This window comes from Aricia agestis, chromosome 7 (assembly GCF_905147365.1).
Source record: "Aricia agestis chromosome 7, ilAriAges1.1, whole genome shotgun sequence".
Classification (NCBI taxonomy): Eukaryota; Metazoa; Arthropoda; class Insecta; order Lepidoptera; family Lycaenidae; genus Aricia; species Aricia agestis.
The window spans coordinates 10,814,419-10,886,507 of NC_056412.1; the positions used below are offsets into that span (position 1 = coordinate 10,814,419).

Sequence of the window (72,089 nt, forward strand, 5' to 3'; positions counted from 1 at the left end):
TCGTATCTATTCAACTATCAGTGCATTGTTACTTTACGTATAACTGACTGGCTGCCGCACTCGCAGACAATAAATAATTACTTAAGGCGGGGATTAATCTCAATCAAAAACGATAACCTTGCACACAACCAAAGACCAAGCGTATACGCATCGCAATAAGATTCATTTTAGCTTAGCATAAAACTGTAACAGCAAGGGCGGATCTTCTCTATTTTTCATGTTTTTTTTTAAATATCTTTGGAAATAAATATTAAGAAACAAAATTGTTCGGTTAAATAAATTTTAATATACATTTACTAACAATTTATTCAAATAAAATGTATAATTATCCTAGTTAATACTTATATTTCGATGAAATAGAGTTTTTTCGGAGGTGAGTTTGTAAATAATTACAGCCAAAGTATTACGTTTTATTAAAATGTTTACGGTTTAAGGTATTTTAAATATTGTGCTTTATATCTCATATTTTTTAACACTTCGTTATTATATTGAAACTAGGTAAACCGGGAGTCACGGAATAACAAATTGGGGTTTATCCTCGCCTTAACTATAATTTTAAAAAGAGTTTAACATACAATTTTCAGTTATTCGTGTTTAGTAGATGACTTTTAAATTAATACCATCACAAATTAATTGTCTTAATAACATGGTTGGGCTGACCGCATACATACGTTTTCCGCATACTATTTCCGAATTCGTTTTTCATATTCGGAATTCCGAATGCCTAATACTGATTTAGGCATTCGGATTTCCGAATATGAAATCCGAATGCCTAAATCAGTATTATTATGAATGCCGAATATGAAAATACGCTGCGCTCGTTTGCTTTATTCCGTTCGCGTGCGAAAAAGATGGACGTTTGCACTAGTCTGACGGAATTCCGAATACGGAAAAATAATTCGGCCTAATTTCGAACTAATTCGGCCAATCTAAATTGATCAAGTTTGAACCAATCACTTCGCCATCCCGAAACTGTTTTATTGTTTAAATAAGTGAATCATACTTTAAGAATAACATTACCCTAATCATAAAAAAAATATGACTAACCATAAGCAGGTAAGGGAAAAATATCGGAACTCCAACAACTCCAAGTAATTGCTCAATTTTACGATTACTAAAACTTAAACTCGTCTAAAATACACTTTGCTGAATCAATATTTTAACTTACGGCCGTTTAGCTAAAAAGCTTAAAAATAATAATTTGCAGTAACGGCTTCACACGAGAAAGTGGTCAGTCCGAAACTGCCCATACCTACTAATGACCACCAAACAAAACGCACAAAAGCCGACCCGAACTCGAACAAAACACACAATGCCGTCACACAATACGAACCATATTAATTACCCTTCTCAAGAACAGTCAAAGGGTTTAATAAGCTTACAGTAAATAGGGAACTGACCGATGTCCAGGGAGTTTAAATTTGATATGACGTTTATTATCCGCACGAATAATGATTTTTATTCAGGTAGATAACACGAAAATTTCGTACTGATTTAATGTTGAGTTTTTAAAAAAACTTCCAATAACGATTTTTTTTTGAAAATTACAACCATAAATTTTTATTTATTTTCATTTTTATTTATTTATTTAACTCAGGCATCTTGGCCCATATTATAAATACCTTATAGACTAACATACATACAATTATACTAAAAACTAACACTAACACTAAAACACGTATTGTCTGCGACGTGGGGCGCGACGTGTTCGGAAGTCGTCCTCGGAACCTCCTGTAGACGAGCGATAAACCATACTAATATTATATAAATGCGAAACTGTGTCTGTCTATCTTTGTTCTTCACGATTTTGACGAAACTTGCTATGCGGATACTTATATTGCGGGTGTCATCCAGTATAGAATAAGTAGAATATGGGCGTTGAAATTGTGAAATGACAAAACGATTCGAAAAGTCTATTCAAACTTACATAGCTAAAGATTATCTGCAAAACATCGCGCTTTTTTTGTTTTCCTGTTCCCAAAGTTTCAATATAATAATATCTGTTTAGTACTAAAACTTTTTACATTGAATTTAAGTATACTTCTTGTACCCCTATTTGCTTAATATGCCCCAACACACACTTGCCGGACCCGGGTCAGAGGTGATAAACGGACGGACAACCCGGTTCTTCTGCTATGACCACTCGCACAAAAAGTGGGAATTTATATTAAAAAATAATTTTATGAAGGTATGTCAATTTATAAATTTTATTTGAACGACAATTCTAAAAAATCTCTATCAAGAAATATCAACAGAATCAGATGGATTGATAGGTGGATAGAGGATGGATAGGTGAAGTTGATAACTTTTTAAATTTTAACTTTACTAAATAGTATTTTATAGAGCTCATAATATAAACAAGCATTTTACAAGTTACTATAATTTATGACGTCAAAATAACACGTTTGGTGGTCACAAACACAATTCATGACATTGAAAAATATTGTGTAAAAATTCATATTCATCCTCAAACCCTGAAAACATGTACTTTACCAAAATAATATAAGTACTTATTCTTAAAATAATTGCAGCATACTCAAAATAGATCCACTGTTCTTGTATTTGATCGTGTATCTCTCTATTATAATAAAGCATAATGATTTTGGCAGCATGACTAATCGCATTCGGCAAAGGGTTGGTCAGGTGTGGGGAACTTGACCACGGTCAGCACGGTCAGCCAGAAGGATTATTCGCGGGCCGTTGGCCACCTCTGACCGCTGACCGCTGACCCCATGGGACTGAGAACTTGAACTATCGACATTGCACTTGGACATTTTTATGAATTTTTGCTGATGCCTTCCTACTAACTAGGTATATTTTTTGCACGGCAATCTGAAACGTAAAAATACCTAAAGTAAAATGTCAAAGAACTAAGTACCTAGTTTGCATTTCAGTGCACTGTGTAAAGCAGGGGTGTGTTCTCATACTTATTTTGTCTACTGCCCACTTTGGGAAATAAATATGTTTTTAATATTAATTATGAAGAAATTATATTGTTTCAATTTAAACTGCATCCAGATAAAATAAATCACCCCCTAAGCTTTTTAAGAACACCCTATTTTTTCTGGAGGGGGCGTTATCGCCCACTTTGGCCCACATAAACCTCAACTATATCTGCATACGTCTTCATAATTTGAAGTCGGTATCAGTCCCAAAATATTTTGTCATGGAATTCACGATTCTGAGCTGGCTACCGACTTCAAAATAATGAAGATTGTATGCAGAAATAGTTGAGGTTTCGGCAAATTCTGAAAGAGGCAAAGAGTAAGAATTATTTAATTATTTTTAGTTCATTTACTTAATTATTGTTTTTACTTAGAAGTCGGTTTTAATTTTTTGTTAAAATGAAATTCTTTTTTAATAATATACGTGGGAGAGCCATGCTTCGGCACGAATGGGCCGGCTCGACCGGATAAATACCACGTTCTCACAGAAAACCGGCGTGAAACAGCACTTGCGCTGTGTTTCGCCGAGTGAGTGAGTTTACCGGAGGCCCAATCCCCTAACCCCTACCCTATTCCCTTCCCTACCCTCAACTATTCCCTTCTCTTCCTTTCCCTTCCCTACCCTACCCTATTGCCCTATTCCCTCTTAAAAGGCCGGCAACGCACTTGCAGCTCTTCTGATGCTGCGAGTGTCCATGGGCGACGGAAGTTGCTTTCCATCAGGTGACCCGTTTGCTCGTTTGCCCCCTTATTTCATTAAAAAAAAAACCTGAAATTCTCATCCGCAATCAACCCTTATAATTCATATAAACAAAATATATATCATGACTATTCAAGTACAACTCTATCTCCATATCGAATTACCAAAAAAATCTTCAATAACAATAAATGGCTTCATCAAGAAATTAGAATAACGATCACACCACGGTCAAGGCAGGGAGTGATTCGCAACCCCTGCGGCCCCGCGGCCCGCAGGGCCCTGCACCGCCGTTGACCACCTCTGACCGCTGACCGCTGACCTCATGGGACCGACAACGGGTTCCTTGCCAACTTGCCAACTTCACTGGCATTGAACTTTATGTGATTTCAGACTTTTTTATTATTAATTTTAATACAACAACAGTGAAGCTAAAAAAGGAGGTTAGCGTATTCTAAGTAGTGTGTATGTGTGTAGTATGTCCATCAAGGAAATTGATTCTAGGCAGTTGACGGACCAAAGTCATTTGGTCGGATCATGGATTGACCATGTCAATTCAATGTTAATCGTGATCTGTCGGCTGGGTTTGACAATTGACGTAACGCGACCAAACTACGTAGGTCCCCCATCTGCTTAGGAATCAACTTCTCTGATAGTATAAACTTACCTAAATTGCCCGGGGCGATTATTAAATTACCGCGTGCAATTTAGACTTTATAATAATTTAGCGTAGCCTGGATTTTAATTATTAACCTATGCTTATTAATTGCACCTATTATTAAAATATCTTGAAACTTTTGAATGAATGACGACTAAGGGCGATAATAACCGAAGAAAATTTTATTCTCCTGGAAAATTTTCCAACCAAAATATCATACAAATGTGGACTTGCTTCGGAATATGTGTCGTTAATGTCCTTATTGTTTAAGTTTATCGATGCATTAAAAGTAAAATATGTTTTATATAAGTACCTGAATGCAATCGAAAATCGAATCTTCCCCTCTCAAGTATCAATGGTAACGGATTGTTTATCCGTTGGTCACCTGTGACCCGATCACCGGACCACATGAAAATTAGCATAGCGACTGGTTCTGTATTCAGCATCCTCTATCTTTTATTTCTATTCAATTTGATCGAAAACTTATTTTTAAGAATACTTTAAGAAGTAGAAAAATTAACATATTTAAATATTCATTGCGGCAACGTTCCAGCCTGACAGGTATAGAACGAATACTTTCCTCCAAATTGCAAAGTATTTTTGTAATGACATTAATTTACAAAATACTTTAATAATTTATTAAGTGTAATTGTTACAAATTGGTTTAAAATGTATAAGTTATTGTATTTAAATTTTGTCGATTGCATCGTGCACTGTACCTACCTGTGGAAGGAAGTAGGTATGACAATGCAAATCGGTGTTTAAAATATGCCGACTGTTTTGCAACACAAAGCAATGTGGTTCAATGATCTCACAAGGCGCGTTCAGTATCCTGGAATTACAAGGTTACATTATTGTTATCCAAATTATTATTTTCAGTGAAGACTACTAATGAAAAAGAACCAATTGGGTAAAGTCAAACGAGCGTAGTTTGTGAGTTGTGAGTCGCAGAATTTCGGTCGCGTAAATGTCTTTTCATACAAATCATGACTCACAAAATTACGCTCGTGTGAATCAAAGTGTCTAAACACACTAGGCCGAAATTACGCGGCGTAAATTCCGCAAGATTACGTCCGCAATGTCAAACGCATACAAAATACGGACGGAACGCGACGGAATAGTGTGTCATCGGTAATTTATAAAATACATTGCGGGCGTAATCATGCGGAATTTACGCCGCGTAACTTCGGCCTAGTGTGTTTAGAGTTTAGACACAAACAGGACTTTTGTATGAAACTGAATGTAGCAGAATTTCTGCCAGCCGAAATTTGCGACTCACAAATTACGCTCGTTTGGCTTCGCCCTAATATTACTAATTATAAAGTTAAATTCACCTTCCCGTGATTGTGTAATCACAAGATTTTGGCACGCATTGAAAATTAAATAAATATTGAGTAAATTTTTGAAAACGGCCTGTTAGATGAGGTCTAAAACTGATGTACTTTTCAAGTAAATCCAAATAATAAGAAAATCAACGTCGCGCAACCCCTTATTAACATTTTTTCATATCAATAACTTTGGGTTTCACCCACCGTAATAAGCAAAAACTTTAATTTAATGGGGATGCGATAATTTTCGTAAGTTATTTCAATTCCCATCATACGTTCATAAAGAAAATTATCAATTATTTTCATAATATGAAAATCGTAGTCTATAAATAATTCCTGTAATGTTCCTGTAATTTGAGCCGTTATCAATTAAAGTCGGAGGTGCGCAGGAGTCGCCTGAAATAACGTGTGTACCACAGCCCACAGGTTGGTACGACGGAACTGGATATCGTTTTATTGTGGTTAATCCAGCGACCCTAGATGTGACGTAGAGTAGGTAACACGTAGAGCATACAATAATCAGTATTCTTGTTTTAATTCTTAGGAGTTGCTGAAAAAACTGAACAGAAATTCGAGCATCATAAAATAATTAATCAGTAATTTTGAAATTAATTGCTAAGTATCGGGAAAAATAACTGGCTGATTTAAGTTAGCTCATTAATAGCACTATCAAATGGTGAAATTACGTAGAGTTTGTAATGAGTCGATTTGATTCGCTAGGAAAACTGATTTCTTAATAAACTAATAACGCAGTTGTTGTTTTTAATGATTTCGAAAACCATTTTTTATTTGTGATTTAAAAGATAAAGCCTTTTTTATCTAAGCAATTAAGTCGCCCTGGGGTTCTTGCGCTCTACGTTTCTACTTCTTTCCACCTCTCTTCTATAACCCTTTACCACAACATCTTTAACTCTTTACATTACTCTGTGGGTAATGTATATTTTGATAATATTTACCGGCGAGCTATTATAATAAGCCGCATCACATGTGTCACACATACCTCTACCTTCCCATAGGAAGTACCGAGACTCTTTTTATTGGGCACTGTAATTAAGGAACCAGTAATTACAGGGGTGATTGCTAAATATAATTAAACTCTTTTATTTTTCTCAAATCCGAGGGGAATGTAATGGTGACTTAAATAATTCACTTTGAAAAATTAGGTTTTCAAATTAGAGTTAATTGTCCAATTTGAACGTATTAAAATTATTGCCGTAAATGGTTTGACGATTATTAGATTTTATTGATGGATTTTGGTACTCTATATCTTATGGAGCAATGATACTTTGATTATTAATTGTTTGATAGCTAGTTTTCTTGCATTATTTTTTTTATAACCTTAGTGTTGTAGCCAAAGCGTGTTCTTTACGTAACGAGTCAAATTACATATATCTTTTAACCGAAATTTCAGGTACTTCACGAAATTGGATCACTAAACTTTTTAAATTGTGGCTCGAATAACAGATTTCTTCCAAGGGGGCATTTCCGCGCTAGCAACACATCAACAAATAACAATTAATTAGTGCCAAATGTACACAGATAATGTAAATTTCTTCCGTTTGGTGTAATCTTGTGTACACAGTACACTAGACCTACCACAACTCACGTGTCCTACATACATATCAATGTGCATGTTGATTGACAATATTTACACTCCGACTGATTTGCTAAACTATCATAACAAGTAAAGTAAAATTGTGGTACTTCAAACTAATTTCAAAACTTATGTTTTACTTTTTCTTACACTAGATGGCGTTCTCGGATAATTTTCGTCTTTATTTATTAGTTTCATTTATTTAATTATCAGATTCATCTACTAATCTTAAATTAGTATATTAGAAATATGAAAAGGTTGAATTGATGACGAAATTTCTCTACATTTCATACATCTTTAGGAGTCTAAAATGTTGGAGCTTTTGTATCCATGGACGATGGGACAAGTTGCCTCCAAACGAAACAGTAAAAAGGCTAGCTAAAGTAAATGGGCTAGCTAAAGACGTTATGTTATTAAATCACGTTCTATATAATGTTATCTACAGTTGCTACATAGCGCTATAATAGCAGTTCATTTCACTGTACATTTTTTGTCATTTCTAATTTTATCTACAAGTGCGTGACTTTAGTGCGCGTGCGTTAAAATTGCAAAGTTTTTTCCAGTAATTTATTACTAGCTCACTCTTATCGGCCTATGTTTACACAATCTGTAAGAAATCTAGTTTCCAAGAATCGGAAGTTTGGTAATTGTTAATACCGTATTTAAATGGCAACAGTAGAGTCGCTCTACATTTTGGCTAATTGCACGTACACTATAGTTTGGAATAGTCAATATTTTATTAGCCTTATGGATAGAAATAGTCAAATAAACTAAGACATGACTAACAATTAAATAAAAAATATTGTCGCGTACTAGTCGAGAGTTCCTGCCACCTGTCTCGTACTTAAGAGTAGCCGACTAGTAATGAATGACTAATGCTACGAGTGACTAGTGTCTACAGTGACTATGTAAATAGTCTGTATAATATTATTTCGGATCCACCGGAGCCCGGAAACGAGCGCTGCTGCGGTGAACGCGCTGCGTGTTGAGGCAGGGCCGGCATAGCGTAGCGTCAGCAAAACAAAACGCCCTTAGTATTTGAAATAATTCCAACAATAATTATTATTAACATATTTATACGTGGGAGAGCCATGCTTCGGCTCGAATGGGCCGGCTCGACCGGAGAAATACCACGTTCTCACAGAAAACCGTCGTGAAACAGCGCTTGCGCTGTGTTTCGTCGAGTGAGTGAGCTTAGCGGAGGCCCAACTCTTACCCTATTCCCTTCCCTACCCTCCCCCATTCCCTTCCCTTCCCATCCCTACCGTCCTCTATTCCCTCTTAAAAGGCCGGAAACGCACCTACAGCTCTTCTGATGCTGCGAGTGTCCATGGGCGACGGAAGTTGCTTTCCATCAGTTGACCCGTTTGCTCGTTTGCAATTTCATAAAAAAACCTAATATCTTACACGCTTTGTGTCATACCATTTCCAAAGCATCATTTTTGTCTTTTATATTTTGAAATTCTGGGACGCAATCCAAAGACCATCTGAAAATATTCGTATTGACGAAATAAACACTCTTCACCCTTCATTATAGTCATTTGACTTCGAACTATTTTTAATCTTCCACTAATGGAATTTTATGTAATGGTTATTGCAATATATTATTAATTAAAAAATAACGACTTGTATAATTAATAAGTAAAACATCCAGCACAGACAGTTTTGCATAACGAAACGTGTCGCGGCATGGTTTTCGATCTCGATACAAGTTCAACACAATGTTATCTCAACTAGGAATCGTTCGTTGCTATTATATTATTATGTGTAAAAATATATTTATGCAATTAAACGTTAAATTTATTGTTATTCTAATATTACGTTATGTTGATACTTGATAACTTAATTGACCTACAAAATGCAAAGGTTTCGTCTAATAAGCACAAATGAGTATATTTTTTAAATTATTTTATAAATTTATCTTTTTTATATATGCAATTTAAAACTTTTGGCCATAATGACCTTTTTTGGAAACGGGGCAACTATTTTGCTGATGTTACTTACTAAAAAAATAAACCAAAAGTATAAAATTATTGACGATAGCAGTGTGTGTGCAAGCTTGCATTATTTAGTACACTGATAAGAATATATTATATTATTAAATATTTCGGTAACAATGACACAAAAATTACTTAATAAATCGCCATGTTCCTTTATGGTGTGTGGTCACATGTAATGGGGGTAGCAATTTTTATGTCTTCCGCATAATATTATTTACTTGGGTGGCTTCGTGCGCCCTATATAAGGTTTGGTAGAATCAATTAAGGACCTTCTTAGCATAATATATGGGTATCTACAGCTTAATAGGTACAAAGTAATGATGCTAAGGCAGAAAAAATTGTTAATTAAAAATAATGTAAATTCTAAAGTAAGAATTTTATATTTACTTCTGATGATTTTATAAATATTAGGTTTTTTCTTTATAAAATAATGATCTCTCTGTCCTCCTCTAAACAGAGTAAGATATTATGCAATCTGGATATCTCAATTCTCAGAAATCCATGGGCGACGGTAGTTGTTTTCCATCAGGTGACCCGTTTGCTCGTTGGCCCCCTTATTTCATAAAAAAACGAAAACAGGTGTAAAACGGCAGGAATATTGAAAGTCCCAAAGTCTATTCAATAGCGCGTCGGCCGACATTTCGGCAGGACTCAGAGGGGCAGGACTCGCGGGGCGGGGGGAGGGGAAAGTGCAATGTCCTCGCCAACATCGCCAGAGATGCCTCGACGCTTATCTAAACGTCCAAATTTATAAGGAAACATTCAAGGGTTTTTGTGTACGTGACTCTTAAAAATTGGTTATTTAACGCCAAGGTTGGAATAGAATCACATGGCAATGTAGTGTTTTGATTTTTATCCTGTTTTTGGTATTGTTCTGAAACGCTGAATTAGATTAAAATTATGTTTTTTCTGTCCTTTTATTATAAGATACATAAAATTCATTAGCAATGAAATATTTTACACGAACTTTAGTGTATTATAAAAAATCAGAACTCTACGTTTTGTGCTCATTCGATTGACAAAACTACCTCTAGATTACGAAGTTCCTTCATCGAAGTTTTGTTAATGCAGAATATTCTGGAATAGGCAGAGTGGTCAGCGGCTTGGATTAATATGGGTCTTCGCGACCAATGATGAATAGACCAATTATTAATCTAAGGTCAGCGGATTTCAATTTAAAATATTATGTTTCCTTTGTTTCCACACCGTTTAAAATTTTACAATTATTATATTATAATTTCTAGAAAGAAATACTTTCAAATGACATTGTTATTTATTTCTAGATATTTCCCCTTATTCAACTTACTTTACAAAAAGTAGGTTCTAAGTTTAAACTTAAATTGTAGCTTGTTTAGTATGACATTCATTATGTTCGAATTGGACTTTAGACATTATTGCAATTGTCGGAAATATTTTCTGTTACTATATGCCAAGCCTGTTTCTCGATAATAACGAGGCCGAGGGCCTGTAATAGTATATGCATCACGCCACAGGAGTCGTTGACCAATGTTTAAGGGAAGCTGAAGCCATAAAAACTGGCAGCGAGGGTGAAACCTGTTGTTATGTAGTAACCGCCATGCTTACTGCAACCCGATATGATATCACTTGCAAAGTGTAGGCTTCGCTTCGATTTTTCCGAAGTAGGCTGCGCCTAAATAATAGCTGTTATTTGTGAAGTCAAAACTTAAGCAAACCTTTCTTTATTCTTATTAATCTAAAAAATATTCTCAATACCGATTCCCGATTTCAAAGCTTTATATTATGAATTAACATTTCAATGAAGCTCTCTCTTAAATAATACATTGTGCAATAGTCCATTTGGGGTGTTGACAATATTGACAATAGCAAATTCGTTGCGCCTAATGACCGTCGTTATCTCGTGACTAATGTATATTTGCAATTAAGAATCGATTAAATAATAGGCAGCCAGTTCGCCAGCAAAATTTCCGATAACTCGCCCGCCAGATAAGAGTTCCAAAAAATATCACTGACGGTCCGTATGACCGAATAAATTAATATGAAAAATCTATCAAATACTTAGAATGTCATTATATCAAGTCTTGGCGATCAAATAACATGCCAGCTTCTGCTTTTGTACTCGGGAAACTCGAGAGGAGATTTTAATGCACTGGTCAGTCAGGCTTGAAAATGTCTATTTTTTACAAGGCCTATTAACCGACTTAATGCAGGAGAAACCGGCGTGGTGGGTGACAGGCGGGGAGAGGGGAGAGGTAGGGGGAGGAGGGGCGTCTTGACCTTGGGCGAGGATCGAGGCGATACATGCGGTCCTTGACCTGACTATTTCGAGTGGCAAGTGCAGCGAGCGCGCCGCATGCAATGTGCATACCGAAATAACCGCTCGACTCTCTCGCCCCCGCCCGCCTACCCATGCCGCCTCCGCTCGCCAGGACACGGCACGCCTTTTACATACTAAGTACAGTCGGCAGAAATTACAGTATATAACGTATTGTCGGTCTTGGCCTTTTGGGGTATATTATTCGCCGGCAGTCTCTATGAGTCGAACTTCAAGTTGTGGCGGGCGGCGAAGGTACAGTTTTGAGACTCTACCATATGAGTTATGGCTTCACGATTTTATTTAAAGTCACAAGTAATATGGACTATGGTAGAGTCTTAAAAAAGGCAATATACTGCAACTTCTTCCATGTGGGAACTACGATTTAAAGAATAGGGATAGCAATTTCTAGGGCCTACACTAAGTCACTACTTACAAGACTTAGTGGCTCTAGAAATTTTGTCAAGGTGGAACCTATGGAATTTTAGTGTACCTACAGAAAATTTGTACGACTGTACATTGTACATATGTATATGAAGACTGGTGCTCGGGCACTCGCTACAATAACCCCTTGTCATAATCCTCGACAGATACAAATAACATAACCGTCCATTAGTACAGATTATACCTTAAAGTTAAAACAGAACCCGAGTCCCGATAAATGTTTGATTGTTTCTAAAATATAACGGGGAAAATGGACGCCTCGAGATAGAAATAGGGAAAGGGTCGTCTCAAGGCTACAGCCGCACTTTCTCGACGGTTAGATACATTAATTAGGCCATTAACGCACTCCATATTCACAGCTAATGCTCTACTTAAGACTTATGACTCTATCGGTGTTAATTTTACTGGTACCTTAAAAGTGTAGGTATTTAGTTTAAGGTAATTATATTTTAAGGTTCTTGATTCTTGAGTTGGTTTTTAATCTTGTACTCTACTTCTAGGTAAGGAATATAATAATTTTATATCCGATGCAGCACACATAATTAATTGTACTATGAATTTATTTGAATAATTGGAAGAGTATTGCCCTGATTGTGACTTGCATGACATAATATTATAATTGTAAAAAGATTTTGGTGTTTACCAAATTGTCACTTTATTTACCAAGTGGATTGTTTTGCAGTATTATTTAATACTAGATGTTGCCCGCGACTTCGTCCGCGTGGACTTCAGTATATAGCGTGCGATGTCAACAAAATTGGTGTCAAAAGCTTTTATAAAAAAACCCTGGTACCCACAAAACAATAAAATTATTGTTCTGTGCTGGTACCCCTTAAATCAAAACAGCTGTGCAGTGTGCACACAATATTTAATTTTTTTAAATCAAACTTTATATTTTATGCCAAATTTTATTTTTACACAACTTTACCCATAAACTATTTATCATTGATAGATTTAAGGTTACGTCACTGCATAGATAAAGTACTGAGTTATTTAATAACGTTTTAAAGAAATAACAATCTAAAAAATTGAAATCCGAATGTAGGATGGTACCACCTCTTATAGAAAGACATTTGAGCAAGCGTCAGCGCGATGTATTAGACGCACGGCGCCATCTATTATGAATTTTTGAAACTAACTTAATTTGAACAAATTTACGCATTTTCACCCCCTTACAACCCTTTTTTCCAGTAAAAAAGTAGCCTATGTCCTTTCTCAGACTTTAGACTATCTGTATACAAAATTTCATTATAATCGGTTCGGTAGTTTTGGCGTGAAAGCGAGACAGACAGACAGACAGGCAGACAGAGATACTTTCGCATATATAATATTAGTATAGATGATGTTCAAACTTCAAAGTTCAAACTGAAGAAGTCGCTTCTGATTGCAACACGAGAATAATAAGTTTTTAGCAAATATTTTCACCAACACTTCACCTTGATAGCTAGTTAACTAATACGCTTGCTTGATAAGACATGTAAATATTTCCTTAATAAGCTGTTCATAACGCGATTGTTCTTCAAGAAAGACATACGGATCCTCGTTAAGATAACTAAAATATAAACAGAATGTGTGCGCAGTGCACTGCGATCAGCCCTTTATCGCACACACGCATTTGCTTAGCGCACTCATGAGTAGAGCGCATGCATGTGTGCACTTAGCTAGCGCATGCATGAATCTAGCGCACGCGTGTGTGCACCTATCTAGCCTATGCGTGTGTGCGTACAATCCACTGCGCGGGCGCAGCGCTCAAGGTCACTGCCCAGTGACGAAGCCCATCGACCAAAATTAAAATTTCTACTGTATCGGACTTATAGGGGGACATTAAATGGTTACAACATGAAAGCGTATTCTATATTCTGACCCAAATTCCTCTACGTCGCCCTTCGGTAGTTTTGTGTTTATTATACTTTTAATGCTAATATTGTATTGAGCTTTTGGAGTATATTTTAAATTAATGTATGAATTTTAGTTTTTGTAATAAAATGTAATAAAAATTGTGAGCTTTGCAGAACATGGTGGAGTTGGTAGAGTTAGGTGGTTAAGTATGTCATGTGGTGTACTTTCATTCACTATTATCATCAATCTTCATCATCGACGTCATTGTCATCAAAATTGTTGTCTCTATTTGAAAATCGCATAAAATGTATATTGAGTAATCAAATTCCAATATCAATCTGCTATATCAGTCTACCAATGTAGAGAGTTTCCACAGTCTTTATGATTTCTTCGTAGCATGTATAACTCTATAAAATGATATCACGTCTTCGATAACACATGCAAGGCCCTGACAAATTCTCGAACAAGTTCACGAGAGCGAACAATGATAATGGTATAAGGATATGTGAGGGTGGACTGTTCTGCCGAATGACTTTAAGCGTCCGGGAGCGGCCATCGACCTGCCCAATCTCCGCTGCATTAGCATAGCAAGCAATATTCGTGTGTACCTGTGTGTGTAGGTTATACGATTGTGTGCGTGCGCCCGCGCTCGCTCCCTCGCGAAGCTTTGACATCATATTTCGTAGATTATAACGCTATCACAAAAGATGAAGGAATGCGCTGTAGAACTCTTTTTTACCATATAAATTATAATAGACTTTCAATACAAATTAAGATTATTTACATTACTAGTTATAAACCAGTGTAATTAGATTTATAGAACTGACTCTTGATTCTTGAAAGTAATTATTGATCTTCATCACATGTAATTTTCTTTTTTAGTCATCATTATTATACTTAATCAATATATAAGTTATTTTATGCAATATATGTAATAATATAGTAAATTACTACTCTGCTAATAATATATTATTAGCAGAGCAGTTGCTGTAAGTTTTTTAATAAAAAAAAATGCATCTTTATTTGACAAAATTTGTTTGACCTTAAAAAATTAGCACGCGACCAAATTAAGAACATAATCTGCTTACGAAACAATGCATTCAAAGTAGATCACTTCTTGGAAGTTGTATTTGGAATCGTAAAGCGATTGTGCTCCAATTGAGAACAGTAGCTAATACCGCAACAATGCTACCGAACTATTGTGCGAAAATAAAGGCGACGCGCCAAAAAATGCAAAATAATCGCAACTCGCATAATATGTAGAGTATCTTCTCTCTGGTACCTGTCAGTTTATCGTTTTATGGCGGGACATAAAATCCCTGTTGCGTAATTTTTTCTGCATTGTATCCACTAACCCTTTCCGTTTCGTTTTATTGCGTTTTTTACAATTCACCCATAGTCGGTGTCTTTGCGGAGATCTGCAACATTAGGGCAAGCTGTAAAACAACAAACGCGCTATTCACAGCGAAAGATGTGCGTCTGAAAGGGTTAATATTACGTCTTTATGCTGGGGTTTCTCTTTTATTTGCTTGTGGCAATTTTTAGTAAACGGTACTTTTGCTCTTCCTGGTAGAAAGTTAAATGAAAATAATTGAAATGGTACATGATGAGAATTTTTAGGATAAAAACAACCATATAGTATGTGAGGAAAATAAAGCGAACAAAAATATAGCTCTTTACACCAAAAACTGATTATCAGGGCGAGCGAAGCGAGTATATCCCACAACCTGAACATTTTGTGGTATACTTTACGGAAAAACTGTCTCGCCTATTGATTTGTGCTTTAGCATAGTAATTTTTATTTATATGTAGATGTGTTATCATCATGTCAGTCAAGGTGTGACGAAGTGAGTCCTCACAAAGCTCGGCTTTTAGCTAGTTAGGGTTCCGTACCCAAAGGGTAAAAACGGGACCCTATTACAAAAACTTCGATGTCTGTCCGTCTATCTGTCTGTCTCCAGCCTGTAAGTTGTAACTCAAGAACGATAATAGCCAGAGAGTTGCGCAGATTGTGTATTTCAGTTGCCGCTAATCGCTATAACAACAAATACTTATACGTGGGAGAGCTATGCTTCAGCACGAATGGGCCGGCTCGACCGGAGAAATACCACGTTCTCACAGAAAACCGGCGTGAAACAGCGCTTGCGCTGTGTTTCGCCGAGTGAGTGAGTTTACCGGAGGCCCAATCCCTTACCCTATTCCCTTCCCTACCCTTCCCTGTTCCCTTCCCTTCCCATCCCTACCCTCCCCTATTACCCTATTCCCTCTTAAAAGGCCGGCAACGCACCTGCAGCTCTTCTGATGCTGCGAGTGTCCATGGGCGACGGAAGTTGCTTTCCATCAGGTGACCCGTTTGCTCGTTTGCCCCCTTATTTCATTTAAAAAAAAATTACTAAAAATAAAATAAATAAAATATCTCCCATACAACAAACGTGATTTTTTTGCCATTTTTTCCTCGCTATCAATGATAACAGTAGGCAGACGCCTGAAATTCAATTGTATTAATACTTTAATATTAAATAATAAAATTTAAATAAAATAAATAATGAATAATACAAATATACAAAAAACACAATTACACTCTATAATGGTACGGGACCCGTCGTGCGCGAGTCCTACTCGCACTTGGCCGATTTTTTAAATAGAGTTTAAGGTTCGTTTCCTTTTTGCACTAAATAATAGATTGTAAAACTGACTGACCAATTTTGTTGAAATTTGTCACGTATCTACATAGAAAATACGAGTAAACTACCTAGTACGGAGTACCTATGTTTTCTTGCAGCCAAATGATAAGACTTTGTTTTGTAGGAATTTCGCACGTAAGCCCATAGGTGCAAAACTCGCGGAAAATATTTATATATAAACACAATTTATAAAAAGCCTTAATACAGTTATAGAAAGATGTTTAGTTGTTTACCCTTTTCTATAACCACTTAGCACTTATTTTTACCTACGAGCAGAAAAGGGTTGCCATTATGCAATTTTTGGACAAAAGAAGTAACCGCTTTTGTATTTTAAAAAACTCAGACATACATAAAAACATTCATTATAGCTATTATTTTACACTTTTTTAAAATGCTAAAACACTTTCTTTGCAAGTTTTTTAAAACATTTACAATTGCGGCTGCTTTGACGTGCCTTTGAAAATCCCCGCTGTTTCTTATATCCAAATACTTAATACATACCTATTGGCAAATACCAATTACAACATTAATATTCCTTGTCTAGTTTTATGTTTACCTAAAGATGAAACTGAGCAATTGATATGAATTGAAAAAATAATATTGTAATGATTAAAGTTTAAATCATATTTTTGCTTTTATTCGACTTGGTATCTATTGACGGAATTGCGCAGATATTCGAAAAAAATATAAATCTATTTCTGAGATAAAAATTATCGTATAATATATCCTTTCCTTAAAATATACCAAACAAAATTCCTATTAATCATTAGAGAGAAAATTACACTTTCAAATATTTCATCGTATAAATATTACTATTGATTCCTCAGTTTCAAAATCTCGCAAAATAAATGCTTGAATATGCAAAATTGAATAGGCATGCATGTTGCAATCTTCGCTCGGAGATGAACTGTACGTGTTGTGCGTACATTTTGTAACAGCTAACGTGCAAATTCGTCAGTATCGATAACACAGCCGTGTAACTTTTTAATGATCGTGTCGGAATGCACTTTGTAAACGCACTATTTCGAGAATCCGTCGAATCTAATCTCTAAGCTAAAATTGAGAGATAGATTTTATTTTAGGTGCCTATATATACAGACTACAGTGTAACATTTGATAACAATAATTATAAGTATCATGATTCATGGTATTAAGTTTGAGAGCAAAATATTATAAGATTTAGACCAACGGGTGTAGAGTGTAGACTGTAGATTTTTCTAAAAATCTCATAGTTTCATAAATTGAATATTCCATTTCCGCAATACATTTCGAGATACCTACCGCATACTTGTGTGGTATTTTTTTACGTTTTTTAAATCTCTATTGTTCGTAATCCAAAGGTTTTCCATTGTTGGCGCTGCAGATAAACAGTTAAGCGTCGATTACCCTCAAACAGATCGGCAAAGTGTTCAAAGAGTTTTGCCATTATGTTTTAAGCAATCTTAAAAAACTAAGACAAAGGACTTCGTAACGGTTTAACAATATAAAACTTTCTTTACCCCTTGACGGCGCCTTCGAACAATAACACCGCTAATGGAATCCCAATTCTATAATGGTTTAGGTTTTTTAAATTCTTTCACCGGCTCGGGATTCGCAGTTCCGTTATCGTCTCTACCTGTCCCTTATCTCTGCGAAAATAGTTTTCGCATTGTCTCAAGGAACGGACAACGGCGCTTTATCTTTCAAGCTTAGCCGATTACTCAAATCACTTTTTAAATGGCCGGCTACGTGTTTACTCAAAGTACACATACAACGAGGACACGAGCAATCAGCCGAGGCTCCTTTAATGGTATCGATTAATAAAACACCCCAAGAAACGACACAACTTTCATCCATCACCGATGCCGATCAGATACAAATGAATAGGTACATTTAGACCGCGAGTCCATTACTCGAATCACCCAAATTGAGGAGACATTATGGAAAAACATTTTACTGTTTAGCGTGGCCGAGGTAAATGACAAAAGTCAATCTACACATCAATCGCCAAACATTGGAAATTTGGGAGGCAGCACGCGACTACTCAATAATGTACGAATATCGATGTGGGACATCGCCTCCCCGTGCGTGGCCGGCCAAATGTTGTTTTAAACCGGAAAGCTAATGGCTTACTTTTAGGTCATCCATGGCCACCGTAGGGCCGAGCAGTTTGGGTTTGCGAACGACGTGTTCGATCGACAACGATCATTAAAATCATAATATCAACATTTTAAAGTTTCAGAAATAAGACACAAAACAACACATGATATTTTCATTAACTAATCTTAAGTTATTAAACGATGGCCCAGCCTGCTATTACTGCAATTTTTTCTGCTAGCATCTTGTAAAGTAATAGGTAAGAGTTTAGACTCTACTACTATTCTAACCGTTAGAGTTATAATAATATACTCAGTACATTCTCACTTGTGAGTTAGAGCTACATAGCTTACGTATAATAGTTTACATACGCAAGTTTCTCAGATTACATGCGCGATACTGTAATGATGGCGGTCGCTTTTGCATCTCATTTTATCCATGTCATCTGGTTTAGCCAACTTTCTATACTAAAATTGAAACGAATACGGAACATGAAATCACCTGCCACGTAATATTTTGCCATATCAAAATCTAGTTTAGTTAAAAAGTAAACCTAGTAAACCTTTAGTTTTAAAGGTTTTAATTGCTACGTGTTCATTTTACTGTAACTGGTTCCCATAATGAGATAATATCTTATTAAATTCACTGGCAAAGATGCTCCAAATATTAATATCGATCCTCTAATTTTTATTGCATTAGCTACGTCTTTAGTAAAATCCCTAATTTCTTATAATTACGATGATATGGCATTGGGGATATCGACCAAAATTTTTGCCTCCTGCTTGGACATTAGAATATGTTTGGTTTGGTGGTCCGAGTGGGGTGGGTGGGGGTTGCCAAATGACATGTGCCTATCAATTATTCAGACAAATTTCCCCGCATTTGCGTGTATAAGACAAATAGACCCCTTAACGCACCGCGTGTTTTAATGTACCAAATTACTGGACTTAGAAATTATGCTTTTAAAACTACTGCAATGCTATCTAGCATTTAATATTTATACTAGATAGTATTAAAGGTCATAGGTGAGTGAAAAATTCGTTTAGTGTTTTAAATGTTCTTAAGGTGCAATACTTTGAGCCACGTATAGGTACATAGAGTTCCTATCTAGAGAACACTAATTAACGGTCTACGGTTTTTAAAACTACGGCTTTAGTTCATATTTTAAGTGTCATTAAAACACAATTTATACGTGGGAGAGCCATGCTTCGGCACGAATGGGCAGGCTCGACTGGAGAAATACCACGCTCTCACAGAAAACCGGCGTGAAACAGCGCTTGCGCTGTGTTTCGCCGAGTGAGTGAGTTTACCGGAGGCCCAATCCCCTACCCTATTTTCTTCCCTACCCTCCTCTATTCCCTTCCCTTCCCAACCCTGCCCTCCCCTATTACCCTATTCCTTCTTAAAAGGCCGGCAACGCACCCGCAGCTCTTCTGATGCTGCGAGTGTCCATGGGCGACGGAAGTTGCTTTCCATCAGGTGACCCGTTTGCTCGTTTGTCCCCTTATTTCATAAAAAAAAAACAAAAATGGCATACATGAATTTCCATTAATTTCCCTATTTTCCAATAGTTTTCACACGAGTTATAAACTATGGAAAATTTCACCACAAATCAGGAATGACGCATTAAACAAAATGGAAGAGCAATTTTAAATTCCATTATAATCGATACATTGTCTGGCTGGTGATTATTTTGAGCAAAACCCGATAAAAATGAGTAGGTGGAGGGGAGTTCGAGGCTGCTTCAATTATTCAGACCACGTATTTTGGTCACGAGGACGAATACGTTGAAAAGTATCACAAGGGTTGAATACTACCGCGGTTGAACTTTGGAAATTATACGCTCAAAATTATTTTTGGACTAATACAACTTTGATCGGTGGTGTAATTATGATTGTTTCCGAATCTCTATCTGAAATATTCAGGAGCTATTTAAAAAAGTTTGCGGCGGGCGGCAGCAAGATGCAAAACGATTTGCAGAATCGCAAGATACTCTTTAAGATGATTTCGTGTTTTGTCAAATTTAACACTGTATATTTTCGTAGATATTTTACACCTAGGTGTCGAATATGAGTATTCCTAATATATTATTTACTAGATGACGCCTGCAACTCCGTTGCGCCAAAATTTGTTTATCGCGCAGGAACCGTAAATTTTTCCGGGATAAAAACTATCCTATGTCCTTTTTCGGGACTCAATGTATCTCCATGCCAAATTTCAGCAAAATCGGTTCAGTGGTTCGAGCGTAAAGAAGTAACAGACAGACAGACAGACACACTTTCGCATTTATAATATTAGTATGGATGTAATAGAGTTTTAAATTACATTCAAAGATTTTCGTTGAGGCCGATATTCTGAATTTCTTTTCGAATGCGCCCCAAATGGAGATTTAATTGCCACTTCTGAATTTCTATTGCAAATGCTTTTGAATATTAAAATAGAAACTGGTTTTAGCATAATAAAAACTAGAGTTATCTCTAAGCGTTTTTGTTTATTCCACATAAAATATCTACATATTAGCGGCGACACCTTGGCCTCAAAACGTAACCTCGCCACTCCGTAAATCGTGTTGTTCAACAATCTATTGGTCACAAAATATCGCAACTGTTTAGATAAATATTTGGCCACGTCACCGATTATTCCCTTCCTAATGGGTATTTGGTTTATTAGTACTTATAGAGTAAGAAAACTCTACTCATATAGCTAGAAAAAAATTCATGATATTTGTTCGATTTTAAATTCTATGTTTTGTATGTTATCAAGCTGTTATTTTTTAATTTAAGTATATTATATTTTATAGTTCACACTGATTTTATAACTGCTAAAGACTGTATATCTGCTTGTCACCTTTACGAATTTAGATGAAATTCCAGATGAAGATATCCTAGGTTTCGGAAAAGATACGTTTATTTTGATTGCGGCAAAATGAAGGGTTACCGAACGATATAGTAATTTCTGCGTAAACCAAACTGTGGATACTTCTAGTATAGACTTTGAAATATAAATGACTCTTAAAATATGCACTAATAGACAGCAAGTAGTTACTCATCTCTACATTAGTGAATTATTATGAATGACTCCTAAAATATTATATCACTAATAGGCGTTTTTTACATGGGGAAATGCTTTGCGCATCCCCGGCGGTTGGGGACATCGGCCGGGGTATGTGGGACTCTCCGAAGAATTACCCACTAACCCCATGGTGCTCCACTCCCAGCACAGTCACGGGCACAATTATATCACTAATAGGCTATGAGTAGACAAGTCAAGATCTCTTACATTACATATAGTTACAAATAGCGAGTACCAGGCTAACATAGATAAGCACATAGTAGCTAGTAGGAAGTAAATACCAACATAGTATGTCGTTTAATTCGCTATCGCAAAATACGCCCCTCGCGAGCTCTGCCAAAATATTGGTCGGTGAGACAACTGTAGGTATTTATCTCAAGGTTTCCTTGTATATAAACAACATACATATATACCTATTCGTGTTATAGTGTTCTATGTACTAACTACTATATTAAAGTTTAACCAAACCATGGAGCTGTCTTATGTAAAAAGATTTCCAGAGATGAACCAATCGGATGTTCGGATGCTGTGTACGGTCGAAGACAGATCCGGTTTGCCACCTTTGAACCCTATTACTAAGAGGTAAGGCTGGAAATGTTTATAACAACAAATAGTGAGTCATTAGTATGTACAGTAAGCGGGAAAATTCATGCGATCCTTGTAATTTTTATTTTTTATCAATTATTTTAGCCAAATCTACGTGAATACTATGTAGACAACGTGAACTAGACACGTTGTCTTTCTTAGCAACAGCATAATCTTATATAAATCTTTAAACGAGCAATTCTTTACATATAAATAAAATTGGAGTGTCTGTTTGTAATATTAAAATAACCGTTTTTTACTACATGCATATGAATATTTAGACGGTACTTACACCAAAATAACAATTTTTAGAATTTTTGTCTGTCTGTATGTCTGTCTGTTTGTTCCGGCTAATCTCCGAAATGGCTGCACCGATTTTGACGGGACTTTTATTGGTAGATAGCTAATGTAATAAGTAGTAACTTAGGCTACTTTTTAACCGACTTCCAAAAAGGAGGAGGACATTTTTTTCCTTTTTTTATTTTTTACCTATGTATTTTACATTTTGTTGACGCGGACGAAGTCGCGGGTAACAGCTAGTATTATATATAATTGGAATCTCGGAATCGGCTCCAACGATTTTCATGAAATTTAGTATATAGGGGGTTTCGGGGGCGATAAATCGATCTAGCTAGGAATCATTTTTAGAAAATGTAATTTTATTTGTGTTATATCGAATACCGAGCTAAGCTCGGTCAAATAGCCAGTAATATTATAATCATTATACTTATTATATTACCCGTAACTGCGTTAAGAGGATACCACAGCAGCTAGAGAAATGAAAAAAAAGTACGTGTAATATCTATAGCTGTCTCCCTTACCTCAAGCCTATACCGCAGAACGCGATAGAGACAACTGCAGAAAATCCAGAAAATCAACGATTCGTTGTCCCCTGATTCCTTCTCCAAAACTTAACCGATTTAAGTACTTTTTTCATTAAAGATTAAAAAAAGGCTTGAGCTGTGTTCCTATGTTTTGCTTTTTTTGTATAATCTATCCAAATCTGTTTTCTGGATGTTTGAACACAGTGGAAAATCTGGCCATTTTTTTGGGTTTTTGAACGTTCATATCTTATTTAATAATTAAATTATGAAAAAAAGGAAAACATAGGGACATTGTATTAGTGGCCGTAGATATTCAGGAAAAAAATTATAACTCTACTAGCATTATCCAGGGAGGAAACAGGGGACAGCGTTTGTATGGGAAAAATGGCGGTGTGGAATCCTCTTAACGCAAAATTTTTTCAACAAACAAATATCACGAAACTGTACATTATTGTCGCAAAAAATATGTTGTTTTCTTTCCAAATACTACCTCCATATCCATCCAAACCAATTCAATGGTTTAAGCGTGAAAGGGTGATGACTGATGACAGACAAACGGACACACTTTCGTGGTATAGAATTTTGATGTTATACAAAGTTTTGATCTTGACGTTTGCTAAATGTTATGTCATAATATAAAAAACACTGTGGCATTCCACATTGTCCGCAGCTAAAATAAAGACCACAGTTCAATAAACTTATAAAATTCGCGAATTTCAAAACACAAACACCGCTTCATCGTTTCTGTTATCCTGGTAAATTTGTGCGAAATCGAGGTAGCCTCATTGCCAAGTTTTTTTGCGTGGCGCGTGCTACACTTGCACAACGTTTCATTGTCATGTACACTAAGCGCACAACAAAAGAGCGGTGTGTACTATTTACGCTGACAACGGTGAATTTTTTGCCGGGGATACCCTTATTCTCATGAATTGGACCATGCAAATTTCGTAGACGAGTTTTTATACACGCACAACTGTATGAATAATATTATAACAAGTTATATATGACTAGGGATTGCAAAAAACGGATTTAGAAAAAAATCCGGATTTTCGGTTTTTTTCATCCTCAAATCCGGATTATCCGGATAATCCGGATTTTTTGTAATTTTTAGAATATTTTTGATAAACAGCTTTAAATTTGAGTTATTTTCTTATTATTTCTTTACTTAACATTCATTTTAAAAGTGCAAAATAAAACGTCTTAAAAATTATCATTTTTCATAAGTTAGCGGTTTTCACATGGGTGTAAAAAGGAAGAGAAACAGTATCTGGTACTTTAAATATTATTACCAACTTAATTAAATACCTTGATTTTTTAACTATGTATTTAAAAATGTTAAATTTTAGTTAACAAGAAAATCCTAAGCAACCTCCGGTTTATCGACGACTTCGTAATTTTTGCGCCATAAAATTATGCTCCAAGATTTGCAAGCCTAGAGGTGGAACTTACAAAAAATAGGTCAAAGACACAAACAATGATCTACAGTACGAGACGTAGGGTCGAGGTAGACGGGCAAGGAATTCACTATGTCAATGAGTACCTGTACTTGGGCCAATTATAGTTCTGCGAGGATCTGATGGCAAAAAGTGAGAATTGGAATTGACTCCGGGGTAATTGGAATAAAACATTTTGATCCTTTTTTTCCTTATAGCGGCTGATTCTGTGTGTGAACGTGCAAATATAAAAATTTATCCAATGATCACGGATATTTTTTGAAAATCTGCCATTAAAATTTGCCATCAGATCCTGGCAGACCTATAGTTTCTTATGACAACAGAAAGGCAGAAAAACTGGTCCATGAAGAATGGTGACTTACCAATCTCCCTGAAGCGCAGACTTGTTGATATGTGTATTTCACTCGTTATAACCAACGATGCGCAAACTCTATCATTGGCCGATTTACGATTTACAAAACTTCCAACTCGGGGTCTGCAAAGAGCAATAGAGCTCAAGTCTCAATAAAACAAAAAAAAAAACTTAATGGGCTCCCAAACTAGAATCAGAGACGTAGGAATCAAGACGGCCAAGCTAAAGTGACATTGGGCTGGTCACGTTGTCTGCATAAATCTAGGCTGGATATCGACTGAGTGGATATCTAAAGATAGGGCTATACTCTGGAGGTGTTTTTTTCTCCGAAGGCAGATCACTGTAATCCTGACGTTACGACTACGACTAATAAAAACTAAGGAAGAGTAACTCCGTCAAAAAATATGCTCCAAAATACTTGTCAAAAAAGTGTACCTTAGGTACACATTTCAATACATTTACAAATTTAGGTCTTAGGCGGTATAAAGGCTGACGTTACATGACAGTTCGAATGGAACCAAATTTAAAACGGTAATAGTATGGGAGTTACGTTTCCTTAGTTTTTATTATTCGTAGCATTACAACTATCCTTGAGGATCTAATTGTGACTCCTTCATATTAGAGTACCGTCCTCAACCTAGTGCTGCTCATAGGTGTGTCACAGAATCTGCAGATCGTAATGCTATTAACACCTATCCTGTAAAGGTGCTTGTTGAGCTTACATTGTCCAGTTAGGCTTCTGGCAAGGTTTCTATTTTTTCCTTACTAGCCAACTCGTCAGTGGTTACGTTACCATTTACCAATGAGGAACCAAGGATTGCGAAGACTTTAAAAACTGCCGACTGGATATCAGCTGGGCTGGTAAACGGTGACGGTGGAGCAAGATAAGTGAAAGATTCGGGCGGCGCCTTTGCCCAGCAGTTGGATAGTATATTTATATTTAGGCTATTGCACAAAATAATGACTTAAATAATAATTTAAACTTTAAATCAACATTTCGTTATATAAACTTACTATATTCCTTTATTTAATTAGCATAATCACAAATCAGCATTGGTTACGTAAGCAATGATAATTTATATGTCCTTATTTAAATAAAATGAAAAATGTAAAGAAATGTAATTACAACCACCAAATAACTACACAATTGAATATTAGACATACGAAATTCCGACTTTGGTACTTGTAGACAACGCAAAGTTGTGATAGCGTCTTTAAACAAATATGAATTTGTATGTCAGATATTACACGATACATTGAAATAAATTTTATATTAAGTAAAAGCTTCTATTTCATAATTTTATCTACTATTCGAAAAAACCGAAAATCCGGATTTTGAAATTTAAAAATCCGGATTTTTCAAAGACCCAAAAAATCCGGATTATCCGGATTTTTCGGATTTCGAAGTATCCGGGTTGCAATCCCTATATATGACTCATTGAGACTCAAAAGTAGGTATTCGCGACTGGAATACAAAAATGTATAATCCATATATTTTATTATAATTTTGTACTTATCATTAATGTTGTCGATAAATATAGAATTTTATTATATGTGGTAGTAAAACTATATTTAGCACGTAGTAACAGGTACATGTTAAGTAACATAAAAAAATGTAATAAAATATCAATTCATTGCAAACGACTGAATTTTCGATATGAAAGGTTGTAAAACGGACTTTGTTATCGTTTATCGCGCAGTTATCAGGCGTACGCACGCTATCTGCGCGTACGCATCGTGCGTGCGCGTCGCATTTCTGCGATACGCACTCCGTCTGCCCGCACGTCCGGCGCTTGCACATGATACTTTCGCAAACGAGTTACACAGGTCTAGAATACGCTCTACGTGATATTCGTTGAGAAACTAATAGTGCGTTACGCATGTATGAAATTATGAAAATAGATTTTACATCATTGCCTACGAATTTTTTTCATTACGAAATTAAATGCGTTTCAGAAAATTAAGTAACATGCGTCGAAATTATAACACATTAGAAAGAAAAGTTTTTGGCTTTAAATAATTTCAGTAGGGTTGTAAATATATTTTAGAGAGTCGATAACGTGTTAAAGGGTCTTTAAGGTATTCATAATGACTCTGGAAGTCAGTTATAAACAAATATTATGTATTCAGTACGAGACTGAATCTATTACGCCCAGTTTGTATAATATTAATTTGCAGTTTTACCAATAAATGTCACACGCAGCATCGCCGAAACTCCAGAAGCTTATTAAAATGCATTAATGGTTTTATACAGAAAGATACAAGAGATATCGGGGAAAGCGAGATACCTACTGAATTATTTTATAGTCTTAATTAGTAGTCATAAGAACGTAAGAGATTGGAAAACAAATTTTTCGAACGAGTTCACTTTTAATTTTATTTTATGTCATTCTTTTTACAAATAAAACCCTCTATTGGCGAATAGGCTCAAGTAATATTTTCGAACGACGTAAATGGACAGGGACAATCTTTTTTTGATACAAAAACGGGAAAAGGGTTTAGGGATAAGCCCTTTGAAGCGGGTCGAATTGGACACTTAGATTCGCTCGGTTTTGCCCAATATCATTTCGATAGTAAAACTGTCAGACATTTTACGCTTAATTTAAATATACTCCAACTTTTTATTATGTGTATATTACGTCTGGGAACCGATAACCGTGAAATTGCTATGGTTATCTCCGGACGTATTCGGAATTCAAAATATTTGGAATTGCAGAAGGATTTTTTATTAGGGTTTTATTACGATATTTTAATGTTTACACACGTTATTTTTGGGTATAAATTATATTACTAAAAGTTATATACTTATTATTTTGTATTAAGTGAAAAATAAATCGGAAAAATCTGAATAAAAACTAAACTACGAATCCTTTGGAAAAGTAGGTACATACATACATACATACATTAAGTCGACAGAAAATAGTTGCAATAAGACCAGCAATCATAGCAAAAATTAAGGTTATAACTTCTACAGAAAATCTATTAATGAAAATTGCAATTTTTATCGTTTTATAACTCAGCAATTTGGTTATTAAAAATGACTAGGAGTAATTACAAGATACAATCGTTACGAACCCTAATATTTACCCTAACGGATATGGTGTTTATGAAATGGAGCGATTATAATAAAAATACAATTTCGGCCGCAACCCCATGTCAACATGGGGTGTTTGCAAATACGAGTGTACGAGTTATTGTGGCCATACGGTGCATGACAATCGCATCGACTTTTACTAGTTTTTTTATATGGCAACCTCATTAAAGTGCTAGGAAGCAAAAATATTCAAATTGTAAATTACAATTTGTAATAATTCTGTTTTTATAAGTCTTAATATAATGCGTCGAGTCGCAGGCTGTATAAAAATAATTGATATTTTTTAAATGTATTGTAATTTGTAATTTAAATTAAATGAAGCTTATCAACGCAAAAGCTTTAAACAATTTGTGTTAACTGTTGCGTTTGTAACTAACAATATTTTCAAATTAGAAAAGAACATTTACCACATTAAAAATAAGTATATTATTAATTTCTTTAGTTCAAATTCAAAAGGTTCTTGACTGTCTGTCTGTCCCCATATTTTCGACCTAGGTGTCTAATTATGGTACATTTTATAGTGGTTTATATAGAAACTAGTTTACAACATGTCGTGGTGAACGATACCTGTAATTATAGTATCGGACATCTATTCGCACACGATGCACAACGGAAATTATATTGATTTTTACTGCGCACTGGCCTTCATGATCATAAATTACAATGTAAAAAATATTAATTTGACGTTCGTTTCGTATTTTTTTATTCGACTTAAAAAAAGGAGGTTATCAATTCGACGCGTATGTATGTAATATTTCCAGAACTGTCAAATTTTTGTATATTATGTTAATCTATAGCAGCTTCTGAATAAATGTGCCAAATTTCAAAACTGTATGTATGTATGTTTTTATGTTTGTGCACGCATATCTCCGGAACTGCAAGTCAGATTTAAGGCGCTGTGGTAGTTGCAACTACTTAAAATGGGTTATTTTCAATATTGTTTTTTGTAAAGGAAATGTCATTATTTAGGTATAAAAAAGTACCGTATTAAAATTGAGAAAATTTCCTATACGCAAAGGTATATCAGTACACAATTTGAAAAAATCTGCTCGATAGAAAAAAATCTCAAACATGACTCTTATAACGCTGTTTTTCATAATTAAATCATTTCATGGCTAAATTACACACTTTCTAGAAAAAAACAAAAAATGTAGTAAGTACATTTGTCGTAACCTAACCTAAACGATTTGATATATTTGATTTGTGTAATACTAAAAACAAAAGGTTTTTTCTTCTATTTTCTATTATCAAGGCACGCGGCGAGCGCGTAACCGCCACTGTACAAGGCGCGCTGATATGAATGTTATTTTAATGTCCTTTACGTCGATATTCGTACTGACAGACATCGACCTACTTATTTTAGGGACTACTGGGCCTTAAGTGATTCTTTTTTTGTTGTACTATATTTTTCAACTTAGGGAATACTGCAGATTTCTTCAAAATCGGTTCAGTAGTTTTTTAGATAGGGAATTTTAATTCTTAATGACGTACAATTTGAAGTCAGTTTTATGTTTTAAAATACTATTATAATATTACATAGTTTTCTATCTACTTGTGTCTTTTTAACTGAGTACCACAGAAGGAACGCCATGATTTTGAGTGAGAAAGTGTATCAATTGTGTGCTGCCAGTTGCCATGAGTAGAGCCTGTACAGATTGTCTCATTTGAGATCTTATAGTCATCTTAAGTAAGCCAGTTAGTAAGTATCAGATAGATTCTGTGTTAATTGGTTGGATAGCGGAAATATACTTATCATAAAAAAAAGAAAAATAATGTTATAGCCACATTACACGTACAAGTATAAATCTCTAATTTGGCATTTTAGCATTTTTCATGTAGTAGCGACTCTTACATAGGATGATATAATATGAAAATTTCAATAGCGTAAAGAAAAACAGCAAATAAAAACGGTTAACATCGACTTTCTTGCATAAAATTAATTACACCTTGTAAAAATTATACAAACACACTAAAGAAAATAATACATTACGTAAAAAGAAAAGTGAGTAGAGCTCAACTGAGGCAAAATCAGCCCAATGTAATGTCTGTATGGAGTGTTTTATATAGGTATTCAGGTCACTCTACGTTTACGAGGTAAGTCTGCGTTTGTGTGGCATTTTCGTTACGAAAGCCGTTTTAAAACATTTGGCGACACTGATCGTAAATTTTAGCTCGTTTACGTTCCTTCTCATTAACAACGCTTAATGACTTTTACACAACAAAAATCTAGTTATAGTTGAAATCGCATAAATACGGAATGTAGACGAACGATAATATATTATATATTACACAGGGTATTAACAAAACTAAGTGATAATAAGTAAATATATATAAAAAAATTGAGATTTGTATAGGCAAGCGCCCCAGCGTCATGAATTTTCCCATACATAAGTAAAAAAGAACAGTTTCAGCGCTGCGACTTTTACAGTGAACTCTATACACACCCTTAAGTCTTATAACTTAGTTTTGTTACACCCTGAATAACAAAATAATCCGAATAATACATTTTAAGAATGTAACCGTGTTAAGATTTCAACTTTCCAATGCATTTAAAATGCATCACCGCAGTGCAACGACCACAGTGCAGTGATGGGACGAACTCTAGGCTAGCAGATCGAGTCCGTCCAAGGACGTCCACTCTGATAGCACTGACCAACATAAAACCAACTCGATATCAATCCACGTAGAGTTCACTTTTGAATAACCGAAACGTTATAATCCGCTCGCCCAACCAGAAAGAAAAATGATCCTGTATAAAAAACGTAAAAAACGTGGAGAGCTTTTGGTTGTTTTGTAGAGCCACGGCAACGGCAACATGGCCGCGAGTTTGGGATCGAATATTTTTAATAAATACGGCGTGTGTCAAGGTTTTCTCCCTATTTTAGGGATTTATACTACAAATAGGTAAAGGATGATGAGTTACTAGTAATTTTAATTTTTTAATAAAACCTCTTTGCGGGAAATCCCATGTGTTAATATAATTAATAAAAGTGATTAAAGTCAATGATCAAATGCTTAAAAAACTGTTAGCAACCATCGTTCGTTAAGTTTGGCAGGTGTTTTCGATATTTTGACAAGGTATTTAGCAGAACCGCCTTTATTATTTAATGGCGACTTTTTTGCTCCGCTTCGTGTCGGCGATATAATCTCTCGTCTGATGAATGGGTGATGATAACCTACTGATTATAGAATATCATTGTTAGAGCTCTAAAACCGTTATATTTGCGATTAATATGTCTATTTTAAGGTACATTATTAATTAAATGGTCGATTACCTGTTGAAAAACATAATACGCTCAAATTAATTAATTGTATAGTTTAAAGGAAAAACAACTAATTATTATGAATTTTGTTTACGAAAGTTATTGAGAACAGAATCCCTCAAATGACAACTGACTGTATTGTGCTAAAAATTCTAACAATGTCTTTAGACCATGAGGTAGGCGCTGAACTGATAGGATTAACAATATTTACTAAGACCAGTTTTGAGTAAAAATAATATTGGGTTGTCAAGTCTCTGGTTAACCAATAAGAGAGACAACATTATATTTAACCCAATGTTACATTCACTAATGTACATTTACTTCATGTGTTGACAAATTACTATGCATATTACATAGAGCAACTGAAGAGAGGTACAAACGGACAATAACAGGAAGAAAAGCATTGTTTCACCTCGGTCTCAGGGAGTTTCGCTACAATGAACCGCATCCGGACTCGCCCTTCGGACCCTAAGCTTCACTTTAATGGCCCCGATCGCATCGCTTGAATATATTCACGTAATTACGAATATTATGTTCAAGTAGTTCTATAACAGCACGAGCTTTATAACTATGAAAAACTCAATTTCATAGCTTATATTCTTCGCGGTAAATGGAGGAATCCCGTCAGTCGTCTTCCAGTGCCGGACATTTTTGACAGTTGCTTCCTACCCTTAAAGTATTAGACTTTGAGGGTGTCTAGCAGTGGGAAGCAACTGTCAAAAATATCCGGCACTGAAAGACGAGATTCCTTCACTTACCGCGAAGAATATAAGCCACGAGCTTTTACCCGCGGCTTCGCTCGCGTTAAGAAGTATTATTATATACAAACTTTCATCCCCTATTTGAACCCCTTGGGGTTGGAATTTATCAAAATCCTTTCTTAGCGGATGCCTACGTTATAACATCTACCCGCATGCCAAATTTCAGCCCGATCCGTCCAGTGGTTTGGGCTGTGCGTTGATAGATCACTATGACAATCAGTCAGTCACCTTTGAGTTTCATATATACAGATTAAATTGAGCTTTACTCTTTCTTGAAGGTCAGTCAGAACTGGATACCTCCCCAAGTAACCGCGACCGAAACTCCATAGTTGCTGGGCTTTCTTACCTCTGTAAAGGTCACAAACAGATAAACTTTCAGCTTTAAGAAACGAAGGAAGGGCCCTCGTGGGCCCTTGCGCTACAAGTGTACACTAAAATTTTAAAGAATCTTTTGGTACTCTATCACAGAATAGATAATAGTCTCTATACAAAATCTGTGTTCTAGTTTACAACTTCGAGTACCGAATACTGAAGAAATAACCCAATTACAAGTACAATAAGCTATGCAAGAGCTAAAGAAGATCATTATAAATATATTTAAACGCAACAAAAAGAGATAACATTGTGCTTTTTACACAAACAAGAGATAAGAGTATTTAATTGTCCCACAGAGGGTAGGTCACCCTTGATAATATAAATTGTCGCGTGGCGGATGCTGGTGACAAATGACTGTACCCGCGTGACATTACGATTAGCCCTGCAACCCTTTGCGAACTTCATTATCAGTGTATTAATGAATAAAATTATAATGATAATGAATACGGGGCGAAATGATTCAGACACACATTTAATTGAATTATCAGAAAAAATTTAGACTTTTTCTAGGGTTTTCGAGAGAAAATCTTCATGTTAATTCTATAGTTTTTTGGCTCTACAGTCATTTTTACTGTAGAGCCATGACAAGCCAAGCCAAATCTCTTCTGACGATCGACCTCTGTCACCTATGACCACGTACACCTACTATGTTACTACTATTAATTGATGCGAGAACTATCTCTAGATTTTAATATTATATATACCGTATGAATTTTTAAGAACGTAGAAAATGGAAAGTCAAAGTTTTGACTTTATGAATAATGTATATAGATCGATTGATAAAATTGTACGAACAATCAGGGCATGTGTACAACACTTTTTATTAGGTCAGTACGAAACTAATTTTAAACTTTGCATTGATTACATTTAAATAATTCCGCGAATCATTAATTTCAATTTAAATAGTTTATGAAGAGGTGAAGTTTAATATTAAATAGAAAGTAATACTTCACTATTTACTGAAAAACAATATGAGATGATATTCTATACACCACCAATAACTTGCCTATACTGTACTCGGCGAAACATGGCGGTAGCGGTCATTGAACTTTGAAATCTAGGCGCTAAATGAAAAATGCTCTCACTGTATTTAGAATATTATTTAAGAATAAAATTGACCTCTTATAAAGACACAGCTTATTACAGATTAATCGGAAAACCTCTTGGTAACTTTTAGAATGATGATCTCCAACTTTTTATGAGTTCGAAGTGATATTATGCTTCATATTCACTTCACATCGAGTATGCAAAATACGATATCGCCCTTGGACTAGGAACATTTAACACTGCATTGTGTAACAAAACATAACTTTTAAAGGGACCATGTTGATGACTTCTACCTTAAATATCTGTTAATTTAATTAGTAATCAAATAATAAATACTGTAAAAACTCTACGACGTAGATATAAGTGGTCGCTTATTTTTTAGTGCTGATAACATCTATTTGCAACGACCTACCCGTTACAAAGCACACTTGATCCCTTATTTTCGGTTCATCAGTCTCGTCAATTTCAACGAGCCAGCATGCGGGATCATATTGCTTTTTTATTGGTTTTTTTTGTACCCCGCTTGCAGTTTTACTGCGCGTGCGCCGTGGGATAGGTCGCGGATGTTTATGCTGGTATTACCATAATCATGGGACCCCATTGTCACCAAATTCACAAGTAATTAATGCCAATTCGAACAATAAACAGTGAAGAGGAAGTAGAGTTTAACATTGTCTCTAGAGTTTAGGCTCTACTGTCTAGTTCAAAATGAGGATTCATAATAATTATTTAACAATATCGAATAATAAGTAAATACTGAGCTCGACGAACTACAGAGAAGAAATAAGTTTTATTTATGTAAGAGTCAAACTGCGCTTTTGCACGGCTAGATGTTGTAATAGTCGTTTTATACACAGTTTGTTAGCTTAGCACGTGCTTAGCTTAGCGACTACGTTATTTTTTTTTATTTCTTATGTAATATACAAAAATCGTATCAAATAAAAATAGCGTATAGGACTTATTTTTATTGTTTGGTAATTGAAACACTATTTTGGGTTTATTGCACTCTGCAAAATTTCAAAACCAATTACTTTAGAGCCAGAGGTCACTAACAAAGGATCATTAGCATTTCTGCATGTGTGTTTCCGGGGCAACAACCAAATTAACAATTACAATCTGCCTACCGAACTATTAACAAATCGTTTTTGTATCATTTGCAAAACATTTGCTCCTATAATAAGAATGATCAATTCATATAACATCTGGCATAAAGTATATAATTTAGACATTTTTCATGACCGCGCTCCACAACCCTTAGGAAGAAAATTTTATGTTGCTAAATTATTAAATATTCATTGCATTTTTAAATTATAAATAATTGTATACTTTTTTTTTTGACATTTGACATTTCTTTAATTGATGTATGTAACTATTGAGTAATAATGTATTTTTTTTAAGTATCTATTGTATTAATAATTGCAATTTATTGACATGTTAATTTGGACATTTTATATTTTTTGGACATTTTTTTTGTGTGTAAATTAATTTTTTTCTGACATTATCTAATATTTCTTGTAATTTTCATTCGCTCATGTAATAATTAATTGTAAATTAACTTTTCTAGTTGTTAAGTCTTGTCTAATGTTGCGTTGTGTTTTAAAAAATAATGTTGTGCATGTCTTTAATTGACATGAATACTGAATATGGACCTAAATGTTAGTTATTTAAGGAAGCTTGTATTCATTTTGTTGACATGCCTTATAAATTAAAAAAAAAAAAAAAAAACATTTCATCAATTGATTTTTCATTGTTTTAACGCACATCTTTGTGCGTTAAATATCAGAAAATGATTAGTTATTTCTTAATGAATGATATTTGATCATTATGTATTTGACCATTTTCTAATAAGAGGACATTCGCCTATACAAACTATTACAATTAGCAGTGATATATCTGAAACAAAATTAAGAGATTTCATAATATAAAATTAACGACTTCAACGCGTACGCGACTCTACGTCAATGTGTTAAAGTGAAAACATTTTCCAAAAATAAATACATTTTCATTGCTTTCGACGTAATCCAAATAAGTTTTTTTACATAAAATAATTCTGAAAAGTAAAATCTATATATTAATACGTGAGCCAAAAACTTTGTATGACTTTTGACGAAAAATGGGGAAACGTAGGTGAATGAAATTTTGCACAGTTATAGTTTATATGCTGAAGGAGTGCATCGAGCTAATATTATTTTGAAATTCTGCTTTTATCATACATTTTTTTAACAAATAAAACATTACACACACTACAACACACACACTAGGAAAAATGACAGATGTCTGAGTGACAAGCCTATAAATACGAATCATACTCTTTTATTTATGGTTGAAGTCTGTTGACAACAAGGTGACAAATTAAAAATTGATTATAGTTTTTTTTATTGAATCTTAGATACTATTAGACAATGCTTACACGGCCAGTCTGAGATCAGCTGAGTCTCAGAGAAAAGAGTAGAAAAAATATGATAAAGTCAATATTTTTTTACAAAATATAGGTAGTAGTCCAATGTCGTTGAAACTAAGGTCGAATTTCGACCATAGAGCGATCTCTAGTTATTTTAAATATTCCAAAGTCAAGGTTTTGATCGATCAAAAACACGACAATTGAAATTCAATTGTTTTCAATGAGGGGTAAACCGGAATCGACAGTGATATGCAAACCAGCGTGCTGACTGCTGAGTGTTGAGTGCACTCACTTTTGCCTATTGAGATGATTAAACTGACATTTACTGCCATTGTGAGGAATTTACACTTGAGTTCGAGTTCGTGAGAATTCGCTCTCACGATTGACATACAAAATCGGGTCAAAAGCCAAATCAAGCGAGCGAAATTCTTTGTTTCATTCATATTTTAGTTTTGCGCATCGAAATACAATACTAATTATTTCGATGATTTTGCGAGTATATAGTTTTCGTTCATTCTATGCACATTCCCATACCAATATTTTTTAGTAATTGACGTCTTATACATTTATACAGATATCCTGAAGTAAAAGAAGAATTTGTACAAATAAACATCAACATCAGTGTTTGTGTATCTGCAGATTAACTAAATGACACTTAAATCTGCGTCCAAAAACTTTCTATGTTACATTGTGCTATGCATTTCTAACTAATTCCAGAGCTAATAGTCCACTCAATATAATTCAATATCATAAATAATATGAACACTTCGGTAATTTAATTAATTAAGTATAATATTTAATTAAGTATTCCTATCACTGTAACTTATAATAATATTATATTATAAATAAATAAATAAAAAGATAAAATATCTTTTACTCAAAATGGGTATCATGATCATACACTTTTTGAAAGTCGAACGAAGAAACTACGTTGCCTACCACCGGTTCGGGAACTACCCCGCCGAAAAGAACCGGCGTAAGAAACTCGCGCGGGGCCATCTTTTACTAAAAAAATGGAAAATTACAATGTTATGGCTTACAGCTATGTAACAAAAATAAAAGAAAGTAACCTGCATGGAGCCACACCCTATTCCCAAGGTGTGCTGTCCTACAAGAAATCATTCACTTCATAATACGCTTTAGCACACGAACGATCTTTAACTGCTTTTTAAAATTTGTTTAAAGGTATAATATTGTAATATAGTATTAACTGTACTATATGGAATTTTTTTAAGAAATTTTTATTTAAACACCGAAGACACCAAGAAAATTGTTTTACTACTATTATAAGTTGCACAGTAAATGGTGAGTAAATGCATTTCCAATATTTACTCTCGCTCAATAGAATCCGCGTGTCCCGTATCTTCATTAATAGATGAAGATTGACGTATCGAAATATTGCTTCATCACATTATGATCAAACTACAGCAGCTGTACCGGGGTGTTCGAATTACACATTGAAAATGTCAAAAGTGTATTCATATTTGCTAAAAGGTTCGATTAATCCATATACTTCCATAAGTACTAATACCTATTTCCATACTTCAATACTAATAATATTATAAATGCGAAAGTGTGTCTATCTCTTTCTCTGTCTGTCTGTCTGTTACTTCTTCATGCCCAAACCACTGAACTGATTTTGCTGAAATTTGGTATATACTTACTTATATACTTTGAGTCCCGGGAAAGGACATACTTAAGATACTTTTTATCTCGGAAAAATGTAAGATTTCGTCGAACGTTGCGGGCTTCATTCACTTCTTACTAGTTCATATATAAGTTTTTCGTCTACCTTTCTAATCTAATTTTGTAAAAAAGTATTTTGTTGAAGATAATGAATATTTGGTCATAAACTCATTATATCGAAATTAGCTAATATATTACAATATCTACTATTATGTGCCTACTAAAATATGCGATTACGTTAGCAATAATAGAGTTCCTAGAATTTGTTTCAATTAGAAAATTGCATAACTGCAGATACACATTTTTTATCTTTCCCATTACGACACTTGCGTAAAATTTATCAATGCCTATATTTTTGTTTTACGTATTATTTTGTAACGATAGAAGTTTCGTTTTTCGATCTTCCCTAGCTATAGATACGTGTCGATACAGCGGATGCCATGTAAACTACAAAAAATATTGCACACAGCTTGTTCTATTTTTGTGTGCATTTCGCGCTATTTTGGCGTTCCCTACCCACCAATATGTCAATGACCCTGCTGAGCGGCTGTTGTTGACTTCATTTTCGAAACTTTTCGGTGCTATTTGCGTTGCCACGTAATGCGCAAGGAAACAACTTAGAATTTAGAGTAAATTCTAAGTTGTTTAATTATACATAGTCTACTAAGATTTTTCCTAGACTGTAGTAATATTATCGTGTTAAGTATTTGATATTTTGAAATATTGTGTAAGTTTGTAGGTACATGCTTACAGTTAGAATTGACGAGTTAACCACGTGCAACTACCGAATGCACGTAAAATGCAAAATTGATGATAAAATAATATAATAAAACTATTTTGTCTATTATTTAAAATTTTAGGTGGGGCTGAGCTTTCCGTTTAGATATAATATACGTGGACCGTATACAAATCGATTTTTTATGATAATTAGCGAGGCACACCAAAGACAAGTCAGTTTCGATGACGCGCCGCGAAGTCACAAAGCGCCAGAGCTGGGCGATTTATATGAACCGAATTCAACTTGTAGAGGCATCGGCACGCACACAGGCGCGCGGCGTACGTATGCGGGTGCGCACTCACGCACACAGCGCGCGGCGCCCTCCTCACTGGGCTGCAATTCGTCGGCGCGCCCCGCGCTCGCCCGCACGCAATTGCACTGCACTCTGTCGCTGTGCGTGCGTAAAAAGCGCACGCAGGAGGCGCGGGGGAGGTGCGGGGGAGCGGAGAGGACCGCGAGCGCTCGCCTGCAACAAACAGTCCACGATAGACGCTCGGAAGAGCACGCCGCCCCCACAGGGCGTATTCCAGTCTACGCGAACAACCCTCTACTAACTTCGTGCAGTGTTTCAAAATTGTTTCACGCGATCGTTTCAAAATTATAAATAAGGACAATAATTGAAGTGAATTTTTGAGGAATTTTCGAAAAGTGAGTATTGTTTTTTATTTGTTTTTATTTTCATTTCGTGTAAATTCAGCACGTAGAGCCGCTACGAGCGCTACAATAGGTACAGGTTTGGGGCGCATTCTCGTAGCTATAAGGTTGACGATTCCTGTTTTGATTTGGCGATTTTAACAAGTTTGGAGGGATAGTTTAGCGGCTTTCATCGGTCCCCCTGTTCGATTTACCTGTCGAATAAAAGGTAAAAGTCAATTTGGCAGAGGAAGGGCTCCGAGCGATGTAATATGTAAATGGGGTAGGGCGGTAGTTGTAGAGTAGACTGTAGAGTCAGTTCGCACAACGCACTGGGCGCTCGAGCACAGTGCATCGTGCGTGCGACTCGCAATTAGTGGATGTTTTCGTGAAAACTCAGTACAGTATATGACTCTACCATGTTTCCCGGCTCTACGTCTGAGGGTTTTCTACCAGGTATTGCTTGTGATTTTAGTTTTAATTCATTATTTTGAAATTCGTTTTTAATATTAGATTGTTTTTAATGTTAAATAATTACCTTATCTCAAATTATTGCAATAATATTGGAGATATGGTAATTACTACTCTACATTTTTTGTTTTGCTCATTTATAATAATTAAGCCATAAATAGTATTAACTTAATGAGTGCAAGCTATGAGGTTAAGATAATAATAATTATTAATTATTAAGACAGAAAATGTCGTTAGAAAACTTTTAAATACAAAGTGCTATTTAACTCTTAATATAATACCCTTAAGTATACATCTTATAGATATGTTAAATAAATTAAGTTTCTTTTTATTGTTTATAAATATAATATTACCTACTAAAGATTTCAGATTATTAAAATTGAATTAATAGGCACAAGAATAATTGAAAATCGTTAACACTAATTGTTGTAAAGTATATGGTAATTATAATAAAGCAAGTGGAAATAAGCGAATAATATGTTTTATTGTTAGTTAATATTATGTCTACTTCTATATTAGGGTGAAATTATTTAATTTAATAATTAGATCTTATTATATTAGGACACATATTTTAAAACTCTACAAGTGCTAAGCATAGATTTAGAATACGTGCACTGTACATATTTACATACAGCAAGCGAGATACAGTTTAATGTCCAATAAGATAAAAAGTTTATTCGTGTCTTACTAACACTGTTTTTGTTGTATTCTTATTGGACATATTGCGCGAAAGCACTGAAAGTTAAAAAAGCTCTATTTTACTAAAAAATAATTTTCCTTTTTTTGCAGAATCACAATTCCAAAAGATGGGGAGTAACGAAGGACAGCAGACTTTCTGTCTGAAATGGAATCACCACAAGACAAACCTGGTAGAAATACTGGACGCCCTGATAAAAGTCGAAACCTACGTCGACTGCACGCTAGTCGTCGACGACCACGTCACGTTCAAGGCGCACAGAGTCGTGCTCGCCGCCAACTCCCCCTACTTCCAGTCCATCCTGGCCGACGTCTCGATGGACCACTGCAGCATCATATTTCCCGGGGTCAAGGACTTCGAGATGCGAGCGCTCCTGGAGTACATGTACACCGGCGAGGTCAACGTCACGCAGGCTCAGATCCCCCGCATCATGAGAGTCGCCGAGCAGCTCGAGGTCAAAGGTCTCTTCGACATGAGCGAGCTCCGGCGGGGCTCCACCATCAGCGAGAGGAATTCGGCCACCTCCCCCCCTATGATAGTTCCCGCCGCACCCTCGAGCGTATCCCCGCCGGCCGTCTCCAACCGCTGGCATCCTCCCCCGGTCGCCCCCGTCCTGTCCGCGGCCTACGAGTCGGTCGACATGAATCCGTTGAAACGTAAGAAGCTATCCAGCATGCTGGCCACCCGCGATACTCCCATCCTCAGAAACGTTCTGGCGCAGGCCACCCCCGTGGACTCCTCCCAGCCCATGTCCCTCGTGTGCCATCCGGTGACCGCTCACGAATCCAGGCTGCAGTCGAACGGATCGGCACACGAGGCCGACCGACCCGGGAGTCCCCCGCGACCCTTTGATTATAGACCTCGTCGCCTGTCGTCCCGCCCCTCGTCCCCGCACTACAACCGCTCCGACCGCTCCGAGGACGCTCACTCCCCCTACACCGAGAGGTCGTTCGAGGAGGACAGCCAGCGCACCTTCCAACCGTCGTCGCCACCTACTAATTTCCAGCAGGACGTGCGGGCCGGCCTGGCCCCCTACGTGCCGCCCCAGCAGAAGCCTGAGTGGAAGCGCTATAAGCAGTACACCAGGTCGGACATCATGTCGGCGATCGAGTGCGTCCGAAACGGAATGAGCGCACTGCAGGCGTCCCGCAAGTACGGCGTCCCGTCGCGCACGCTCTACGACAAAGTCAAGAAACTCGGCATCACGACGAGTCGGCCGATGAGCCGGGGGATCAAGAGGGAGTCAAACGGCGCGGCTTTTCCTTACGGCTTGAGCGGCACCGGCGGCAGCGATGACGCCTCCGCGACCACGCCGCTCATAGATCCCTCCTTTCTTCAACAAGCCCTAGAAGGCGCCACGAGGGACGGAGGCCGAGAAGCTCTACACGCCATGGCTCTCGCCGCCGCAGCACACGCGGCGCTGGCTCCGCGCACCCCGCCCCGGTCGGCGCCGCAGTCCCCGCGCTCGCTACACACCGACGACGACCACGTCGAGGACCTGTCGGTGTCGCGTCGCCGCGACCCCGACCCCCCGGCCGGTGTCATCGTCCCCCCGCGCAACTTCGCCCTGGACTGCGGAAGTGAACGAGACTAGACGCCGCACGCTACAAAACGATCTTAAAAAGACTGACTTAGACGTACAAAACTAGTATGTAAGGCATTTTCTGCTAGGACGCGCCTGTGCGCTCTGACCGGGCGCTCCGGCCGGGTGATTGCAATGGGCCCCGGGGCCACTTTCGTTCTACCTCTATAGTTCTTATCTATTTATTTCTTACTCTATAGAACCATATACGAAATCAAATTTCCGTTACTTGGTGACATTTTAATGATTGTTTATTTTCTTTGCAAATTATCCTCGTTTTAAAGTAATGTGTTCATTAGTTTATAGTATTTAAGTTAGCTTTAATGGTTTAATGTTATCTCGCACGGAGCGGTGTACAGCCACGGTCTAGAAGGCAGTGCCGGCCACGCCACTCGGCAGAGGCTCCGCCTAGTCTAGTAATTGTATAGATATCTTAGTGACTGTGATGTTCATAGACTGATAGCCGCCATTACCTCACAACAAGTCTCTAGTCCGCCGCACCTCAGCGACATCTCGATCGTCCTTCAACTGTTTCCTCCGCCTGGGTTACATCCTACCACCCGGTGCCCGCGGTGCTCGTTATGCTCCTGCAGCATACAATTGTTTCCTATTAACTACGGGTTTGAATTTTGTGATTGCCATAATTGTTCATTGTTGATTTTTACGAATTGTGTATCGATTTGCACTTGCACCGGTGTAATTTCGAAGGTTAGATAGTAAATGAAAGCGTTTAAATGCTCAATGTAGAATACCACGTCTTTCTACACGTAAAATGTTAATCTAAGGACCTAATTCATGTGTAAGAGTAGGTATTAGGTACCTATGTTTTAAGCGTTTGGTTAGAGCTTTAGTGTGAACAACTTACCTAAAAGTTATTTTAGATTTACGCCGTCGCAATATTGTTAATTACTCGGTTGGTCAAATCATAAATATAAAGCGCGACCTAATTAAATATTTTTTTTTGGTTTTCTATCAAACATAATAATATTATGTTACGTACTATTTATATCTATTAAAATTATCGAAATCGTCACTAACCGTCATGTTAACGTATACTTTAAATTAAGTATAAATTATAATGCATAAAGTTTAATTATTTTTTCAGTTAATTGTACTATAATAATTATTCCTTAATCCATTACAAGACTGATTTGTTACTTTAGTCTAGTTTGAGAATGCCATAGATAATTAAAAGCTAACGTAAGAGAAATTCGCATAGGATTTTATTTAAGTTCGGTCAATGGGTTGAATGATTTGAAGTGGAATATTTTGTGCCTTGATTGATGTTTTGGACATTCCAGTAGGGACTCTGTTTAGTTAAGCTGTATATATGTGTCGGGTACACGTCTTAAACTAAATACCTCACCGTTTGTTACACGAACTAATGTTACGTGGTTAGATATTTACATTTTGTGCCTATTGTATGTTATGCACTAGAGTTCATTTTTGTGGATGCAAAAGTACATTTGGTTTTGTAAATGTAATATAGTTATACTAAGTTGAGTTAAAACAAGTTTGTTTATCTCGTAATACATATTATAGTAAGAATTCTATATTTACAGATAATATAATGTTATAAATACAAATTAAACGTTTACTATCAATAATAACTTTCTTTTGTGAAACTTCTAGTCCTTGGCAATCTCTACTCTTGTTAATCAAGAAGAAAGGGTCGGTTGGTATTGTTAACTTGCTACCCCATCATTACCTACCAAGAATACGTGCCAAAGCTGCAAAGTGCTCAGTGGAGACTTGACAGTATTTAGCAAAAATATGTATAACTTAAGTGCAAAACACATGAACACATTGTGCACATTATGAATTGACTGAATCGTGACTCTTGAGTGAGCGCTCGCCCTAAGTTAGTGCGATCATGGTGCGATCCAGAATAAAGATGCATCATGTAACGCCTCGGTAGTTGCTATGCTGTTGTGGCACAACTTAAATAGAGACATACTAATGTATGTTCAGTAGAAACCTAATAATATTATTATACTAGATTAATTTAACAAATCTTAAACGAGCGCGTTCAGAAGTGCGCGTTTTCTGCGCGTGCGGATTCAGCTCGCGTGTTTTCCCAAACGCTACTCTAACGATATCTCTCAAGCTGTTTATAAACATAATAATATAACATCTATAATCTAACCTTCCCCCAAACGCTACAGCCGAAAACGCGCAAGTCTGAACGCGCCGTTTTACGGCCGTTCCCAATATTTGATCTATCTCTGGTTTTGCCCTACTAGGGATAGGAATAGCTCACAATTGACATAAAATATATGTCTCTAATGTCTAATGTGAGCTATTCCTATCTCTAGTAGGGCCAAACCAGAGATAGATCAAATATTGGGAACCGCCGTTAGTAATCAACCAACAAGTTACAAGATTTTTATCCTTCCCGGGGCGCAGTCGAGTTTGAGTTGAGCGACTTTGATTTTGAGGACACGGAAAAGTTATTCTAGTTTGTGATAATATATTTTATCCTGTGTTATTAAGCAGTTCATCACCGGCGATCCGCCATTATATCTGTCGACGCTGAAGAAGGAACGCTGATGAAGGAGACATCAGCACCAAGTTCCAACTTCCAACCTATCACTACTTGTCTCTTTCATGTTGGAATAGATTGTCCTCCTCGTTTCCATAATAAGTGCGCGATATATTCGGTTAAATTCGTGCAAGACAACTAACGGCCGTTCCCAATATTTGATCTATCTCTGGTTTTGCCCTACTAGAGATAGGAATAGCTAACATTAGACATTAGAGACATATATTTTATGTCAATTGTGAGCTATTCCTATCTCTAGTAGCGTAAAACCAGAGATAGATCAAATATTGGGAACGGCCGTAGATAGTGATAGGTCATTTAAGTATATTGTTCGTAGGGTCAATCAAAGAATTTCTACGCTTTCGATGATGAGCTATACAATTTTAATCGCATTTAAAAAAACGGTAAACTGTATATTATTTTGCGGTACGCTGGCTGTGCGCTGGATTATTATAGGAAACTGTGCCTCCAAGGTGCGAAATAAAAAACTTAAAAAGCGCCATCTAGCAACAGAATAGAGAACCAATGTAAATCGAAATAATAATATACAAATTACAAAACCACAAAGCAGAAAATTAAAATAAGTTAAAATAATTGCGACAAATTAATACCTGACTATTACTTACATCACAATTTATATGCCCCCCTTCCTATTTCACTGTATAATAAAAATACTACGAACAATCGCATGTCTTGGTCAAAATCGTTAAAAATAAAAAAATAAAATAATTTGAGTAACGTCAGGACAGGTGACGTCATATCGCACCACTATTTCACGAACGTTCATTGGCTATTCAAAACCTGTCAAATGAGTCTATCGAAAACGTAAACAAGTGCATGCATTGTGAAATGAAGAATAATATTTTAGTAATATTTAATTTAAAAATGTTAAAAGTGTCTTGAAGGCCTATTAACTATAAAAGATACATTAATATGGATTGCGACCAGAGCTTTTTAAACAATGACGTTTTTAACGTCAATGATATAGCTGAAATAGAAGGTAAGCTTAGTGCAGTTCAGTGTTTATTATTTCTAGACAATTTACGTTGTTAAAAGTATAACTTATTATATGTATGTTGCGCCTTTTAAGATTTTCTATCCGGCTGCGATGGAGATTTCATGAAGAAACTAGAGGAGGAGCTATCAACAGTTGATGGCGAATCTGATCTAATAAGTGTGGACACCAAGTACAACACAATCGTACCTTCCCCACAAGTATCGCCCTATTACAGCACATCTAATCCGTTAGTATCACAACATCCCACCAATAGAAATGCCCAGTTTCAAGATCACTCCAAAACAATTCCCGATCTGGGGGCTTATAAAAGAATCGAAGCGCAGAACTTGCAACCAAAGGAGGAAGCTAAACCTGAAAAACCCCAGACACAACCAGTGCAAACACCAATGATCGTTCAACAAGTACCAAATTCCCTGTTTGTGAATTTAGCACAATTACAAAAAGTTAATGATGGACGAGGCTCAATTGTGCAGTTGGAGAACCCGCAGAAATCAAATCCGCCTATTAAACCACAAGCTAAAAGTCAGCCTTTGCTCCTTCCCCATAATGGTCAAAGAGTCACACCTGTGATTATAAAAACCTCAGACGCAAACTTCTCTCCTGTGATATTACAATCCAATATTATTAACCCTGAAACACAAACTTTAATGTACACAACTGCACCTATTCAGGGTAAGTTTATCAACATTTTTGAAACTTTTGTTTTTAATTTATTATTCAATGTAAAATATTATCAGTATTGCATCATCCTCTCTCTATATTTTAGTAGAAAGAATATGAAGTTTAATGAAAATAATAACATTTTCATTCTAGGTGCACAGCAACCGATCATAGCACATGACAAATCAAGCAATGAAAACACACCAATACACACATTCTTCACAAGTAACACAACCCCAACATTGCTAACTACAGTACCGGTAGTTCTCGATGGAGACAAAATAGCTTTCGCTCATCATCCAAACGGACAGCCTAAAGTTAAGGAGGTGAAAAGAAGTGCACATAATGCAATAGAAAGGAGATATAGAACAAGCATTAATGATAAAATTGTAGAACTTAAGAATATGTTAGTGGGAGAGGAGGCTAAGGTAATTATTATGTAATTTTCATTTTGTTTATCCATATTTCGACAACCTCTGTGGCTCAGTGGGTGGGCTGTCGGTAGCTCAATCCCGCTGATGGAACAAAAAGTTTTCAAAGTTCCTGGGTCATGGATGTGTATTATATAATAAAAATCTGAAATATATGTATAGTTTATAATATTAAATATATTTCCGTTGTTTGGTACCCGTAACACAAGTCCTTCAGGTACTTAGCACGGGGCCAAACTGACGTGGTGTGAAGCGTTCATAGATATTATTATTATATTATTACTTCCATATCCATACTAATATTCTGTCTGTCTGTCCGTCCATCCGTCTTGTCTGTCTGTTACCTCTTCACGCTTAAACCGCTGAACCGATTTTGCTGAAATTTAGCATGGAGATACTTTGAGTCCCGGGAAAGGACATAGGATACTTTTTATCCCGGTAAAATGTACAGTTCTCGCGCGATAAATAAATTTTGGCGCGACATTGTTCCCGCAAGTCCGTTGCGCCAAAATTCGTTTATTGCCATCTAGTATAGTATAATGTATTATAATTTATGTATGAGTTTTCAAATTTTAATATTTGATTTCAGTTAAACAAATCAGCAATATTAAGAAAAACAATAGACTACATAAAATATTTAAGAAATCAAAATGCCAGATTAAAACAAGAGAATATGCAACTGAAACTGGTTTGCCACAAGTCAGGAGTCAAAGACTTCACACTTGATGGCCCGTACACACCACCACACAGCGATATTATGTCACCATACCATTCACCACTCGGAGCCCTTAGTCATGAAAGCGATTCTCCCTCATCTCCGGAATGCAGTAAAGTAAGTAACCAAAGGTCTTATATTAATCAAGTTGTTCAAAATAGTTTTGACTAATAGCATTTAAACAAAATTTTATATGTAGTGCTATTACCCAAAACTATTTTGACTTACTTTTTTTATTTTCTGTTCAACATTCCAATAAGTATTTTAAGCTGTTGCTTATACTTATTGGAATGTTGAACAGAAAATAATACTGTTGCATATCTACTTATATCCAAATCTATTGTAAAACTACTGAATATAGTGAAAATATATTATTAATTATGTTATTTAAATCTTTCAGTCTGATGATAGGTATACAAAGATTGTAATGGGAATGGGTGATCACTCTAGATTGGCTCTCTGTGCGTTCATGGTTGGCCTATTAGCATTCAACCCCTTCAGTGCATTCTTTGGTAGTTTCATGATGGAATCAACCTCAGCAGACTATTCAACGAGATTGGACCAGAGGCGAATATTGTCAGAAGATGATCTAAGTAAGTGTAAGGGCCTGTGTCACCACTTCCTGATAAGTGCCGGATAGTCTATCCACAGCTTAACTTGACAGATAAAGTATGGAGAATCTGTCAAATAAGTTGTGGATAGCCTATCCGGCACTTTATCAGGAAGTGGTGAAACAGGCCCTAAAAATCTTAAATTTATTATTCTAGAATCTAGAGATTGGTTGGTCTTGATCTCATGATGGACTAAGAAGACTAAAACAAAGCATCAACAGCTTAAAGTTTAGGCTGCAATATAGCATGTACTTGCCTTGTTATGAGCATTCTAAGATGATACAATATATTAGAATAATATTTATTTGATTTGCAAAAAAAAGATAAATTTGATTTTTAGATTAAGTGCAATTTACAATTGAATCATCAAGATCTTGACAAAGTTTATTATAGGTAAATTGTAGATGTAAGTTGCTGTTCACTTGTAATCAATATGAATTAAAACGGACATAATATATTTCAGATCCTGATCTGACATGGGGCATTTGGATGTTCAACACTTTTATAATATACTTTATAAACACTCTCATATTGAGCGGCTGTTTGATAAAACTTCTGGTGTACGGAGATTCTGTTCCCAAATTCGACTCTAAAGAGGCAAAACAATTTAAAGAACACAAAGCAAACGCCGAGCAGTTTCTTAAAAAAGTATGTACCACAATAATATGTACTATAGCTGTAGCTAACAGCATGAGCACTATTGCTACCTCCAGAAAAATATAACACATTCCATATAAAAAAAATATTTGTCTGTTTTTTACCTCTTCACTTTAAAACTGGTGAACCGATATGGATGTTTAGTTTGCAGATACTATATATTATATGAGTTCCCAGAAATGGACAAAGGTTAATATAATGTATGTCTAGAAAAAATATGATACTCGCTCAATAAATAAAGTTGTGGACAATATGTAGTTCCTAATTAATTTATTGGAAACTTAACCACTAATATCATTTATAAAACTTTTTTCAGGGTGACTTAACAAATGCTCGTACGGAGTTACACAGCTCTCTAGCGGTGTGTGGCAAGAGCGTACAAGGCGGTCAGGGTAGAGCCAAATATTCCGCGCTCATGTCTGCTGTGCTAAGACAATTTCTGCAACGGATGCCCTTTGGAGGTTTCCTGGCGAGACGTGCAGGGGATTTGTGGAGTGATAGGTAAGGGAGATATAATATTTAATTTACGAATTTTATCTTAACATTCTTATATAATATATTATTTAAAATCAATTTTTATTTCAGTTCAACCAGAAAGGCGACTAAACGGTGGGCGGCGGAAGTGGCAAACGTTTCTCATCAGCTCGCTCAACTTGAGGTTTTATTTGTTATTAATTTTGTTTTACAGACATTTCCTTTAAAAATAAACAAGTGCGAGTTGTACTCGCCCATGAAAGGTTATACACGGTTCGCAACGCCTCCGTGGTCTAGTGGTATAGAGCGCGGCTCTTGACTCGGAGGTCGTGGGTTCGAATCTCGCGTTGGAAACATGTTATTTCCAAGTTTGGTTAGGACAATGCAGGCTGATCACCTGATTGTCTGACAAGTAAGATGATCCATGCGTCGGATGGGCATGTAAAAAGTCGGTCCTGCGCCTGATCTCTCGCCAGTCGTGTCGGTCTTCCGTCCCACTGGGTTATGAGAGTAAAGGAATAGAGAGTGCTTTTGTGTACTGCGCACACACTTGGGCACTATAAAAGTACTCCTGCGTACCTGGTCTGGTTTCAATGAAACCGGCCACCGTCACCGAAACCGGTGTGGGGAGTATTATACACGGTTCACAGAATACATCTACTTACCAAGTTTCAATAGTATAGCTTAAGAGCTAGTTAGTTAGTTTCGCAGAAAAGTGGCTGTGACATACGGATGTACTGACAGACAGACATGACGAATCTATAAAGGTTCCGTTTTTAGCCATTTGGCTACGGAACCTGTGCCACAACATACAATTAGTTGTAATAACGGTGAAATACAATCGTGATGAAATTATATTATACAATTTTAATATGGTGATGATGGTAAAGTTTTACAAAAATTAACAGATTTCTTTGCTCAACCTGCTTGAATCTGGATTCTGGGTTTAATGTTAGCCCTGGGTTTAATGTCACATACTGTCACTATTACCTACATGTCACTCGGAAAAGGGTTAATTTCACCCATATATGAGGCGCAAGAGGCCATAAAATGTGTAAAATGAACAGGTTCTATCGAGTAACGTCGGTCGCAGCGAGAAAGTGCTACTGGCGTTGCAAGCGATCAACTTCGCTGAAGTGGCGGACGACAAACAGCTACTAGCCGAGACGTACGCCACCGCCGCTGTTGTGTTCAAGGACTATATGCCAAAGTTCGGGAACTGGTTGTGCGGGTACGTACTAATGTTATCCCAACCATTGAAAGTCTATACTACCACAAAGTTAATATACCTAGCGGAATAGAGCAAAGATCTCGAGCTGTCAAACAAAACCGAAATTGGTTTTCATCTGTGTGAAAAATATGTGTACGTATACACTTACACAAGCATGATTGAACATGAATTCTATAAGATTAAATTGTCAACGTGCGGCACGTGCCGACTGGACGTCAAAAAAGAGTGCTGCTGTCATGTATCACACGTCTCTTTTTACCATGCAGTGTTTCTGATAGTGACCTCTCTCTTGCTCAGGCCTTTGTTTCTCTATTCCGCTAGGTATATTAATTCTATGGTCGCTACGCAGCGCCGTTGAATGATGTGAATAATTACTCCAGTTAAAAATGTTTGAGGCAGTGTAATCCAAATTTTTGAGGCAGATGGAGCATTAACTTTATGGATATTGTACACTTTACTTCTTTTGCAATACGAGTATGATTGTGGTACAAAGCTTACGTGGTATAAGGTTTACATTAATAAAAACCAGTGTATGTTCAGTTTCGGATTCGGAAGCAAATGAAATTTCGTGCTATTACTCGAGTCTCACATAGTTTGTCTTTTTCACTCGCTTACAAATGTATTGCTATCCATTTTATATAATATGTTTACTATTAGTTACTACCTGCGTGCGTGTGCGTCTGCCGCGCCGTCATGTCGCGCCAGCGTGCGTGTACGCTGGGTTGCGAGCGCGCGCGGCGCTCGGTTCGTGCGTACGCGTCGCTGGACTTATGAGCGTGCGGCGTCGCTGTTCGCGAACGAGCCGCGCCGACCCGACCCGCTCGCGTATGCTATGCGGGTTTGTATTTATTTATTTAACAGGAAAACCAACAGCATAATTAAAGTACAATAGAAATATAACTAGTTGACACAAAGCCAATAGGAAAACAAATATTTAAAGCTTAATTCTGTTTTACTGTTGTATGTGTGTGAAAGTAATATAGCGCATGCCTGCATGTAAACTCATTTATTTACTTAGAGTTTGAGGTTTAATACTTGCTAAAAATAAGATGTTTATATCGGATCTTAAGGTATACTGTATAATGTTTTTATATAACTTAAATATTTGTTAGAAACACGTCCGTTAAAATGCTGAAATTATATTATGTAACGTCTAATTCTATTTACTAATTAAGATGGGAATGTCATATTTTGCTTTCACTTTACAGGCGTACCACCTCGAATTGCTGCAGAAGAGTCTCCACATGCTGCTGTGTCCGGACGAGAGGAACAACACCCGGCATGTTCTGGAGCTCATCGAGCTGATCACCAACGACGTGTCCACCGGCGCACCGCATCATACTGGTCATTTTTTTACCCGACTATAAAAGAAAGGGTGTAAGCGGGCCCCTAGATGAGCAATTTTATTGCGCAATGTTGCGTAATATTATTGACCGTCTAGGGTTAATATTGAACATCGCGCGCCTTCAATCTAATTGTCAAATAAACTGTTCAATAAAATTGAAGCGTGATATTGACAATACAATAATTATTGATCGTCTAGGGGCCGGCTTCCACCCTATTCTTAGACGGTTCCTCGGGATTTCTTCCATTAGACCTCCTCCTCAATCCTCAAAAATTATGTCATTTGTTTAAGAAAACGGTTGGTTGCTTGAGTCGTGTGATTAAGGAATTCTCAAGGGAACGACTAATGATCAGGGTGTCACAGTACCATCTCAATGGCATCTGAAATTGATTCAGATGCCATGGGCAAGGGTAGTTGCATTGCATCAGGTGACCTGTTTGCTCGTTTGCCCCCTAAATTTTTGTATAAGATGGCGGACCTAGGTTTATTATATTGGTTGAGTTCTTACTTTAATCGCAAATATCTTACTGTTTTTGCGACAGAAATCAGTTTTTTGTCATTCAATCATTCAATATTACATATTTTTCAGTCCAATATCATAATAATTTGCATTAAAAGTAACTTTTTTACTTATTATGCATATTTTTCGTTCATACCATAGACTCGAAGAACATAACCGGTTTTGATTTATATTGTTACATGCTAGGGAGAATTCGTTTCTAGAAAATACGCGCATGTAATCGCACACCTAACGCCACCTAGTATCGAGTAGGGGATTTATGATGTCTGTGTTCCCCCGATAAGTCCCGCTGGATTGACGCTAGATGGCACTATATGTAGTAAATTCGTAACAATATTCAGGTTGCTGGGACCCGGTTTTGGAGTGGTGGGCGAACATAGTGGGTCTGGCGGCGGCGTGGCTGCTGGCCGACATGCCCAAGGCCGCGGACATCGCTGACAGGTTGACGCTGCCCGACGAACTCGCAAACTGCGAGGATCCGCTGCCCGGGTGAGTGGTTGAAGTCAAGTAACTCGTTACTACAGGGTGTAACAAAACAAAGTGATAATACTTTAGGGTAGTGTTTCCCGAGACCCAACCTGTCGTCCACGAACCTCGATGTCATCTCTGGACCATACATAATCCGATTTTTTTGCTACATATTTATTTTATTAAAGCGGTTCATAAATGTGCTTGATTACCTAGGGGTCCGTGGCTGAAAAAGGTTATGCGTCTATCGAACCTTCGTGCTATGAGACGATACCATTGGACGATACACGCAGATCGTCCAATGGTATCGTTTTAAGCACGAAGCACTACGCAGGTGCGGCCCGGGCACAAGGAACACATACACACCTTTAAGTTTTGTTACACCCTCAGAATTACACCCCATATAAAATTCTCGTTCTGCAGTGGTATTACTTACCAAACTCATCCGAACGGCTATTCCGATTGGTATGAAATTTTGAGTGCTTGTCCTTTGGGTCTGAGAATTGGCAACATCTATTTTTTTCCCGAAATAACGTAGCGTATAAAACAGCACTGCACACTACACCGTCCTTAATAAAATAATAACAGCTAAAGTCATCTATACTAATATTATATATTATAATTGGGAAGAGTTTGTTTGTTTGTTTGAACGCGCTAATCTCAGGAACTACTGGTCCGATTTGAAAAATTATTTTACTGTTGGATAGCCCATTTATCGAGGAAGGCTATAGGCTATATTTTATCACGCTAAGTATAATAGGAGCGAAGAAATAGAGGAAAATGTAGAAAAAACGGGGGGAAATTATTTGAACGCGCTAATCTCAGGAGCTACTGGTTCGATTTGAAAAAATTTTTCAGTGTTAGATATCCCATTGATCGAGAAAGGTTATAAGCTATATTTTATCACGCTAAGACTAATAGGAGCGAAGAAATAGAGGAAAATGTGTAAAAAACGGGGGGAAATTATATGAAAGGGCCTATTTGAACGCGCTAATCTCAGGAACTGCTTATCCGATTTGAAAAATTCTTTCAATGTTGGATAGCCCATTCCTTGAGGTAGGTTATAGGCTATATTTTATCACGCTAAGTATAATAGGAGCGAAGAAATAGAGGAAAATGTAGAAAAAACGGGGGGAAATTATTTGAACGCGCTAATCTCAGGAGCTACTGGTTCGATTTGAAAATTTTTTTCAGTGTTAGATATCCCATTGATCGAGAAAGGTTATAAGCTATATTTTATCACGCTAAGACTAATAGGAGCGAAGAAATAGAGGAAAATGTGTAAAAAACGGGGGGAAAGGGCCTATTTGAACGCGCTAATCTCAGGAGCTACTGGTTCGATTTGAAAATTTTTTTCAGTGTTAGATATCCCATTGATCGAGAAAGGTTATAAGCTATATTTTATCACGCTAAGACTAATAGGAGCGAAGAAATAGAGGAAAATGTGTAAAAAACGGGGGGAAAGGGCCTATTTGAACTCGCTAATCTCAGGAACTGCTTATCCGATTTGAAAAATTATTTCAATGTTGGATAGCCCATTCCTTGAGGTAGGTTATAGGCTATATTTTATCACGCTAAGACTAATAGGAGCGAAGAAATAGAAGAAAATGTGGAAAAAACGGGGGAAATTATATGGAATTATTAGGGAATATAATTATTAGGGATCTACTATGCTAACGCGGACATAGTCGCGGGCAACATCCAGTTTGAAATAATAACTGTTGACTTAAGGCGACGCCTTGATAATTTGGCTGTAGCGATATCGATTTTTCTCAGCAATGACTAAAGCTAAGAAATTAAAGTTCATTGTCAGTATTCATCAAGTTGAAATTCAAATTTCAAAGACAAAGACGGGAGTCTTTGTCTTTGAAATTTGAATTACCCATAGCATATCACGATTGGTCAACTTTTATAACACAGAATAATCAATCAAAAAGACATGTGTAAAACAAGGGATTCCTATTTTGCCAACAGAGGAGAGTGATATAAGCAATGATATTCTTTGGATATAAGTTTCCAAAATTTGTACATAAATTGGTTCAAGTTCACTTTAATTTGCCCGTAGCTTATATGAAATGTATTTATATTTTTAAATTATGCGATAAGAACCAATTTGTCGCTTACGCCCTTTCCATTTTTTGCTGTTCCATTGTTTGTTTTCTATGAGATGCCGGGCCGGCCTCATAGAAAACAAGCAATCTAAAACATATCCAACACGATTTTTTTCGTCACCTTAAGCATATTGTCGAATCACCTAGTAATAATAATAACTCCGGCTCTTGACAGCTCAGTAGTTTACAATAACAGGCACAGCTAGCCGCGCAATGTTTATCAAACACGCTCGTATTTATATTTGTATATATTGTTGTAGCGCGCTGCATATGGCGTACAAAAGCAGGCGTGGACTGCTGAGTCTCGCACACTGCAATGAAGATTCGCTCGAGAGGACGTCCGAAACTATACTCAAGGTATATTTTTTTAGGCCCCTTATTTTATCCCCTTACTAATAAGTAATAACATTTAGGTTACTTTTAAATACCCTTTAGATCTTACAGAGTTAAGTTAAATTAGGTTTTTACTACTAATATTATTAATTACAGCTAAATACACGCTAACATGATTTTTTTAACTTGAACAATCCATACTTCCATACTATCCGTACTAATATTATAAATTCGAACCTGTCTGTCTGTTTGTCTGTTACCACTTCACATTTTTGGAAATTTGGTATGGAGATAATTCGAGTCATAAGAAAAGAAATAGGTAACTTTTTATCCCGAAAAAATGGTTCCTTCGCTATAAACGAATTTTGTCGCAACGGACTTGCGGGCATCATCGAGTCTTATAATATACGAGCTTTTGCCCGCGGCTTCGCTCGCGTTAAGAAGTATTATTATATACAAACTTTCATCCCCTATTTGAACCCCTTGGGGTTGGAATTTATCAAAATCCTTTCTTAGCGGATGCCTACGTCATAACATCTACCTGCATGCCAAATTTCAGCCCGATCCGTACAGTTGTTTGGGCTGTGCGTTGATAGATCACTATGTCAATCAGTCAGTCAGTCACCTTTGAGTTTTATATATATTAAAGATATAGATATAGATAGATTGTTTTTATTGTACAGGTTTGCGACATTGCGGGAGCCCGGTTAGCAGATTCTTTGGCCTACTACTGTTGCCGTAAGCCAACGCAGTTGATGCTGGTAAGCCATGCAGCTTTTTTGCATTGTTATGCTAGATTTTGCAGATTTTGCTAGATTTTGCACATATATACCAATTTATTTATTTTAATAAAATATAATATGTTTTTTAATTTGAATGCTTAATTGCTTATTTGCATAGCAAAATTGTAATTATAAAAATAAATTGGATATTCTGATTTGATTCTGATTAAATTTTTAGGTAAACGAAAGCATTTTATTGTGAACCATTTTTAATCTTCTATGGTATTTATTAAAAAATGTTTAATTTAATATTTTATTTAATATTAAATATACGTTTTATAATGTTATAGTCTCAATCGTTTAATCAGCCTGCTGCATGATTGATCCAATTTATATTAATTCTAACAGTATTACTTGTATTAAATGTTTTGACGATCCAGGCATTAACATTTTGCGTTTAAATGTTATATTTGTAGGCACCTATAAATTTCATTATATCAAATTAGTTACTATTTTTACCACTAGAGGCGCTGTTTGGCTTAATGCCAATTGGACGTTAGACAGTATTGCTATATAGATTATATTTGTAGCTTGAACGAGATATGAAGATGTAACTGGTACGAGAGTGCATTGTAGTTGCATTGCACTTGTAAAAGTATGTGCAATATCACTACAAAGCAACTTTCGCGCCAGTTTATTTCGTCGCATGTTGCATTTTTTTTTTCAACTTGGAATGGTAAGTTTTGCATTGGCTACTTTATGTATTTAATAAAATTATTATATTGTAATTATTTAGTTTATATTATGTCATGTTTTACTTTTATTTTTGCATGATATATTGTGTCTATCTTCTTAGAATCTAGATTAATAATTAGTATCTACAGAATCTTAATTCTTAAATCTTTATAGATAATTCATGTTGAGAGGAAAATTATTTGAACACCTCAATACTGATAGGTTGTTTACTATGATAGATCAGAATTTTTGTTCAGTTGAAATACAATAATTTACAAAATATATTAGCTATTGCATTAGTAATTCGTTTTTTTCTAACCCGAAAAGACTAGATCCTATAACCACGCACGATACAAATTATAAAAATCTTTTACTTATTATTTGTAAAAAAAGTAATATTATGCTATATTTTAATAAATTTTGCCAAATTATATACGGTACATTTATCTATTATTTATGAATGCCCGGTTACTGAGGTATTTTAATAGTACTTTTCACTATAGTTGTTGGTTGGCTAACAAATATACAACCGAGCAACGACGGTCCTGAAAATATAACCTCTTGTCAGAAAACCCCAGAAAGTGAGTATTAATCGTCCGTCGTATATTCCAGCTGCTGCAGGTGCTCTGCTGCGACTGGGTGCTGGAGGTGCGCGCGGGGGTATGGGAGGCGCGGGGGGCGGCGCGCCCCGAACAGCTGGATGCGTTCTCGCGCGACCTGCACTCGCTGCGCCGCCTGGAGCAGACGCTGCCCGTGAGTCCGCCATCTTGTTTTACAAGCGCCGCCATTTTGTGTGGGAACTGAAAGGATTCACGATTGATATTATTATAACATGGATTGTAATACAGGCTAATAATGATAATTGGGTACCGTATCATAATTATAGCTATACGAATCGGGGGCATTGGTACTTTAGTATTTCCCCTTTTGATATTACAGTGATACAAGATTTTTCTTTATTTGAATTTTCTATTATATCAAACATAATAGAAAATTCGTTGTGTAGAATGTAGAATATTACAGAAATTCTGTTGTGTGTCACAGTGGGTGTCGGGGCGCGTGTTCCTGCACGCAGCTGTGTGCCGCATGATGGCGGGCGCGGCGCCGCGCCGCACGCAGCAGCTGCTAGATGGCAGCGTGCGTGCGCGCCCGCACCGCTCCTCACTCATATGCGGGAAAGGTACGTTGATTTCCCTCCACTTGACTCAACCACAATTCTTTAGTGGTATTTAAATTTGAACACATTGAATTTTGTGGATTTATATAAATTTTATTCAATAGGTATCTGTCAGTATGTTTATTATTTTTCTAGGTATTTTAAATAATAATAATTCCTCTTAGATTATTTCAAATTTTGAATTGTTTCAATTTTAGAACGAGCTTTGGAAAATGGCGGGGGAGAGGGTGAACGCGCGGTGGCGTTGTACATGGCATGCAAACATTTGCCGACCGCCGTGCTAGCGGCGCCGGGCGAGCGCGCGGGCATGCTTGCTCAAGCGGCAGCAACACTACAGAAGATCGGCCACAGGAGCCGCCTGCCGCACTGTTACCATCTCATGAAGTCGGTCGGGTCGTTGCCTACTGCGTCCTAGTTTTGACCTGACGTCCACAGCCCCCTTATGTAACTTTGATGAACATGAACTTCGTTGTTTATTACAATTTTGACATTTGATCTGTTTGAACACAGAATTTAAAAATATGTAATGTCAATTGTTACTTTTTATTTATATTGGCTTAAAAACTTCAAACGTCAAAATTGTGATCATAATCCACGAAGTTCATGTTCATTAAAGTAACATAGTAAGAGGGCAGAATGGACGCAGAAGTCTTAGTGCCTTATCACACTGGCGATTAGCGAGCGATTTGAAAGCGACGCGACTGCGCAGCGCACACGCCGCGATGACGCCGCGATTGTGCGGCGTGCACGCAGCTTGCCTTCGGCGTTTTGGACACTCGGCAGCAAAACGGATTCTGACGTCACTCCATAGACGAGTCTATTATATATAATAATCTGTGTAGACGAGTGTACAAAATGGCGTCCACGCCACGCCGCGTGTGCGCTGCGCTGTCGCGTCGCTTTCAAATAGCTCGCTAATCGCCAGTGTGATAACTAATAAGGCACTAACACTAAAAACTGATGAGTTTCCTTGTCTGCTATAGGTCAGTTAACTAAAGCTGGCACGTTCACAGTACTCATACTTATGCAATTTTACTAAACAGTATGTATAAAAATATATATGTTTGCATTATAATAAAAATTATCGTACAATTTGCGTACAATAATAATATGCTATCGTACATCGTACGTAGGCACAAAATTATCGTATGTGTACGATAATTATCGTAAGGTTCCGAACGCTGGACTCGCGCGCTGCTCACACGTGACTGACTTGTAACATCACACTGTATTTATAAAAGTAGCAAAAGAAAAACTGTCCCCTTCACGCTCATAAGATAGACCGTGCGCGAAAGAGACGGGCAGACTTTTCATGATGCGTATGCAGTACGACGTCATGCCGCGCGCTTATTCACAGACACTACACAAGTGCAATGTGTAAATGTGTTGATCGTGCTAGCTTAACGGCCATTCCCAATATTTGATTTATCTCTGGTTTTGCCCTACTAGAGATAGGAATAGCTCACAATTGACATAAAATATATGTCTCTAATGTCTAATGTGAGCTATTCCTATCTCTAGTAGGGCAAAACCAGAGATAGATCAAATATTGGGAACGGCCGTTAGTTAACCAGGTCAGTTAACTAAAGCTGGCACTGACCTGTATGTGCTCGCTGTGTAAATATTTTCATCAGTAAAGGGATGAAAGTATAGTCCTACAATGATCTTTAACGCGTGGTTAATATCGGAACTTATGCCGCCGTCTATTTAATTGTTAAGATGCGAACAAAGTTGCGGCGCCACCATGACGTCGGTCTTAAGCTATGTCCACATTGTGCACTTTCATCTTCAATTTTCGTCATCAACTTTCATATTGGCGCATTCAATAATTGCATGCGTCAAGGAAGTAGGAACGCAACGCCATTATTGTCATTTTTGAAGTTTTGGATACGGTCAGAGGGCATGCGTCGCGGGCATGCCTCACGTTCGCTGTTGACTGCGCTATAACGCATGCCCTTGACGAACAGAAAAAGGTACAGTTTGGACAAATCTTTATTGCGGCTCTTCACGATGGGCCAGCGTAGTGGGCCATCACGATGGTCCAGCGTGTGGAGTAGGATGGCTGATGGCGCCAGCGCTGGCCGTGGAATGGCGGCGGTGTCGGTTTTTCGGCCGCACATCAAAGGATGATGGCCCAGCGATGGCGGTACGCCTCTACACGTTGGCGATACGACAGTCGGTGCCTGACCGCGGTCGAGTGAGGACGTCGTAATTCGTATTACAATTTACAAATTTCATTCAAAATGACGAGTATGTGGTCTCATAATGAATGAAACTATAATAATATGATAAAGCCGAAAGTTTTTATGGATGTTTGTTACTCTTTTACTCAAAACTACTGAACGGATTTTAATAAAACTTTAAAATAATTATTATAGCTTTTACATTATATGTAATTATATGTACATAACTCCTGACTTTTTAAATATACAATTTTGGAAGTTTCGGCGTTGTTTTAAGAACGGAAAGCATATTATGCTATTATTACATTAATCATTGTCATCATCATCACTACCATAATATAAACTATTATTTTAATTTTAGTCTCGAAATAATTATTCGTAGAATTCAAGAGAAGGTTCATATTAGGAGGGAGGTGATACGAAGTTCACCGGGTCATCTGGTGAAGTCATAAATTATTAAAAATGCACGTTTTGCATTGCCGCAATGGCTAATGCTTACACGTCCATCTTGAACGACGTTTAGATCACAATTCACAACTGAACACGGCCATCATATTGTAGAGACGTTGCGACAATTGCATAGCCATCGCATGCGCCATTCGATCGCCCAGCGCTGGCCCATCTTGAAGAGGGGCCATTATATTGACATTCAATTTCAATTTGCAAAAAAGCGCTGCGTGATGCATTACGTCATTTTATGACAGTAAAAAGTTGGCCTTATTCCGGTATTGAAGTAGATCTGGAAGGTACCGCACACATATTTTTTTGTAAAAACCACGCTGCCCATCACGCATCGCTTTTGCAATAAAACGTAGTGTCAATAGAAATCCATTCGTAAATTTTCCGCAATATAGTTTGAGGCTTTTGCCGATTATGATGAGTGATTTAATTGTAAATTGTCTGATAATATGTATTGTAACCTACGTGTTTCTGTTATTAAATCATATTTTTATATAGATCATTATTTTTATTATGTTGTCCACTTTTCTACATATCCTTTGCTATGTTAATTGTTCGGTCAGTGAGTTTAAATGCTAAATTATAATTTGAAGCGCTATTTTGTTTACGGACAGCGCCTCACTTGCTCTCACGGCTCACCGCCCACTCGGTATAGCTACAGGATGGGCCTACATAGGTACCTGGATCTAGGTATAAGCCAACTTCATTTTAGACTATTAGGTTTGTGTTCTCTTTATATTAATTTTCTATTTTTCGAGGTGTTTATGTCGCAGCTGACTTAAAAAATTCTGAGGCGTGTTTTGTGGCGGTCGCCGGCTGCTGCCGCAGGCCGCAGCACAGTCACAGTTCTAACCTAACCGACTTTTGGACTTTCTGGATTGTGTTTGTTTTTGTTTTGGCGGGGGGCTGCGCCCCCCGAGCCCCCCTTTCGGCTGGTGACGGTCGCCGGCCGCTGCCGCAGCACGCTCGCTGCGCTCGCTCGGCTCCCTCTGTGTTGTGGTCTTAAGTTCTAACCTAACCTAACCAACTTTCGGACTTTCTGGATTGTTTTTGTTTTGACGGGGGGCTGTGCCCCCCGAACCCCTCTTTCCGGTGGGCTCCGTTCATCCATTTCATAATCCCGTAATTTCTCCTCGAATATTTGTTGAAATTTTGATTCACTCGTATGTGCCTCTACAATTTTTGTCTCTTTAGTAACACTTGTAACTTTTATTAACTACTTTCTTTCCGAAAAACAACTACAAACACCAACAAACACCTGCTAGTTGACGCCCTATTGTAAATAAAACGCACCTAGCGCCGCAGCGGTGCGCGCTGAACTACTTCAATTAGACGGCGGCTTTTGAATCAGCTGTAGTGTTGAACGTTTTGAGCGACTAAAATATTCAATATAAAAGCTAGACGTGATTGAATAGCGTTGTTCAGTCAAAGGGCTAGTTGTTTGATTGAACAGCTATTTAAACCAGTCGGCTGCGACATTTATATATAAATATATATGTGTAATATAAGTGATAATATTTCAGGGCAGTGGTCCCTAACCTTTTTTTCATGCGGGCCAAAACAAAAAATGTAGGGTTATAAAATAACGTTCTTCAAAATTAACGATTCAAAAGTGGACAAGAATTCACAACTTGGGCGTGCCGCGTGAATTTGAAAATGATCTAACATCACGCGGGCCACAAATAAAATCCCGGCGGCGGGCCGCGGGCCGCGGGTTGGGGATAGCTGCTTCAGGGTGTGTAGTGTGTGCATGCGTTCCTTAAGCTGCGCGTCTACTGCATCGGAATCGGAGCGTACGGAGCGTCGTCATTTACGAAATGCCGATGGGGTGCGTCCACTGCATTCGGATTCCGCATCGGCAATTTAGTTATTAATGTATATATGAAATGTGTGTGTTAACGCTTTGGAGTTAAGGTTGGATTTTCTATGTTCAGTTTTGATACTTTGTTTCTATGCGCTTTGACTCTGCACTAAATATATAAATTGACCCATAGACGCGGCTGCGGATGACGTCATCGGCATAAATTCCGGTCTCAGGCGCAGAAATGCCGATGCCGTGCACTGGGCACGCAGTACCATACAAATCAATACAAAGCAACAAATCCGTACGCTCCGATTCCGATCCAGTGCACGCGCAACTTTATAGAGAGTTCACTGTCAAAGTAGCAGCGCTGAAAGCAAATTTGTATGGGCAAATTAATTGTAGTGATTATTATATTCTCTTTGGCTGGGGCACTCTCCCACACACGTAACACGAATAAAGTAGTATTTTAGTTACTTATTTGTTAATTGGCAGTTAATGTAATCTGAGAACTCTGAAACTACTGTCTTATCTCAACGAACAGTTGATAATTATTCCGTAGCTGAGGAATCAGGGGTCACAATAACATTATATTATGGTCAGATTGTTAAGAATTGATAATTGACCGAATTTAAAGTAAAACTAACAACTAGGTACTTGTTCTAATCCGTTGTAAGTTGTAACCATGTAATCAGAATATAACATTGAATTAGGATTTTAATGTAATAACAGTTTGCCTTTATCTACGGTTTTCATTAGGTAAATCGTAGACGTATTTATATAGCTCGTTACTTTTTAATGCAACACAACAAGCTCAAAAGAGCCGACTCACGTCCTTACGTTCTTTATTATTATGATAATATTATTCACGAATTATAATAAGTTATTACTTTTAGGATCCTCCTTTTGTACTAGCCCAGAGTTGCTATAAAAAAATATTTGACAAATGACTGCTGTCGCGTGTCAAATGTCAATATAATTTGACATTTGCGCGAGTTTCGAAATTGTTGAATGTTGTTGGTATTTTGTGTTAAAAACAAATAAAATAGAGTAATAATAAAAGTGCATTAAATAATCATACTTTAACTATTACGTTTGTTATTCATACAAGAATAAAATCCAGTTACTAAAGTACTATTTACTGAAGCAGTATGGTTCGTATTTGGAAATCGATTGATTTGTATGTAGCGTGTTATCTTACGTATCTAGGATACTAATTTTAAACTTTTTAGGCTACAACAGTTAGTAATCCACAGAAAAAACCTGTTACATCTAATAATGGCCCCACGACGGGAGTACGAAAGAAGTCTGGACCGAAGTTTGAATTATCAGATGAACAAAAAAGAGATATCAAGGAGGCTTTCGATTTGTTTGATACTGAAAACACCGGGACAATTGATACAAAAGAACTAAAAGTTGCAATACGAGCCCTTGGGTTTGAGCCCAAAAAGGAGGAAATAAAAAGAATGATAGCTGAAATAGATAAAGGAGATGGAAAAGTGACATTCGAGGACTTCTTGGATTTAATGACTGTTAAAATGGCAGAAAAAGATACCAAGGAAGAAATCATGAAAGCGTTCAAATTGTTTGATCACGATGAAACTGGTGAGTAACACAATGTTAAAAAATACCTTTGTGCATAATATCACATTTTATCATCGTAACAATTGAAAAGCTATTGTGTCTGCGATTCCCACGATTTAGATATTAAATAACATGTTTAATAGGTAAAAATTAATGTTCTTTTTCAAATACAAGATTCTTTATTGCAGGTAAAATATCTTTTAAGAACCTTAAGAGAGTAGCTCGGGAACTGGGTGAAAACTTAACAGATGAGGAACTTCACGAAATGATTGATGAAGCTGATAGGGACGGAGACGGTGAGATAAACCAAGAAGAGTTCCTGCGTATTATGAAAAAAACTAGCTTATACTAAGATATAATGACGAGGAATGCACAACTATGTTTGATATATTCTGTACACACACCATGTATTTGCAAAGTATAGATGTTACATTACAGTCAAGAAGATAATGTGGCCCATAGAATATGTTTTGATTATAAGATAACATGAGGTGTTTAATACTTAAGAATCTCTGAGTTACATTTTCAAAGTTGCATCATCTGATAACATGTTATAATAATTTGCTATCTCTTCATTATTGACTATGTAAATACAGCCTATCAGAATAACATTATTTTTTGCGACTACATAGTTAAAAGAGTAATTTTTAAATCTAGAATCTTGTGGCCTATTAGTTCTAAGAAAGTGAACATCTTGAAGTGTTTTATAGTATTAGCACAAACATAAATGTAACAAAGTATTATTCGAGGAATTGATTAAAATTTAAAATTATGATATAACCTAACCAAATACTATGCTGCCATAGTAAATTGTATGACAGAAACACTATTGAAACTTTAGAGCATACATTATATAGAAACAAAAATAAAATTATTATAACACATTCTATAATTTATAATACCCAGTTATTTAAGTTTTAAATTTTATTTATTACCAAGTACAGTACAAGACAATATGTCCCCTTTCAAGATGAACTATGTGCACTGTGCACATTATTTAAAATGAAATAAAATAAACTCACAAGTCATAAGGAACATTTATTACGAGACAAAACTGTAATAACATTTTTTTACAACCTCCCAACATATAAAAATATAACAATTTTAACCATTTCATAGATCCGATTTTTTAAATTTAATATAAGTACTTAACTTTAAATTTTTTACATGTATCTTTCTATAAAGTATTTTAGGAAGACTCCCAATTTTTTTTAAGTATTTAATTTTAAGGCTTTTATGTCTAAAGAAGCATGATTGTAAACTGCCACTATGTTGTGTCTCAAGAATATAAAAGTATAAAAATTATTTTGTATTCATTTGTGCTTAGACTTAAGGATATGAACATGATTGATGTTATGACAAACATTTGTTAATATCAGAGGATCCCTTAAACAATTATTATAAAGTTATTATTGTTACAGTCAATTGAACAAATAGTTTGGCTGAGATTCAAAGAACACTGATAAGGATTGCACAATGCTTAAGTCATGGAAACCTACTGTGAAAAAAAATATTATTTGATTATAACATAATCAGTTTATATAGTTATTTAAGTAGATCTTTCCAGTACATTTCCTTCTGCTTGCCCAAAGTAGGCTTTGTGACACATTTTGACAAATAACCCAACTTCCACTACCCCTGGTAGCATCTTTATTTCATTGTTTACAGTCTCCCAGTCGAGGTCTTGATTAGCAAACATCCAGTCCAGGATGAAATTACCATTATCTGTGACAACAGGCCCTGCTTTGGCAATAGCATTTCTCAATTTGATTTCACCTCCAAACATTGATGTAATTTTGTTTTTTAAAGGCACATAAGCTAGCGGTACAACTTCTATCGGTATTCCTTTTTTATATCTATCGCCTAACTTCACCGAGTCCTTTGTGTAGTCGGCTATGATGATAAGCTTTTTGGAACATGAAGCTACAATTTTTTCTTGCAGCAAACATCCTCCGCCACCTTTGATCAGAGTCATATTTGCGTCGACTTCATCGGCGCCATCTATAGTCACATCTATCACTGGGTTGGTCTCGAGCTCACCTAGGATCAGTTTATGTTTGGTGATTAATTGTTTCGCTTGGAAGGACGTAGGAATACAGATCACCTTCAAATTCTCAGTTTCCACTCGCTCCGCTAAACGTTGCACTGCATAAACGACAGTTGACCCACTTCCTACTCCAAAAACACAGTCGTTAGTAACAAACTCATCGACGGCCCGGTACGCAGCTACTTGTTTAGCTTGCTCTAAAGACATATTGATGCTTTTGTGCACTTTACTCACGCGATTGGGCCTACAGATATTGCTACTTTCAACAAGCGCTTTTTTAAATAATGCTATGCATTTGAAGCGCATAGGATACTTTTATTTTTAGGAATGTTATGTCACGAACTATTAATGATACAAATCTTGCAGTAAGGGTTATTGCACTTTAAACAGCTTGACACATGTAGGATGTACGTTTATATTTAATTATATTTAAACTTCAATACACATTTGAACCGTCTTGTACGATCTTTTATTTGTAATCGCCGCACGTTTTACAATATCTGATAACTCCTTCTTCTTCTTACTTATGTGTCAAACGTCAAAATATGACTGACATTTCTCATGACGTTTAATCTTTTTTTTTTCTTATTATGGCACTTCGGCTATAAAACCATGGCCAGTTTCGAGTAAATGGCGGGAAACAATGTTCTAGTATAGTACAATTTTTTGCATCGTTTTCTTATTACATCAGGTCTAAAGTCTAGTCAAAGTCTAAGTAAAAGTCAACACAGTCAAGAAGTCAAGTCAGTCGATTCAGTAAAGTAGATTCAGTAAAAACGCTTTACTGAAACTTTCGATGGAGTTTTGGAGGGAACACAAAATAGCACGTTTCTGGTTATTACATCACTTTCCTACACTTGTGCATGAAAACGAATATCTAATGGTTAATATCCTACCAATATTACACATCAAAAACCCAGTTAACACATTTTTTTGAAAATAATTCAATAACACAACATCACTCTTTCACATTCCCGGCATAACTCCGTTTAATCTTTTTCCTCTGCAAAAAAGCGTAAGGATAGCGGCACTGCACTGCGCCAGAATATTAAGGCGAATAGAGTCGTGAAATGGTCATTTTGTTTTTCTAACTACTTATTCATTTCTGTAAGGAAAGAGTTGAAAAAAATATATGTGAAAGATCAGTTCAACATCTAATATATCAACATTTTTTGCTGCTGTATGTCTTACCCTTGCCTCAATAAAAAAATAATACGTGACATTGATTTGCAATTTGAAATCGGATCTTCTCCTAAACGGCTGGGATATATGCATATTTTTTTTTCATAGATATATTTGAAATCTATTATTCTTGAATATCTGTATTTTTTATAAAAATCAAACAATATTTTCTATTGAAAGATATCGAAAAACACTATTTACGAATGATTTGGTTCAAAGGTGGTATGCGCGGGCGCGGGCGGCAGTCGTCCGCTAGCATTCAGACGGGGAGGTTGTGCCTCTCGTTGCCAAACCTTGCCGAGCTATCGAGCGTCTGTTTGTGTGCATAGAACACTACAATATTTCGACGGTCCCTACGTATAAAAGCTCAAGTCCGAAATAGCAATTTTTGAAGTGAAAACTTCTTTAGCGGCGTTGAGCACTTTTGTGGGATGTGTAAAAACTGTGAAACTCGCGTCAGATTCTCGTGCTGATCGAAAAACCGTAAGACGGTTGGAGAGTAGTGTTGTAACATCGAAATCGATTAATCGAACAATCGATTGTTTTTTTTCGATTGTCGATATTTTTTAATCGATTGTAAGGGTTTCGATTAATTAAAAAAAAGATTTTTAAAAAATCGATTTTCATAAATTTGGTTAAAAAAAATTGTAAGGGTTTCGATTAATTAAAAAAATCGTTTTTTAAAATTCGATTTTCATAAAAAATGTGTTAAAAAAATAATGCACAACGTTAATGATCAAGTTTTCACTTCTGCCGGCACTACCGGAGTGCAACCCGTCTTTTTTTACTGCATCATGCACTTCCATATAATGAGACGCATTATTCCTACATTTTTTTAAAAATGAAAATAAAAGGGGGCAAACCAGCAAACGGGTCACCTGATGGAAAGCAACTTCCGTCGCCCATGGACACTCGCAGCATCAGAAGAGCTGCAGGTGCGTTGCCGGCCTTTCAAGAGGGAATAGGGTAATAGGGAAGGGATGGGAAGGGAATAGAGGAGGGTAGGGAAGGAAATGGGATTGGGCCTCCGGTAAACTCACTCACTCGGCGAAACACAGCGCAAGCGCTGTTTCACGCCGGTTTTCTGTGAGAACGTGGTATTCCTCCGGTCGAGCCGGCCCATTCGTGCCGAAGCATGGCTCTCCCACATAATTTTTTTTTCTATCAGAAGTAATTCCAAAGATAAGAAGACGTAAATGACAACAAGTTGACAGTTGTGTTAGATTTTACTGTGGTAGATGCGGACATCTATAGTCTATACTTACCGTCTTGTACCGCGTTTGAAATTACGCGCCTTTCCGCGCGAACATGGATATGCCATACAGTTTGTTCTTATGGTTCTTATTTACAGGGAGCGCTGCACGCGGGCAGAGTAGACAGAAAAAACACAATAAACTTTTGATACTTGCGCTATTTGCTAATACCAAAAAAAGTAGCTTCTCAAACTTTTTTTTTGCTTTTTTGGTATTAGCGCAGGTATCAAAAGTTTATTTTGTTCGTTGATTTGCTTAGCTATTATAAGAGTGACTAATTAAACGCGGGTGTGCTCATATTCAGTGAATTTATATTATGTACTATTATTATACAATATATTATATACATGTATTTTTTTATAATATAGTTTAGCAATGTAAATGAAGTCATGTCTTACATGTCCGTTTCTACCTATGAGGCAGCGAGTAATTTATAGACTTGTTATCATATTATACGTTCAGTTATTACGAGACTTTTGTTCTTTTTCAGTGCGACTCGTGCCACAAATTCTGTCAATTTCAAACTAATATGAGTCTTTGGGTAATCAGCAACGTGAAATAATAGCTGCACTGGAGACTGAAGCTTCATTTCATAATGAACAACCATCAGTGCCATTGTAATGGATATAGAGCAAAGAAATCGCGTTGTTGTTGTATGAGGCCCCCACAATAATAATAATTAATTTTATTTTAATTTTACTAAAATATTTTGTTCTAATAGCGCCAACAAAAATACTTAATTTGGGAAAATTTCTTTATTACGGTTCTTTAGGTAAAGCTTGGTGATAGACGACAGATATAAAGTCAAATAGGCTCCTGTTTTCAACCATTAAGCTTGGAAACCTAAAAACTTGAAAATATAATATTATAATTATTTATTTATAAACATAAAAGAAAATATTTTTATGTTTGTGGCTTTGCAAGAACATTGAGAATGATTTTCGAATGGTTTTTTGTCTACTTACTTACTCTAAGTTAACGTAGACTTTGCAAAAATATCATAATATAATATCATACCTCCTGCAACTGTTCGCTATCATTTCACGCGAAAAATATACCATCCTAATCACCTTGATGAGTGGCCGTCTTCCACCGTGCGCTTTTCGCGTAACTTTCTGCCGCGCACTGTAAAACTCTGGAACGAACTGTCACCAGCAGTATTTTCGGGCCTATACAACCTGCAAACCTTTAAGAAGAAAGCGTATACCCTCTTACAAGGCCGGCAACGCACCTGCAGCTCTTCTGATGTTGCGAGCGTCCATGGGCAATGGTAGTTGCTTTCCATCAGGTGACCCGTTTGCTCGTTTGCTCCCTTATTTTATAAAAAAAAAATATTTAAAAATCATAGCAACGACGCATCTTGTAAATAAAATCAGTTTTTAACCTCATTATGTCTTTGTTTAACAGCGTAGATTTACCTATTTTAATAAACTCAGTTTAAATATAAGTCTTTGTTATAACTACCCCGTCAACGGCTACTTAAAAATTATATCATGCCACTTAACGACTTCTCTATAATTATTATGACTTTTAGTCGAGACATTACGGTCAACGTCTTGACGAGTTGTCCTTTAGTCATTAAATATAAGGTATCATTCAATGAATGCGCTAGTGATTCAATCGAGTCGCAGATTAAACCAGATGACTGCGACATAATATTATAATATATTTTAAATATTTCAACGTAAAAATTGACATGTACGACTTAACCGTTAAAGGCAGTCTTGAATTATTGTCAGCGTAAAAACGGTCATCTTGCAATTTTGGCGGAAACATTGCATTGTTACAAATATTTGTAATTGTTTTAGGTATATCATTACAAACGGCATACTGCCTACATTAAACTTTACACAGCAACAAAAAATATTGTGTCTTTGTTTTATGATAATCTACAGTAACAGTTTGAATCTTAAAAATGATTTTCCTGAAAACCACTACTTTTGACATGTAGCTTTATATGTAGCGACCGTCGAATTAGGCAGTGATAAGTAAAGAGTGCGAAGTTCGTCATTCGCGCCGCGCCGCGCGCTAGTAATCTACGTTCGATGTTTTCGTGCGGGGAATGCAGGGCAGGGGACCTAAAAACGTCCAAGGTCATCGAGGACTCTATGCGCCTTAAGAGGATTCCACACCGCCATTTTTTCCATACAAACGTTGTCCCCTGTTTCCTCCCTAGATAATGCTAGTAGAGTTATAATTTTTTTCCTGAATATCTACGGCCACTAATACAATGTCCCTATGTTTTCTTTTTTTTCATAATTTAATTATTAAATAAGATATGAACGTTCAAAAACCCAAAAAAATGGCCAGATTTTCCACTGTGTTCAAACGTCCAGAAAACAGATTTGGATAGATTATACAAAAAAAGCAAAACATAGGAACACAGCTCAAGCCTTCTTTTAATCTTTAATGAAAAAAGTACTTAAATCGGTTAAGTTTTGGAGAAGGAATCAGGGGACAACGAATCGTTGATTTTCTGGATTTTCTGCAGTTGTCTCTATCGCGTTCTGCGGTATAGGCTTGAGGTAAGGGAGACAGCTATAGATATTACACGTACTTTTTTTTCATTTCTCTAGCCGCTGTGATATCCTCTTAAGTACAAAACTAAACTTTTTTTAAAGAGCTTATACCAGTAGTACTCAAGCTTTTTTATACCACAGGCCATTTTAGGCCACAAAAATTTTTTTCTAGCGCATGCTTCTCGCATGAAAAGACGTAAGACTGACTTATCTACCACATGCATGCGCAAGCCATATTCTTGCCGAGATCGTCGGCGTATAAACAATGTTTCTCAAAGAAGAACTATTTCTTCTGCTTTTATTTATCCAGTGTTTGCTAGTGACAAAATTGATAATGCATAAATAAAATATCTTATGCGTATTTTTTTTATTCCTGTCGGAATAATCTTTCGATTTGATCTTTCACGGAGCGAGCAGAGATTTTTATAATTCAATGAATTCAGTTGCAAACTGACGATTTAATATAATATGGACGTTATTCTGCCATTTTATAGCAGCGTGCGCGCATTTTAACACCATTTGACTGACAAAGAGCGGCTTGAACACTGAACGTCCAACCACACTCGCAGACAAGTTCCTACACGAAGGCTTGCGCATGCCTTAATTTCAAGCAAGTTTAAAAACCATCAAGCCAAACTTTGGGGCTTGCGCGTACTACTATTTTACCAACTACATGCACAATGTTCAGTGTTCAAGCTGGTATGCGCAAGCAAATCTGTAGTCAAGCATGCACGTGTGGTAGGCGCCTAAATTAATTCGACTTGACCAATGTCAGAGTAGACAGAATATTGCGGACACAGATTATTTGCGGACGTGTTTTATTCTCTGTCTCTGCACCTTCCAAATCAAAAGCAAGCTTAGCACCTCGCAACCCATATTTTATTATTTAACAGCTACTATGTAGCGGATTGGTCCGCATAGATACATACACTTCATACATGTAGTCATCATAGTCTTTAGCCATGTAACGCCTCCGTGGTCCAGTGGTTCAGAGCGTGGCTCTTGACTCGTAGGTTCGTTCCACGTGTTGGAAACACATTGTTATTTCCAAGTTTCGTTAGGACAATGCAGACTGATCACCTGATTGTCTGACAAGTTGTCAGACAATCAGGCGATCAGTCTGCATTGACAAGTAAGATGATCCATGCGTCGGATGGGCATGTAAAAATCGGTCCTGCGCCTGATCTCTCGCCAGTCGTGTCGGTCGTCCATCCCACTGCGTTATGAGAGAAAAGGAATAGAGAGTGCTCTTGTGTACTGTGCACACACTTGGGCACTATAAAATTACTCCTGCGTAACTGGTCTGAAACTGGCGACCGTCACCGAAACTGGTGTGGGGAGTTATTAGTATTTAGCCATGTCCATGACTGTCCATTCGGTAGTCTACGAAATGGCTAAAGCAACTCGTAGGCAATTACGAGGTGCGTAGCGTATAGGGTCGTAGCTTGCGAGCTTCGTAGCAGGTAGATTTTTAGTCATGTTCGTAGCTGCCTACGCCCGTAGCCTGCAAACTACGTAGTACGTAGTTTTTTTAGCTATGTTTGTAGCCTCTGCGTTACGTAGCAACTAGCACCTAGGTCGTAGTTACGTCTGGAGCTTCCGAGCTACGTAGTACGTAGATTTTTAGGCATGTACGTAGCTGCCTACGCCTTTATTATGTAGCCTGCGAGCTACGTAG

At 36.7% G+C, this 72,089-nt stretch overlaps 4 protein-coding genes across 5 annotated transcripts; 3 read left to right on the forward strand and 1 right to left on the reverse strand.

Annotated features, from left to right (window-relative positions):
* Positions 1-38,617: 38,617 nt before the first annotated feature.
* Positions 38,618-42,599, forward strand: LOC121728923. Of its 2 annotated transcripts, none has more exons than XM_042117256.1 (2): positions 38,618-38,898; positions 40,144-42,599. In XM_042117256.1, exon 2 carries the CDS (start codon positions 40,161-40,163, stop codon positions 41,643-41,645), a length of 1,485 nt encoding a protein of 494 aa, XP_041973190.1. In that variant the 5' UTR covers positions 38,618-38,898; positions 40,144-40,160; the 3' UTR covers positions 41,646-42,599. The 2 variants fall into 2 exon arrangements, with proteins under 2 accessions (XP_041973190.1, XP_041973189.1); XM_042117255.1 differs by lacking the exon at positions 38,618-38,898 and adding an exon at positions 39,279-39,339.
* Positions 42,600-44,983: 2,384 nt separating this feature from the next.
* LOC121728556 (sterol regulatory element-binding protein 1) lies at positions 44,984-57,872 on the forward strand. The gene is made up of 17 exons (XM_042116727.1): positions 44,984-45,175; positions 45,266-45,865; positions 46,007-46,281; positions 46,874-47,116; positions 47,400-47,592; positions 48,074-48,258; positions 48,584-48,768; positions 48,853-48,925; positions 49,809-49,972; positions 50,630-50,810; positions 51,181-51,316; positions 52,179-52,326; positions 54,677-54,773; positions 55,433-55,510; positions 56,819-56,959; positions 57,251-57,386; positions 57,581-57,872. Exons 1-17 carry the CDS (start codon positions 45,109-45,111, stop codon positions 57,796-57,798), a joined length of 3,120 nt encoding a protein of 1,039 aa, XP_041972661.1. The 5' UTR covers positions 44,984-45,108; the 3' UTR covers positions 57,799-57,872.
* A 4,976-nt stretch (positions 57,873-62,848) lies between these two features.
* LOC121728558 (caltractin) lies at positions 62,849-64,010 on the forward strand. Its single transcript, XM_042116729.1, has 3 exons — positions 62,849-62,980; positions 63,059-63,431; positions 63,599-64,010. Exons 1-3 carry the CDS (start codon positions 62,978-62,980, stop codon positions 63,760-63,762), a joined length of 540 nt encoding a protein of 179 aa, XP_041972663.1. The 5' UTR covers positions 62,849-62,977; the 3' UTR covers positions 63,763-64,010.
* A 425-nt stretch (positions 64,011-64,435) lies between these two features.
* Positions 64,436-65,961, reverse strand: LOC121728557 (ribose-5-phosphate isomerase). Its single transcript, XM_042116728.1, has one exon. It carries the CDS (start codon positions 65,761-65,763, stop codon positions 64,960-64,962), a length of 804 nt encoding a protein of 267 aa, XP_041972662.1. The 5' UTR covers positions 65,764-65,961; the 3' UTR covers positions 64,436-64,959.
* Positions 65,962-72,089: the final 6,128 nt, after the last annotated feature.

Bases quoted from the DNA above. Each gene is read 5' to 3' on its own strand.
- LOC121728923 (XM_042117255.1), top strand. From the start codon at position 39,303: ATGTTTCCCGGCTCTACGTCTGAGGGTTTTCTACCAG. The intron at 39,340-40,143 runs GTATTGCTTGTG...CTTTTTTTGCAG, and splicing joins GTCTGAGGGTTTTCTACCAG to AATCACAATTCCAAAAGATG.
- LOC121728556 (XM_042116727.1), top strand. From the start codon at position 45,109: ATGGATTGCGACCAGAGCTTTTTAAACAATGACGTTTTTAACGTCAAT. The intron at 49,973-50,629 runs GTACGTACTAAT...GTTTACTATTAG, and splicing joins TTCGGGAACTGGTTGTGCGG to TTACTACCTGCGTGCGTGTG. The intron at 50,811-51,180 runs GTTTGTATTTAT...TTCACTTTACAG, and splicing joins CGCTCGCGTATGCTATGCGG to GCGTACCACCTCGAATTGCT.
- LOC121728558 (XM_042116729.1), top strand. The intron at 63,432-63,598 runs GTGAGTAACACA...TCTTTATTGCAG, and splicing joins GTTTGATCACGATGAAACTG to GTAAAATATCTTTTAAGAAC.
- LOC121728557 (XM_042116728.1), bottom strand. From the start codon at position 65,763: ATGCGCTTCAAATGCATAGCATTATTTAAAAAAGCGCTTGTTGAAAGT.